Source organism: Populus euphratica, unplaced genomic scaffold (genome assembly GCF_000495115.2).
Source record: "Populus euphratica unplaced genomic scaffold, PopEup_1.0 scaffold129.1, whole genome shotgun sequence".
NCBI lineage: Eukaryota > Viridiplantae > Streptophyta > Magnoliopsida > Malpighiales > Salicaceae > Populus > Populus euphratica.
In genome coordinates this window covers 698,872-770,236 of record NW_011499907.1, presented here as the reverse complement: position 1 = coordinate 770,236, position 71,365 = coordinate 698,872, and the positions used below count along the sequence as shown (strand labels likewise).

The window sequence follows — 71,365 nt, the reverse complement described above, 5'->3', positions numbered from 1 at the left end:
TCTAACATTGTACTTGTTGCTTCAAATGCTATGATTAAATTCACATAGAGAAGAAACTCGAGTCATCCTCTTGGGAAAAAGAATGAGTAAATTAAAATAAAACTGAATTTTTTTATTAATATGATTTAGTTTAAATGTTTTTTAAAAATAAATTCATGGTTGAATTTACTATTTATTTCGGGTGAATCAATCCAACCCATCCCAAAGCCTTTGAGCCGAATCGCCCGGGCTTTACACGTATCAGCTACATAAACTTCTCTTACCATCGGTGATGCAAAGCAGAAAGCCAAGCGATTGTTCGATCCAAAATCTTACAATATTTATAATTTTAGGATGTTTGCTTCTGGATGGTCAACAGCTTGAAAGAAAAACACTGGTTAGCAGAGTCTTGACCAGAATTACATTGTCTTCGAGTTCTTCCGGAAGGGGACAAAAAGTACTCTACGAGTTTTCTGAACGGCATCCAAACAGACCCTTTAAAAGTTTCAGTTCAGGAGTCCTGCCATTCCTGCTATAACTATTTTTTGCTAGATTATGAGAGGTAGGGGGAGAGAGAAGTCATAGATAGATAGAGTTTTAGAAGTACCCGAAGGTCACGGCTTATTTGTCTCCAAATAAAGGGCTTAGAGATGACAGACCAGAAAAGCTTCCGCCAAATTTAGGTACTCAATATCCAAGTTCTACAGGATTTCTCATTTCACTTTAATAGCAACAGCAAAAAAATAACATGGACATTATCATCATCATCATCATCTTCTGCTGGCCTCCCTGAACACCTTTCCTGCGTGCCCTTCGCTGGCTTTTTCTAGGGTTTCTAGACCCTCCCTAGATAGCACTTGATATAGAATTAGTAGCTCCATGTACAACTCAGGTATGTAATGTTTACGCCTGATGAATTGAAGTAGAGCTTTAATTAATCAACTGGGGTTGGTGTAATTATATTAATTAATTTAGAGGAGTGATAGTTACATCGATGAAAAGAAGCTGCACTTTTAGTGCCTTGTCAGCCACTGAATGTCTCACCATGATTCCATTTTCAGCGTTGCACATTCTGGTTCTTCTGAGTAGATCAAAATACGTGCATTTTGGTTGTAGCTCATATGAAATCTTCTGTCATTTTATGCAGGTTCCTTTGCATCTCAAAGGAGCCCATTGTATCAGCTAGATGGGGTTGAAGTTTGCGAAGCAGGGGCCAGGAAAGGCTTTGAACACAGATTTGTCTCATGCTCAACTCTCATTGATTAATTGTATCACCAAGAGTATTTATATTCGTAACTGGGTTTCCAAGCATCGAAGGCGAATGCTTGTTGCTGGTTATGATCTTGACATGTCTTATATCACAGGTCGTATATTGGCAATGTCATTCCCTGCAGAGCGTGTGCGAGCAATGTATCGTAATCCTCTCTGGCAGGTGAAATCTGTACTGGACATGCGGCATGGGGAGCATTACAAGGTGCTTATTTCATGTTTTATTGTTTGAATGGAAAGCAAAAGAAAATGACTTCGACAGAATCTCTTGCTTATTTCTCAAGATATCCCCTCATAGGGTGGACGCACATTGTGTTGTTTATGTGACCATTACTTGAATAAAATCAATACATAATCCTCTACTTCTTCAGGATTGGATGAGTTTCCACTCGTTTTTAATGCCATGTACGAAATGTTGATTCATGAAAGGAATGTGCAGAACTGTTTCTTGCCAATCCATTAAATGCATAGTGTTTTAGCTTCTGATTTTGCCCCACATTGATTCTTTTATTAATCATCTCTTACTTTTTATTGGTATTTCACAGATTTATAATTTGTGTATTGAGGAAGCTTATGATCCATCACATTTTCATGGCCGTGTTGAGACATATCCTTTCGACGATAACCATGTCCCACCTCTTGAAATGATGAAGCTCTTTTGTGAAAGTGTGGGTTCATGGCTATCATCTGACCCAAGAAATATCGCAGTCGTACACTGCATGGTATAACTGTTTAGTCCGTTTCTCAAAGAAGGTTTCTTCATTTCGATCCTTGATTGTCTTGATGATTTTAGGCTCTTCTAATTCTGGTTGCATTACAGCATACTAACTCAAACTCAGAGTTCATTTACGCTGGAGCATATATGCAACTTAATTACTGTGTACTGGTAGCCTAATATTTTTGAAAAATGAAGAATTCAAAATTCCCACATGTCTTGAAGCCTTTGTAAAATTTACAAAAAAAAAATTGTGCTATATGGGCAGTTAGAATTTTCAAGAAAAACATGATTGTTTTGCTCATAAATTGACATATATTACGAAGTGTTGGGAATTAAAAGCTGAAAGAGAAAATCTTAGTGGAATATTTTTCGCTGATCTTTTTTATCTTCCTCTTTTCCTAGTTTCAGTGTTTTTCCTATGAATTTTGCAGGCAGGCAAAGGTCGAACAGGCTTAATGGTATGTGCCTACCTTGTTTACAGTGGCATGACACCTGAGGATGCTCTTCAGCTATATGCAAATAAACGCACCACCAATAATCAAGGAGTAAGTCACAATAAACAGTCACTAAGAAAATGTTGCAATGTAATTGACAGTGGTTGCAACAATTTGCTGAAACTCTTTTACACTAAAAAATGCATATGTGATTCTAGGAAAATAGTGGAGAGTCTGAGCACCTTGAGTATGTGGTGATTTCTGATAAGGTTTAAAAAACTTTCAAAATGCAATTAGACTGACTCTGATGCTCCTGGTTGTATAATAGGTAACTCAGAATCTTTAAGTGGCCATGATTAGAGTAGTAGAGTCACCTAATGTCTAGATTTTGGGTTAGAACAGCTGATAGTGGTGAATCTGTTCTGTTATCAACTTCCATACATGTAAACAACTATCTGTTTTATCTTTCTGATTAGATTCTTACAGAAGAAAAGTCCCCTTGAATATCTTTTTGTCTGCTTTCTTGGGGAGTCTGATAGAGAATTGCTGAAGATGGAAATAGATTACCATGCAGCTAAACACAGTATCGTGCATGTGCTGCAGGTCTCGATACCAAGCCAACGTCGTTATGTGGGATACTGGGCAGAGGCACTTTTTTTTCCCAAGAGAGGTTATGATGGTCATAGAGGTGATGGTCATACACCTCCTGAAGTGATCTTGCCTCAATCTCGTATCAGAGAACTGCGAAGAATTCGACTTTATGACATGGTTAACATTGAATCCGTTTTCTTTGTGGTCTCAGAGTTACAGGAGGTAAGCACTGGGCACTCCCAAACGGATTTCCAGGCACATCAGATTTTTTACATGCTTATGGTTTTTTTTCCCTTATGCAGAGTTAAGTTTGTAGTGCTAACTATATGATCTCCTGAAATTCTTAAAATTCATAGAGCAAGTGTAAAATGCTAGAGATTAATGTCAGGCACATGCATTTGCTTCAGGTCCTTATCTGTGGTCATTTCTAATATTTCTCAGCTCTTACGGCAACTGGCATGTGTAATTTACCAGGAAATTAGCAGCTTGTCAATCTGTGAATTAAAAGGAAATAAATTGCTTGATACTGTGCTATGAAGCCATTGCTTGTTCGATTTCCTAGCAAGACACATTAAGTGATTCTGTGACTTCAATTCTGGTGCCAATTGAGTGAAAATCAGAACTTGCATCTTCTCAGCCACATGAAATTATTTGAAATATTGATTCTTTTTCTTTTTCTTTTTCTTTTTCAGATTCCAGGTCAGCTGTACCGTCCACCTGTGGAAGTTGCCAAGGGTTGCCTACGACCAATTATCAAAGGATATCAGAGAAATATTAGTCCTCAATATTACATCTCCTTTACGGAAGGCGGTGAAGAAGAGGAGGAGGAGGATTTAAAACCCGCAGAATCGCGCCTCATTGTTCAAATGGACACAGAGAGTCCTATAATCTACCAGAAGACCACCCTTGATTATTACTTTGATAAACCTATACAAGTAAGTTGCAAAGACCAAATCTTTCACATTTAGGAGAGCACGAAATTATTTTACATATTTTTTGCTTATGATTTTCTGCCACACAATCAAATTTCAGAGTCTTGTGCAGTCTGCCATACACCAGACAAATATTCTGAAGAACCACAGAGACATTTCTGGGAGTAATTTAGATAGACAATTATAGGAGTGATTTGCTAGCATTTAAGCCTAGAGCATGCAAGTTCACATGGTTGATGCACGTGACTCCTTGAGTTTACTATGGAGATTGTTTCAAAATGACTATTACATGTGCTCAAGCCTATTTTCAGAACATTTTTCATTCTTCTAAGGTTGTGTACTTGATGCCCTTAATCAAAACCGGTAACTTGAAATTAATCATAAATGATTGGCAGGTCAAGGGAGATGTGCGTGTCATATTCTACCAGAAAATGATAGGAGGGCGTCTCTTCTATGTCTGCTTCAACTCAGCTTTCATTAGGAATGGCTTGCTGCAGGTAAATTTTATCAGTTATAATTTTGCAGGTTTAGGATTCCCTCTGCAGCGTTCCAGAGTAGGAAAAAAGATCACAAACCTGTGCTTTAAGGGCATAAGAATCAGGTTGAGGATCGAATGTTGATCAGAGTTTGCTCAGAGTTCGCTTCTCTAACTTGCAGTTCTCAACACGAGATTTAGATAAAGTTGGGACTAAAGGCAGATCGATATGTGGCCCTGCCTTCTGCCTGGAGTTGCTCTTTGCTCCAGCTAACTCAAACCATTCAGGCACGCTAACTGAGGATGTTAATGGTGGTGGTGGTGACGACGACATTAGTAATGACTGTCCTTGAATCTTAATTCTGATATCTTTACACACCTGATGTGATAGCATTGCAGTACAGCAGCATATATAGCTCGTCTATTTGTCTTGCTGTCTTCTTTTTCATGGACAGTAGGCATTAGGAATAAGATAGAGTTAAGAATCCAAACTTTGAGAGCATTTAGCAGAAGATCAGATATGTAAGTAATTGTTTTTTGTGAAAATAGAGAAATCTCTATTGGTAATAAAATTCCAACTTCGCTTGTGCAATGCGCTCCGCTCATCCATTACCCCCGTATTCATGCTGGTATGGTAAAACTCGGCCATTGTAATTTATATTATTATGAAAATTTAGGTTTAATCTAAGAATGATTTGTCACATTAATCCAATTATGATTATGAAAAACTTATTAAAGACAGCTACCCCGGTTATGTGAGTAAACGAAACAGAGGAGAGACCTTTTGGAGATTTTTTAATTGAATAAAAGGGATAAGGGTATGCTATGCAGGCAACACGGTGACTTAAGAGTATTTCTAAAAAAATTAAAATTAAAAATAATATTATTTTAAATTATTTTATATAAAACAAAATTTTAATTAATTTTAGTTAACCAATATAACTTATGTTTTAAATCATGAATCAAGTGTTATAACCATGAATAAGAACAAATTCCTCGAACAAAATTTGTGTATAAATTATTAATGATATTTTAGTGAGTGTTTCATTCTACATTTATTGTTCATCCTCTCAAATTTGTTTGTTTACTACACTGTTCTTAGTAAAAAAAAATTCATTTTAGTTCCCTAAAATTTGCATTGTTGTTCTCTTTGGCCATTCAACTTTTTTTTTAAAAATACAGTTATCGCTATACACAATACAAGCAGACCTCTAAAATGACCATTGATGGATTTTTGAAAAAAAAAATATTGAAGTTGCCACCTAGTTTTTTGAAAAGACTATGAATCCTAAAATATGCACTAATTCCAAAGACTTCAGTAAGGAATTGATTATATTTAAGAAAAGATAAAAATCATCCTTATCGCATCCTTTTGAACGAAAGGTTATCTTAGCATATATCTTCCTAAATTCATTTCATACATGCTATCAACTATTCAATTATTTTCAAAATTTATTTACAAGTTATTTATTATATATAGGTGATTGTTGAGCTAGCATCAACCCTGGATCAAGAGTCTCGCAACTCAACTAATTCATCATTGATGAGTTATTAGATGGATTGTCACTAATAAGATACATTCAAAATCAAATTGACTTGGTGTCAAGAGCTAGCCTTTCAAATCTGCAACACTATTACATATGTCCAAAAAAGGTGAGATATTAAAGAAGAAGATAAAGGAGTTATTGAGAAATAAGAAAACTTAAGAGAAACTTAGTTCTTGTGTAGTTTCATTTTTATTAACCATGAAGAAGTTTGAGGTTTTGATGGAAAATAAACTACATATGAATCTGAAAAGGTGTAGTTTATATCTTAAGGACTATTATTTTTAGGCTTTATTGTTAGTGCCGATGACTTACATGTTCATTATAAGTAGGTTATGACTATTAAAGATTGGGTAACTCTTAAAATAGTTAGTGAGATATGTATTTCTATAAATTGACTACCTTTATTTGATAATTGATATGAAACTCTAGTAGCATAGTTGCACTAAATACTAAATGCTTGAAGAAAAGAAAGTTTAATTGGGGAGAAGAGGTAGAAAAAAGCTATACTTTGATTAGAGAAAAATTTAGCATTATTATGGTTTTAGTACTTTTAAATTTTGACAAATTGTTTGAGGTCTAATTTGATGCTTATAGTGTTGGAATTAATGGTGTACTATCCTAAGAAAAAAAACGTGTGGCATTTATTAGTAAAAAGTTAAATAATGTTAGATTAAAGTGGTCTGTGTATAATGAGAAGTTTTGTGTTGTTTTTTGAACTTTGAAAAAGTTGGAGTATTATCTGATAGGCAATGAATTTGTATCATACTCTAATCATGAGGTGCTAAAATTTCTTCATAGTCAGAAAAGAATTAATAATGATATACATATATTATATGTAACTTACTAGCATTAGTTTCCAATCAGAACTTTGTCTAAAGCTTAAGTTTCTAATAGACTTGTTGATGTTGTGAATAGAATAACGACTTTGTTGGTTTCTTTAAAAATAAAAATCATTGGGTTTGATTATTTAAAAGATTTGTATGGCTATGATAAGGATTTTGATGAGCTATAGGAGAAATGGTATAGTCGAAACTATATAATTATGACTTTCACCTTTATGATGGGTTACTGACGAGAGTTAATTAACTTTACATTTCTTATATTTCATTAAGAGAGAAAATGATTTAAGATTTGTATGGAGGAGACTTGGTTGGTCATTTAGAGGTGAAAAAAGACTATTAATGTTTTCATTAAAAGGTATTTTTGGCCTTACATAAAATGAAATATTGGTAAATTTGTGCAAAAATACTATATTTGTCAAGCCGCCAAAAGATAAGCACAAAATGCAAGTTTATATATGCATTGGCCTATTCTTAAAAAATATATAGGAGGAATTTTTTATGGATTGTACACTTGATTTACCTCATATACAAAGTAAAGTGGATTATATATTTATTATAGTTGTCAGGTTCTTAAAGATAGCACACGTCATCCCTTGCAAGAAGATGAATATTATTTTTGCAATTGCCCACATTTCTTTCGAGAGGTGGTTTGTGTTGTATAGGGTGCTAAAGATTATCATTTTTTATCGATATATTAAGTTTCTTAGTTATTTTTAGTAAATATTATGGTAGATATATGATTCATCATTACAATTTAGTAGTATAACACATCTATAAATCAATAGATAAATAGAATCACTAAATCAAACACTTTGAAACTTGATTTGGAGCATTTATGGTGTCAAGCCAAAGCAATAGGATTGTTCCTTTGCACAAGAAAAATTCATTTACAATAATGTTAAGTACAATACCACTAGTGAATCATCTTTTAAGAATATGTATTTGTAATGTCCTAGTCATATGTTAGATCTTATATCAATTCATAAGGGTGTTGGAATTAGTCTGGCTATTAAAAAGACAATTATAAAAGCTCAAGCTACACTAGAAGATGTAAGGTAAAAGTTTTTTAATACCAATTCTAAATACAATGAGGTTGCAGATAGACACTTACTTGTAAAGTATTCAAAGATGAGATAGGGTAATGGTATTTCTATATATATATATATATATATAAAAACAAATTCCTGATAAAGATGTATAGTACATTATAATGGAAAAAATATGCATTTTACACCATAATAAAGAAGATTAATGATAGTGTTTGTATTATCAATTTTCCAAATAATATTGATATTTTTATAATCTTCAATGTTATTATTTTTTTTTCTTACCTTTATTATGATGACAACCCCTTACATATAGAATGTAGGGTTAACTCGAGGTCGAGTTTTCACTGGTATACGAGACTGATATGAAATACGTTGCGAATATATTTATAGACCAAATATATATAAGGTATTTATAAACCAAATAAACAAGATAATGCCTGTAAAGAAGCTCAAACATGTTAAATGTGTTGGCTGATAAAAATAATTAAACATTTTGATTTGTTAGATTAGATTATATTGGAATTTTGACTAAAGCTTTTAAAGTTCATGTTTTATATAGTGTTAAACTTTTATTATTATCAGATGTCGAAAAGATCCTTTAATAAGGCCCATATGTTACTTTTAGAGATCTGTTATATTTTCCTAATTGATTTAGAATTCTTTTTCCTAGTTGGATTAAAACTCTTTAATTATTTTAATTTCTTTTTTTAATATGGCACATATGGTCCATATTCATTGGATATTATTGGTTCACCAAACAATTAAGGATAATTCACTTGAGGAAAAAAATGCTCATTTTTTAGATAAGGAATACTCCTCGTAAACATGAAAGGTTCCTTCTGATATTTTAATATTCATTTGTATTGTAGTCGGGTTTAAAGAACCTAATAGTTTTTAATGGTAAGTTGTAGATTTACCACTAGTAAATCATATATAAAGCCTTTTAGACTTGTTTATGGACAGTGGGATAGAGTTAAGCCCAATAAGTGATATGTTCGGGTTAGAAGAATAGTCTAATAAAAAAAGCCCATAACTTTTTATTCAATAGTTGGATTGAACTCAAGTTTTATCAAATAATTCTACATGTCCAGTTCTATAAGAAGGTTGGAAGGCTATAACCAGCTAAGATAAAAAAAAAAAAAACAAAAAAAAAACCCTCAAATTAGACTAAGAATATGATGTTTCAACTAATTTTGTTATTTTTTATTTTTATTTTTAGATTTTAGCTTAATTTTTATATTGTCTTTCATATTCGACATAGGATTTTGGTTTTCCTATCATATAAAGGTTGGTTTCTTATCTATTTAAGGAGTTATAAATCTATTAAAGATGTAGAACAAATTAGAAAAAAAAATATTTAGCAATAAAATATGAATTAAGTTTTGTTTAATAGTGATAACCCTCTTTGGTAGTAATTATGTCTTTGTTTGTTTGTTTTATTATATTTTTTCATTAATATTGATATAAGAGCTTAATGATTCTTAGCATTTAGTTAATTTGTATTGTTAATAGAAATCTTTATAGTAAAATCCAAGATGGAGTGATTCGCATGAAGGTGTTAAGAAACAAATGAAATTACTAAACTAAAAAAGAAAAAAATATAAATAATTAAAAAAGTATTTATTTTCTTAATGGTGTACCCTTTATTGCATATGATAGCAACAAAAGCTTATGATGGCCCTACATAATTAAAAGATATTAATTTAATTGTATAAAATTTGTAATACTTTAGAATAAAACTTTCCTTTCTAACAGTAACTTTTATCCTTATAATTGCTTTTACCATTAACACATTTTAATACATTCTCTTCTTTTTAACACTTTATATCAATTCCAGGTTTACAAAATTGCATAAATGGACATAAAAAAGTCAAAAAAATAATAATAATTGCAAAAAATTCCCCTTTTATCAGCTAAAGAAGCTTAAGTCTTATCATTTTAAATTATTTTATAATTCAAATAAAACTCTAATAAGGAATTGATTTTTTATATTTTCTTATTACAACAAAACTGTTACACAAATAAAGCAAAAATAATGAGTATTTACAACTTTAATAGATAATGAAACTCATTTTGTATAAATTACTCTTACTTACTTTACTTTGTTGTTGATAAACAAATCAATGATGACTTTACATATCTAATTCACAAAAATAAAAATTCACCTTGTCTCTTATGCCACGATTCTAATTTTCAATTTCTATTTTGAATCGATTATATTGCAGTGATTAAGTTATATATATTTATAAAAAACATCACCTAAATATATATTAAATAATATCACTCAGAAAACAATTTTAACATATTATGCGTAGCTGAGAACAAAACAATATAAGCAACATATTTATAGTTGGAGATGTAACAAGAAGATATTTAGACTACTTATATGGATATTATTGAAATCCAAAGGCTTTCTTAGCTATTGGATAATGTCATCCTCGATGCTTAATAAGCTTCATCAAACTATAATATTTCAAGTGTAACACCCTCCACCATATATGTAAAATATTGACCTTATTATAAGTCACATCTAAAATGATATAGAAAGTCTTCCATTATCACCTAATAATGATAACCCATATAAATCATATTAGTCTTAGGTGATATACTCAAAGAAAATCATACATGTGACAAGGCATTATCTTATTAACTTTGGAGTTTTCTTATAAGATTTTATTTTTATTTTTTAAAATGATATTTTTTTTATTTTGATATTTTTTTTAATTTGATATTTTTTTAATTTTATTCTCCAACATTAAATTTGTTAGAGCTTCTTAATTAAGCTCGAGTTTATTATATTACACAGGTTATGAATTTAAAATATTAACCCAAATTTAAAAGATTCACATGATTTTGCTTATTTTTTTCTTTTTTATGCTCATGTTGTTTTTTTTTTAATTCTAACCTTTAGTATTTAATTTAATTGAAAATTGAACTTTGTTAATTAAATGGTGGCCACTCATTCTTTATAGTTAATTATTAATATTTTTTTATTTGATTTATCTACTGTTATTATCATTTTTTATCACATTATTAAATTAACTTGGCTTATTGGATTTAGTAAGTTAATGATTCTAGTTTTAGTTTTTTCTTACTTCTTTAAAAACACTATTATAATATAAGCATCTTTTTTTATGTTAGAAAGAATTTGATCTAGCCATGTAAATCTTGGGTTACAATTTAAAAAAAATATATATATAAAAATAGAATATATTTTAAAAAACTTTAAATGAAGATTTAATTGTATAAAATATTACTTAATATCATAACACGGATAACGTATGTTGTTCACTCGTACGCATGTGGCTTCATCTACACTCTTCAAACAAAACATATACTACATCTTGTGGCTATACACCAATTTTCATATCAATATTTGAATTTACATAACCACCTTTTAATTCTTGGATGACACTTGTGATTAATGAATCTTTGATTTGATATCAATGGCCTTGTCTTTTTTTCTTTTTCTGGCAGCTCTATAATTTTTATACATGACCCACAAATTTTTCGAGTAGCTTTTTAATTTTTTTTATTTTTTTATCTTTCAAATTGAATCTTTAGTCTTTGCATAACTATTTTTTATTTTAACTAGTTTATAAAATTAAAGTTTTCTTTTAATTTTATTATCTATTGATTTTTTTATTTGTCAAATTTAATTTCTATTCTTTTTTATTATAATTTTTTGTATTTAATTATTTTACTCTATTTTTAATTTTAGTTGATGGTTACATGCTAGGCTATATATTCTTATAAATTGCTAGTTACAACAAGCTCTATACTTTGAATATGAATATAATATAAACAAAAAAATTAAATAAATTATACAGAATACATGGTTAATTACAAGCTATGAGCTAATGGTAAAAAATTGTTAAATTAAACTCAGGAAGACAAGTAAAAAAATAATAATAAATAGTATCATAATGTTGATGGGTAAAACTCTGTTATTAAAATATTAAGTGCTATAACTGAAAATTTCCAATAAGGCTTAACAACCACAATAATAAGACAGTTAAAGTTTAATTGTGGTTTTGATTAGTTATTATGATGAGTAATTAAAAAGGTGTTTAAGAATATTTTTTTAAAATATTCTAATAAAATTTATTTTAAATTGATATATTTTAAAATCATTTTAATATATTAATTTTAAAAATAATTTTTAAAAAATAAAAAAAAATTATTAATATATTTTTATAAATAAAAACTCATTTGAAAAAACAATTACATTCACAGTTCCAAACACTAATTAAAAAAATAAAATTGAAAACCCATGCACAGAGGTCTCACTTTCTTCCTCCTTACCAGCAACCCCTTCCCTTTACAAGCCACCAATCTTCTACCTTCAGCTAACCAGCATCCCCTTTTTTTTTTTTTTTTTTTTGAACCACCGTCAAACCATCACCCACCATTCCCAAACCCACAGAAAAATCCAAGTTGTGCTTCCTTCTCCCTGTGACAGCCTCTCTTCTCTCTCCCTATCACTGCCAACGACGAAAACAACTTCCTCGCCGCCTCTAACCACTGCAACTTCACTCTCATTTCCTCTTCCTCATCGTTGGTTACCCCATATTTTCCATCCATCGTCCACCTCTCTCGGCCACGGCTAAAAACCCCACCGTGAGCCAATCACTCCCTCTCTCGGTCAGCACGACCACAGCCCCATCGTCATTATAATTAACCATACCCATGGCGCAACCCAACAGCCTCTAAAGCATCATCGATCAATCATCTTGTTCTAGTCACCAACCTTAACTCCTCTGTCCATAACAGCTATAACAGAACTAATTTTGGCTGAAAAGTCATGGCGGCTGCGCTAGTAGCATTTATGTTTTCTTTTTGTTAATGACAGTGACGACAACCAAACACCAGTCATGACAGCTTCTTCTCCTCCCATCTTCAACAACAACAAACAATGGTGGCAAGAAACCAATGAAGAAGGAGAGAAGACCAGTATTAAGAAAGAGGCAAATCTAGAAAGAAGAAAGAAAAATAAAACGTCTAATCTGTGGATTTTTCTTGGTTTCACATGTGCTGCTGGCATAAGAAAGGAGGAAATGAGGAGATGTTCTCGATCCCCTAATCTTTTTGTTTTCATTGGAGGTGTGGGAGTGTGGACCCATTCGCTGCCCCTTTTCCTGCACTGCCATAATTTCCCAGCAGTGTTTCTGTCAGGATGGAGTCAGAAACTTTTAATGAGTTATTAAATAGATATATAATTTTTTAAAACAAATTATTAATTTTTAAATATAAATTTTTAAAATTAATAATAAAGTTTTAATTCAAATATACTATCTAAAATATTAAAAAATAAATTTTAAAATATATAAAATTAAATTATTATTAAAGTTATATCTTTAGATATTTTGTGAAATATAATTTTTCTATAATTGAATCTGAATTAATATTGTAACAACCCGGGATAAAATAATAATTTTATGTTAACTAAGAAATAAAGTAATTAATTTTTTTTTCTCTTTCAACTTTAGATATTTTGTGAAATATAATTTTTCTATAATTGAATCTGAATTAATATTGTAACAACCCGGGATAAAATAATAATTTTATGTTAACTAAGAAATAAAGTAATTAATTTTTTTTTCTCTTTCAATTCCTCTTTTCTTTACTTAATTCTCCTTTAAGTTAGTATTTTATAAATTGAATTTTATAAGTTATTAGTATTTTATAAATTAAATTTTATAAGTTTACAAGGCTATTCTCTTAATTTTTTAATTTCTTTTCTAAGATTATTCTCTTAATTTTTTAATTTCTTTTCTTAGATTTTTTTTTAATATTTTTCCCTTACTTTTCTCTCTATCTTTCTTGCCTTCTCTTTTCTTCCTTTTTCTATTTTACTTCTGCCCAATAGCAACATATAACAAGAAGGAAGAATTGATTTATTTTATTTTTTTAATGAGAAATACCTATTTTATTTTTAGTAGGTCGTTTTGTTTTTATTTCATAGTTTTTTTTAGCATTACCAAACTCTATTTATCCTAAAATTTTAACCAGATTTTATTCAATATATTTTAAGATATCTCGTAAAATTTCAGCTCAATCTAATGGTCGAATTAAAAATTACATCCAATAATGTAAAACTAGCCAAATTATAATTTTTTATTAAATTTATAAATTTCTCCAAATTTTTTGAAATTTTAAAATAAACTAAAAAATCATATTAAAAGAATTTACGTAAATTTTCAGAATTTTTTGATAACTCAATCAAGAAATCTAATGATATGATTGAAAATTACATTTAATAATGTAAAACTGGTAAAATTGTGATTTTTTTTATTAAATTTATAAATTTCTTCAAAAATTCTAAAATTTTAAACCAAGATATTAGAAAGCTTCACGTCAATTTTTAGAATTTTTTAATAACTTAATCAAGAATTATAAATTTTTTTTATATAAAACTAGTCAAAAAATATTAATAAATCTTAACCTGGACTAGAGCCCACCCAAGACTTTGCATTGCCTCCGCCCCAGCATTTCTCCGTATTAATGTGAATGTTGGGAGGATTTTTTTGTAAATTACAACACCGTAATACGAATGTGTTTGAATTATTTTGAATTTTGGTTATTTGTAAATATGTAATTATGGATGTATGTGGGTTAATTAGTAAAAACAACGGGCATATGTGTTTATATTTTTTTATATGTTTATGAATATTTAAAATTAAAAAAATAAAAATAATTAAATGTTTTTAATTATATATAGCCAAATTTCTTAAAAATATGAAAAAATAATATTGTTTAGTATTTTTATATAAAAATTTAAAAATATATATTTGCTTGCATTTTAGGATTTAATAACCAATTTATTAAATCCATAAGAATTTAATCAATATTTTAATAATTATTATATTTTAATTTATAAGAATCAATAGTTAAACTCCTGTATAGAATGTTGGACTTAAAAGAAAGGTTGATATATGAAATATCAGGAATGAACTAAAAAATTATTAGAGTTATTATAAATATTTACCAATTTTAAGTAATAGTATTTTCATCGTAAAACACAAATTACAAAGAATATTTTTCTAAAAATTTATTTTAGTATACAAGTCTATAATAAATTCTTAAACAATGGATTTATTCATATGAGTAAATCTCCATTCTTAACTACAAATAAATCACCAATTAGAAAAACATCAAAACCTTTAAATTAGATCAAATCACACAAAACAGTTTATCTTAAATAGGACACGCTACGGATGCTAATACATTTCTTAACCACAATCAGTCATTTACTCTTGAATCTCTGATAAGATCAATATACTCGAGTTTTTTAATGACTTTTTGCTAAAAACATAGATAGCGACCCTAAAAACCCCTAGATGTTATGCGTCAACGTGCAACATTCTCAATATTTTATTTTCTTTTATATCAAATTTGATCTTTTTTGTTATTTCTTTGTTTTATTAAAATTTTATTTTTTAATTTTATCATTTAATATTTTATTTAATAAAAAAATTTAATAAAAAATTTGGCTTCCTAATTTTTCAAGTTTGTGTTCTTTGGGATGATTCTAGCTTTAAAACCTAGGTCATAGGTTGGAAACATCAATCCAAGTTGATTTAAGTATTATTTTTTTTAAAATTGAATCTTCACAACGACCCTCTTCATGTGTAGGTGACATATGTGATCAACATACTTATGATTTGGCATTGATGACCCTTTTTTTTTCCTTTTTATTTTCTTATTTTTCCCTTGATTTATGTTTATGACTTAACAAGTTTTCAAAATAACTCTTCAATTTCTTTTTCTTTTTCTTTTGATCTTTATCTTATTATTATTATTTTTTAATTTCAAATAAATCATAGAACTAAAATGTTTTTTTTCAATTTCATCCTATATTGATTTTTTTATCTGTCAAATTTGTTCTTTATTTCTTTAATTTTTATTTTTAATCATTTTTGTTATTGAATTTGTTTTTCATTTGCATCCCTGAACATTTTATTTATTTTATTTTCAAGTTAATTTTGATCCTTATTCTTTTATTGTTATTTGTTTTGTTTTAGATCATTTTTTATTGAAAGTTTGTTTTTTAATTTTATCTTTTGGCAATTTATTAATTAGGATTTTATTAATATGAAATTTGACTTCATGATTTTTTTGTTTGTCTTCCATGGATAATTTTGGCCTTAGTACTCTAGTCATTAATTTGAAAAATTAACCAAGTTGACTTGAATTTTTTTAGGTTCTATTTTATAATTGATTCCATCATTCCATAGCCCGATTCATATGTGGGGTCATATGTTTCGCAGGTTAATTTAGATTGACTCAAACTAATTTTATTTTATTCAATTTATTTATTGTTGTTGTTTATTTTTTATCATATTATTAAATTAATTGAGATTATTCAATCAAATAAAGTTAATGACTCAAATCTCAAATTTCTTAACCTTTTTTAGAAACATTATCACCACCTATACATTTTTTTATGTTGAAAAAAGTTTGAATTGACGTGTGGATAGCGCAGGCCACCAATCTAGTTAACAAAACACTAAATGATTTGGTTAAATTACTATAATAACCCCTATAAAATATTATTTATTGAAATAATATTTTTTTTCAATTTAACCCTTTAACAACCTAATTTTATGTTATTTTTTTCAATTTCATTCTTCAATATTGAGTTATTTAGAAATTATGCTTTCTAAACTTTTTTTTATTTCATTTTTGTTTAGTTATATACCAGTCTTGTGATTTTTTTTTTATATTTCAACCTTCAATATTAAATTTGTTGGAAGAAGAGCTTCTTAGCTTTTTTCAATAATATAAATTTATTATGATCACATGACTTAGGTTGCGAGTTTAACATCTTAACCTAAGTTAACTCAAGTCTTTTCTTTTCTTTTTCTAATTGATTTTTTTTACTTCATCCTTCAATAATGGTTTGGCTAGAAATTGAATTTCATAATACTTTGTAATATATTTTTTATGAGATTATCTTGATTTTATTGTTTAGAGTTATGGGTTTGACAGGTTGATTAGGTTGACTTTATTTATTTTTTAGGTCATTTTTTGATTGAATTTTTTATTAATTAATTTTCATAATTTATACTGATTTTTTTTTTCTGTTGGGATATATTGATTTTATGACTTAGATTACATGTTTGACAAGTTTACTCGAGTTAACTCTATTTTTTTTCTTTTCTTAATTTTTTTTAATTTCACTCTCCAACAACTATATCTTTTTTTCTTTTTTATTTTGATTTTTTAATATTAGGTTATTTGAGAATTGTGTTTTTTCAAATTTTTTCTTTGGAGTTTTCCTGGTTTTATGGATTTAATTTTTTTTTCTTGATTTCAAACTTCAAAAATGGATTTGTCGGAAATGGAGCCTTATAATTTTTATTTTTTATAAAGTTAGCTCAATCTCATGATTTAAATCACAGATTTAACATGTTAGCTTAGGTTGTTATTGTTGACCCTTTATTTATTTATTTTTCTTTATTTTATCCTTCAACATATAGTTGGTTAAAAATTAGGTTTTGTAATTTGTTTATTTATTTTTTATAGGATTATCTTGATCTCATGAATTAGGTTATGGTTTTGGCAGATTAACCCAATTGACTTGAGTAGTTTTTATTTTTATTTTTTATTTGATATTTTTTTAATTATGTTTTTCAATGTTGGATTGATTAGAAAGTGACTTTCATAATTTATTTTAAATTAATTTTTATAGGGTTATCATAAACTCACAACCTAATTTGTAGATTTGACATGTCAACCTAGGTTGATCTAATATGTTATAATCTTAATATTTGAAAACAAATGTCTTCCAATATATTATCGTATCGATATTTCAAAAAGAAGTCATCCAATATATATTATATTTTAAGTTTATGGCTATTTTTTTATTAGAAAATAAATTAATAACACTTGAATATTTTTATATTGAAAAAATTGATCTGACTAGTAGCGCAACACAGTTTGTTTTCAAGTAATGCTGTCGATTTCATTCTATTCTATCTAAAATAAATGATATATATCATATTATTTAAAAATATAAAACAACCTGAAATAAATTTCATCTCGCTTTGAGTCTTAATTCATTTTGGTTTTCTTAACCAAATTTCAGCCAAGATATTTCTATTTTGTTTTATGTTTTTTTGTCTTTTTTAAATCTGTTTTTTTTTTCTAATTGCATCCTTAAAAACTTGGTTTATTAGAGATTAGATTTCATAATTTATTGTGGTTTGCTTTTTTTTTTTGTTATCACAGTCTTATAACTCATGTCACTAGTTTGATAGATTAACTCAATTAACTTGATTTTTTTTATCTATTTTTTTAATTGGTATTTTTTTTCAGTTTCATCATTCAATATCTTTAATATTTAGTTGATTATGAATTATTCTTTTTTATTTGTTTTTCATTTGTTTTTTTATAAAATTATCTTAGTTTCATGACTTGTATCACAAGTTTTACAAGTTAACCCAGGTAGAATTAGGTCATTTTATTGTATTCTTTTTTAGATTGATTTTTTTTTTAAATTCCATTATTCACTTATGAGTTTATTAGAACTTAAGCTTTATAATTTGTTTTATTTGGTATTATTATGGTCTCATGACCCGAGTCGTGAATTTGAAAGGTTAACTCTATAACCCGAGTCGTATATTTGAAATGTTAACCCTAATTTACCTAGATCAATTCAATATATATATCATCTTAAATATTTTTAGTCAAGCTATATATTTTTATCAATTGTTCAAATTATTTTTAAATTTATTGAGTCATTAACTCACATCAAGTTAACTCCTACATGATTTTTTTCTACTAGAAAAACATCAACTAAATCTATGGCTAAAATGTGGCATTTGTCAATAATCTAATAGTTATGCAATAGAAATTTTTAAATTATATATAATTCTAAAATTTATATATATTAAAACACCCAAAAACTAAAATGTATTTTCTAATTAAAAAAATTATCAACCAAAACAAAATTTACAGACTCTCTTATAGAGATATTTACAATTCCATATATCATAGTGTGACTTTTATGTATAGTATTTTTAGGGTATATTTGATATTATAATATAAGGTTTTTTAAATTATTATTCACTTAAAAATATATTAAAAATATATTTTTTAATTTTAATATTAATACATCAAAACTATAAAATAAAATTAAAAAAATATTAAAAAAATATTTTTTAATACTAAATACACTTTTAAAATCCACTCAACTCCAGTCAATTTGACCCAAACACAATCTTATCTAGGTCCAACCCAACCTAGAAACCGACACCGTTCTTTCATAGGATGGAGTCAATACCACCTCAGGTGATGTTGCTTTTCTTCAACACGCACAGAAGCAAGTAATTCCTCTGTCTGTCTTTCTCCCTCTCTCTCTCTCGGATTCTCAAGTTATCTTCTTTCGACTCCCAACGAATCCTCAAAATGCTTTCCGGTGAAAATTAAAAGATCATTAATATTTTTATTTTTGTTAATTATTACCGTATAATCGATCCACCATGGCAACAACATCAATTAAACCTCAAAGATCTCTCGAAGAAATAGAGGACATAATCGTCCGCAAAATCCTCTTAATCTCTCTCACCGATTCCTCTGATCCTCGAATTATCTACTTAGAAATGACTGCTGCTGAGATTCTCAGTGAAGGCAAAGACTTGAAACTCAACCGCGACTTGATCGAACGTGTCTTAATCGATCGATTGTCTGTCCAAAACCCTAACGCGGAACCTCCTTTCAATTACCTCTTAGGTTGTTACCGCCGCGCGGTTGATGAGTTGAAGAAAATCGCGAATATGAAGGACAAAATTGTCAAATCAGAGCTGGAATTGTCGATCAGGCAACTGAAGAAGTTGTCGGTTTCTTATTGTAGGATTCATTTGGGAAATCCTGAGTTGTTTGGGGATGATTCGAGTGTTGTTAAAGGGAGTGGGAACTCGAATGTTTCGCCGGTTCTGCCGTTGATTTTTGCGATGGTTGATGGGTTTAATAGTGGTGGAATTCAGCCTCCGCCTGGGTTTTTGGAGGAGCTGTTTAGAGAAGGGGATCTTGATAGTTTGGATCCGATTTTCAAGGGTTTATATGAGGACTTGAGAGGAAATGTTTTAAAGGTTTCTGTTTTAGGGAATTTTCAACAACCATTGAGGGCTTTATTGTTCTTGGTTAGTTTTAACGTTGGTGCTAAATCACTTGTTGGTCATAAGTGGTGGATTCCGACAGGGGCTTATTTAAATGGGAGAGTTATAGAAATGACAAGTATTTTGGGTCCTTTTTTTCATGTGAGTGCATTGCCAGATAATACCATTTTTAAGAGCGAGCCAGATGTTGGGTAAGTGTCTCTGTGTGTGAATTTTTTTGGGTTTTGTTTTCTTCATGTGTTTGTGACATTGATGTGTTGTTTGTTGTTGGTTTAAAATGGCAGGCAGCAGTGTTTCTCTGATGCAACAAACCGTCGACAGGCTGATTTGTTATCTTCATTTACTACAATTAAGACTCTAATGAATCATTTATATGATGGCTTATCAGAAGTGCTTCTTGCTCTACTTAAAAATAGTGATACTCGTGAGAGTGTTCTTCAGTATCTTGCTGAGGTGATAAATAGAAATGCAACAAGAGCTCATATACAAGTAGGTATTTCCTGTACATGGAACTTTTTGAGCTGTAGTTATAGTGTATATGATTTATTGAAAGCTTTATCTTGATTAGTAACGTTGCTTATGAATCAACATGTAGGTATTTATTTTGTTCGATTTCTTCAGAAAAGGAAAAAGCTGGCATCTTTTTGCTAAACTGGAACTTGCATAATAGTTTTTTCTGACAGACAATGATTTTCAGGTTTCATGAATTGTTTTTGTGCATTAACAGTGTCTTGTAACCGTCACAGGTTGATCCTTTATCTTGTGCAAGTTCTGGCATGTTTGTCAATCTAAGTGCTGTCATGCTTCGGCTCTCTGAACCATTCCTAGATGCAAATTTGTCGAAAAAAGACAAAATTGATCCAAATTATGTGTTTCACAATAACCGATTGGATATAAGGTGATGAACTGCTTAATATATCATTTTTTATCACATTATTGATTGTCCTGGTGTTCCTAATTATTGGTTTTCTTCACGCATTAGAGGGTTGACAGCTCTGCATGCGTCATCAGAAGAAATTACTGAATGGCTAAATACTCCTCGGAAAACTGATGTCTCTGCACTATCTAGTGACGAAGAAAATCGCTTGTTACAATCTCAAGAAGCCTCCAGTTCTGGTAACAGTGGTGAAAAGGCTAAATACTCATTTATTTGTGAGTGCTTCTTTATGACTGCAAGGGTGCTCAACTTGGGTCTGTTGAAAGCATTTTCTGACTTTAAGCATCTAGTTCAGGTAATGCATACATGCTTTGTATCTGGACTTGGATTTATAAATCTGTTACCACTTCTTTGTTTGAAAAAGGAAAATATTTGTCTGCCTTTTAAGTTAATTTTGTGAATAAACATCATGTCAGGACATTTCTAGATGTGAAGATACACTCTCCACATTTAAAGCCTTGCAAAAGCAGACGCCATCTCCACAGCTGCAGATGGATATCGATCGTCTTGAGAAAGAAATAGAGTTGTATTCACAGGAAAAGCTTTGTTATGAAGCTCAGATATTAAGGGTACCTTACGTCTTCTCTCTTGTACCCACCTGCTGTTGACATATTGGAAGCTAGTCTTGAACATTGGAAGTTTGTGTCTCGTTTGACTCTCTTGTGAGGTGATAGGGTTTGAGAGCTTAAGTTTTGTTCATGTCATGTTTGAAAGATGATTCTGTTAGTGTCATCAGTTGGGTGGCTCTCTTGTTTTATTTTCTTTGGTCGGGGGCAATCGCTTTGCCCATACTAGCACCTCCCTTCCAATTCTCTCTTACCCTCCATCCCTCTCCCTGTTCTCTCTCATTTTCTATTTGAATAGTATGTTCATTGCCCAAACTTCACCAGCTTAATGTGAAAGCTACCCTTTCCTCTATCACTAGCATGTGCTCCTTTCTCTTCTATTTTGAATGGCTTGTTTGTCCTTGGAATGCAGAGCTTACCAATCTAAATAGCTTGCTATTATTTTTATTCTGCTGATCTTTACTTTTTGTTCTTTTTAAAGGATGGAGCACTTATTCAGCATGCACTTTCTTTCTACCGGTTGATGTTGGTTTGGTTGGTTAACTTGGTTGGTGGATTTAAAATGCCTCTGCCATTAACTTGCCCAAAGGAATTTGCCTCGATGCCGGAGCATTTTGTTGAAGATGCCATGGAATTACTTATCTTTGCTTCTCGGATTCCAAAAGCTTTGGACGGAGTGTTACTAGTAGGCTTAATGATTAAATGTTTTACCATGCAATTCTGTCTTTTACACGATGTGGGAAATATTGTTTTCTTTGCAAGGGCACTATCTATGAAATTCTGATGCCTTGTTGATGTGTTCTGTTTTGCTCTTTTTTTTGCTGGGCAGGATGATTTTATGAATTTCATTATCATGTTTATGGCAAGTCCAACATATATTAGAAATCCTTATTTAAGAGCAAAGATGGTTGAAGTATTGAACTGCTGGATGCCACGGAGAAGGTGATGTATTTAATTTCACTTAGCAAGTATAAAATATTGTGGAGATTTTGATTAAATTTATAACTTCAAGTTAGGTAATTACAGAATCTGGTTTTTCCATTTGCAGTGGTTCATCTGCTACAGCTTCTCTATTTGAAGGGCACCATTTGTCTCTTGAGTATCTTGTGAGGAACCTCTTGAAGCTTTATGTTGACATTGAATTCACAGGTTCTCACACACAGGTGACTTGCCCTAACATTGAGTTTCCAAGTGTTGATTGTTTTCAGTGCTAGAGTTTATATATACTGTAAGGAATAAAGAAGAGTCACTTTAGGCCATTGCCTTTCAAAGCTTGCTGGTTTACTCAGCATCTTTTTCTTATTGAAACTGTAATCCTAGGTGGGTACAAGAAAGACCTTGCGAGCAAGAACTACTTTTATGTAAACATAATTTTGACAAATAAGCTTGAAAGTTCACAGAAGGAAGGGTGACTTTTTGGCTGTTATTGGCAAGGACTGGATGTTGTCTTGCATTATCATCAATCTTCAATATAAACAGCAAGATGTTCTTTTCCTTCTTTCACTAATTTTTTGATTAGCAATTCTGGAACCATATACTCACTTCTTTCTTTTAGATGACATGATACTCCTCTTGTGCTATTTAAGTAACAGTTCTAGTTATCCTCTGATTTCTGGTACTTTGTTAACTACTATCAGAGTCCTTGCTCTTCTTATTTCAGTGCTTGAACATCTGAATCTATCTACGCAGCCTTCAATCAAAAGGATTTTCTTTTGGTACAATTATTTCAAGTCCGATTGACTAGACCACTCTATGTAAAGAGATTTGGTGAATTGAGTATCTTGATTACTCTCTATTAGATTACTTTCTTTGTAGATGAAAAATACGAAGTCAGAAGGATATGAACATGGGAAGGTGATGCTGTTGTAGAACTTTGATTGCTCTTTAAATTGATTAACTGAGATGTTTTGGCTTTATTCCCAGACTCTTGAATAAGAGGCAAGGATTGTCTGGATTGGTGGGTGGTTTGTCGAAAATAAATGGTGAAAGAAACCCTTGCCTCTCTTTTCCCTCTCTTCTGTTAACATTTAGCAACGCAGGTGACCAGGTTCTGCCTGGTCACTGTCATGACAGTCAACTTGTGATTTTCTTTGGTTGCATAGGTTGGGTGTGCACATGCAGACTAGAATCTTTTCTTTTCTTCCTTTTCCATACCAGCTGGTTTGGTAAATTGAGCTTTTAAAGTATTTTCCTCAATGAACCACTTCCAGCCAGCTGTTACTTTGAGATTATTTTTTTCAAATTTGTCATTTCTTTATTCTAATTCCAATTACTGTTCAGTTATTTCATTTCTAATATTTTGCGCTGTCTTAAATGTTGAAAATAAGCATCTTTACATTTATTACATGTTAATACTGATTTTGTGTCGCATCTGGTACAGTTCTTTGACAAGTTCAACATACGGCATAATATTGCTGAACTTCTTGAATACCTGTGGCAGGTCCCTAGTCATCGTAACATTTGGATGAAGGTAGTGCAATTGTGTTCTTCACCTCTTTTTGGTTGATTAAAAACCTCTCTCTCTCCCAGACACACACGCAAGGACAAATTTGACTGTTTTATGTTGTTCCAGATTGCAAAGGAAGAGGAAAAGGGTGTCTATCTGAAATTTTTGAACTTCCTGATCAACGACAGCATCTATCTTCTTGATGAAAGTCTGAACAAAATTCTTGAAATCAAAGGGTTAGAAGCTGAGATGTCCAACACCACAGAATGGGAGCGAAGACCGGCTCAAGAGAGACAGGAGAGAACCCGCCTTTTCCATTCCCAAGAGAATGTCAGTTTGTATGCTCATGCATATGTGTCTGTCATTGTCCACACATTTATCATGACGTCAAAATACTTAATTGGATAGATATTTCTGGGCTGTTTCAGATCATCCGCATTGATATGAAGTTGGCAAATGAAGATGTGAGCATGCTGACATTTACATCAGAACAAATTACAGCACCTTTCCTGCTTCCTGAGATGGTAGGGTATATTTATACTTTTAAGCCTCCATATCCATGCTGTAATCACTTACAAGCGGGATAGCCACATTCATCATTAGCTTTTAATGTGCTTTTCCTTGTTAAAATTCTTCCTAAATGCTTTTGAATAAATATTTATTTCTGCCAGGTTGACAGAGTGGCCACCATGCTCAATTACTTCTTGTTACAACTTGTGGGTCCCCAGAGGAGATCTCTCACCCTGAAAGACCCTGAAAAGTATGAATTCCGCCCAAAACAGTTGCTTAAGCAGGTTAGTTTGATTGTCCAATTTCTCACTCGAGAGCTCTCTCTTGCTACTGCCGTCAATTTTCTACCCTTTTCCATTTTGTTTTGTCCAAAGCAGTTGCTTTGACAGGTTAACATGATGTTCAAATTTGCACTTTTGAATTCTCCTTTTTCTTTTTTTCTTTTTTTGGTCTGAAACAATAACTTAAGTTAGTTTATCACGCAAAATTGTGACTCCAGAACCCCTTTTGTTTTCTTCTTGAATTTTCTCCTATTGCTTCTTTGCCTTTGGGTTTAGATTTTGGTGTAGAGGTTATTGCTTTTACAATGGTGAATGCCATTAGATTGCAACCACAGGGTGTAGGTTCAAGTCTTGATAGTAGCAACTTCACGCAAAAGAAAGTTGAGGGGTAGGAGCTCATCCTAACTCCCCTGGGTACCCTACTTCATCAGGGCCACTATCAAGTGGTGCCAAAGTTTATGTTTGAGGCAGTCGTGCAGGTAACTGTGCAGTTGTACCTTGTCTGTTGACTAAGAACATGACTATATATGCAGTTCAAGCACCAATTGTGCTATGCTATAAATGCTTGTTCACTTGTGAATTTTGAAGCTCGACAAGGTGTCTGATGCAGTTGACTAAGGTTGTGACTTTGAACTCTAGGATTCTGAACCTTGGATTGAATAGCTCTTTGGATGCAATGGAGTTGGGTCATTGTATATTATATATATGGCTTAACAATGAGTTTTATCTGGCTTATTGATGAGTAAAATAATTGTGAGTACCAATTTTTTAATGTCATGTTACTGTGGACTTTCATGAGTAAATCCCTACTTCTATTGATTCTGAATCTATACAAAATGAAATCTGAAATCATCTTACCAACGCTAACTGGGGGAATCAGTACATGCATTCTTGATTTTGATAGCCATGTTACTGTCAAACTAATCCTCTGTAGGATATTGTATATAATGTCATTGGAACCTCTAAGATGAACCTAACTGTCTTTTATTGATTCATTGAAGATTGTCCATATATATGTTCATCTGGCGAGGGGTGATACTGAAAACATATTCCCAGCTGCCATCTTGAAGGATGGGCGATCATACAACGAGCAGGTAACTTCAATGTTGCAAAGCTTCCATAAGCTTTTCATTTATGATTTTAGAATCAAATGTTCATGAGAGAATTCCCTTGGTTTTGTTCTGAATTTTAGCAGTTGATTGAATACATTGTGACACTGTTTCTCTGCTCTAGTTATTTACTGCTGCTGCTGATGTCCTTCGGAGAATTGGTGAAGATGGTAGGGTCGTCCAGGAATTTATTGAGCTTGGTACAAAAACCAAGGTTGCAGCTTCTGAGGCAATGGATGCTGAAACTACCCTTGGAGAGGTACCAGAAGAATTCCTTGATCCAATTCAGGTACATTGTTATACCTTTTTGGGAAGGGCAGTAACTGGGGGGGTCCATATATCGAATGTGGAAAATTTTCATAATGCATTTTTTTGCAGTGCACTTTGATGAAGGATCCGGTGATTTTGCCTTCTTCAAGAACCACAGTTGACAGGCCTGTCATTCTAAGGCATCTTCTGAGTGACAATGTACATCTTTCACTTGTTCATACCATTTATCAAATTGTGAAAATGATACTAAACTTTATCAAGTCCACTAATTTATTTCATGTGAGTGCAGACGGATCCCTTCAATCGATCACATCTTACTGTGGACATGCTGATTTCAAACACTGAGTTGAAGGCAAGAATAGATGAGTACATTAGGTCCCAAGAATTAAAGAGGCATGGGGAAAACTTTAGCTTGCAGAGGGCCAAAGAAACAATCCAAACCACAACTGAAGAAATGTTGATTGATTAGAATATTTCTGTCGATTCTTGAATTTGGAATGATGAACAGGGGTTCGCATTTTCCAAATCAAAGAAAAAATTCCCACAAATTAGTGATATTGGCAGGGGGGCAAAAAAAAGTTGTAGGCAGCATATGCAATACTTACCTTCAGACCGGTGTTAAATGTTCTTGGATGTGTATAACTTAATTATGCGTACAAAAGGCATTTAATTAATTCGACAATGGCGCAGATGATGTTCAAATATTATTTTTGAGTGTCCGTAAGCATTGCATTTTATCAGGTTGCTTGCTAGAAATCCCCTGAAGAACTGGTGAGTATGGCACGCCTGCTACGAGTAACAGGATACGAGTCCTGTGAGACACCAAACCAGCATGTATTTGCGGTTGCTGGCTGTAGAATATGTTCAGATTAGCTAATCTAATGATGTTGATTTTGAGTTTCAAATTGCACAGAATCCCTCAGGTAACTTCGAAGATGGTTTGGTTGATCCTTTGCGGTGTAGGCAAGCACTTAGATTCCTCCAAGCAATGGGAATCATACCTTTTGCAGGACTCTTCAAGTAATAATGAAAATCATATATAAGAGTAGAGGTAAGGTAGGAAAATGTTCGGTTTTTACTACAAATATTTTTTTAAACTGTTCTCTTCTCTTAACCAAACTCTCTTTTTATTTTATTAGATTTAGAACTGAACCAAACTGGAAATTAGTTTAAATTAGTTTAGCTTGGTTTGTTTTATTTTGTTAAATAACAGGCAAAAACTATTTTTTTATTAGGTTTTTTAAAGACTTTTTATTGGTTTTATAGGGTTTTAAAAGTATTTTAATTCATGTTAAAAGCTTGGAAGCTTATTCCAATCAAGTTATCAATTTCATTTGGATTAACATTTTGCTTTTAATTATTGGAATTGGAATGATAAATTTTGGTTTCAGAGAATTTTAGCCTTTTATTTTAAAATTTAATTCAAATCTAAAAATAAATTAATATTTTGCAATATAAACAAGAAAACAACAAACGGATTAAAAATTTTATCAAAAAATATTTTGGGGTACTTAAATTAAAAAAAAAAAACTAAAGATTGCAGGGTAATTACATTCCATTTGATTCAAGGTTTAAGATAATCTTGGATATCATTTAATCAGCCATTGCATTACACACACAAAAGCTATTAATAGACTACAATGAATATTTATTTTTGTACTTACAACATAGTGTCAGATGGATATAAATAAATAGAAAAAAGAAATAAAAGACAAATATTAAAAAAAATTATCAATTTAAAATGAAATAGACAGACTTTTAACCGGAATTTGGATGAAAAATCTAGAATGATCCCGGATTCTAAGTGAAATAAAATTTGTTTCACTTTGTTATATATAATACAAGGTAAATTGATAATTCTGGACGGAATAAACAAAATTGACAATTTTAATTTAATTTAATTTAATTTATTTTTTTTATCTTTTATTTGAGCCTTTTTTAAGATGAGTTATTCACAATAATGTAATAATACAATATCAATTCATCAAGTTTTTCATGGTTTTTTCCCATGAACAAACACACACTAATTATCAAGTTTTTCATGGTTTTTTTTCCCATGAACAAACACACACTAATACAAACAATAACAATAAAAGAAACTGTTATCTTTTATGAACAAACTTACTGATGCACGAAGCTAACTCGGTTTCATTGTTTATCAAAAGCCAAGGCAAGAAGATGAAGGCATAGTTTGCCACTCCCAAAAACAAATAAGAAACAAAAGTTTAAGGGAAAAAAAAAGAAGAAGCTAAATCAGCCATAATTCTTGAAAAGTTCAGAGAAATAAGGGCCTAAAAGAAGAAGATAAAGAAAGCTGAGGCCAAGAAGAATGCTGATCTTGCTACTCTTCTTCGAACTCGCTAACCCACTTACAAACTAGACAGGCTTGTTAGAGAAAGGTTTGTCAAATTCTCATGGTTTCCTGAAGGTATCTGCAGGTATTTAGATATGAAAACGCTAAATGTTTTTTTAATTATTCTTTTGGTGGGCTGTTGTAGGTATCCACAGTTTGTTGATGTGCTGAGAGACTTGGATGATTGCTTGACCATGGTGCATCTTTTTGCAGCATTACCTGCTGTAGAGAGGGCAAAAATTGACGTGGAACATCATCCATAGATGCAGGAGGAAATGTCCATGTTTTTTCTCTCTCTTACTTTTTATAAACTTTGAGGTGGGAGTTCAGAGGTCAAAGTTATTATTTGCTCGGATATGGGAACAAATTTTGTCCCATCATTGTATCACCGTGTGTGTGTTTCAATCTGATTCATAATTTTCTTTTGTGCTAGATTGAGTCGTGAATGGCAAGCTTACATTTCTCGCACTTATAAATTGAGGAAAGTTTTCATATCTATAAAGGGCATTTATTATCAGGTATACAATTCATTCATATTGTCATTTCGACGAATCTGTGATTGTGTATCATGTCCAAGTGACTACTGCTTGTTCTTGTAGTCTTTGTAGGCTCAGATTGAGGGTCAATTGATACCTTGGCAGGCAAAGCAACGAGTTTTGTTAGATGATGTCAACTTCAGTACTGTTATGTTAACCTTCTTGGAGTTTTATGAGGTGAGACTTCTGTGACTGCAGGATCTAGCTCCTTGATTATGTTGACTTTGATATCCTTTCCTTTCCTTTGTTAACTTGACTATATATAAAGTGGGGAATTTATATGACATCAACAAAACTTACTGAAACAAAAGAAACCTAGAAACCTCTGTGGATAAGGATGCATTCCCTTTTTCACACGGTGATTACTAACAGCAAGCAAGGTTAAAAGAGTTGGCTAACTAAAGTCTCATTTTCATGGCTGAACTTGTGAGATTAAACCTCTTCGGATGTTTCTTATAAACCAAAAGATAGTGTCCTTAAGGCTGGGGATAAGAGAAGTTAAATCCCATTATTTATCGACCTTTGAGGCCTCAACCAGTGAAATTAGCTGATGAATTAACTCTCCTAAGTGGAAGTGTTTGTGGATATAGCGTTTCTTTTATTTTTAGCTTGCGTACTTTTCTTGCGATTACTTACTGTTTATTTGGGTGCAGAGTCTCCTTGGGTTTGTCAATTTTAGGCTCTATCATTCAATGAATGTGAAGTGTCCACCCATTATTGATCCCCAATTGGAAGCTTTACCATCAGGTATGCCTTGTCTTTTCATGCAGGTAGAGATTTACGTATCTTTCTGTTTATTCAACACCAATTTTGTTCTTTTTTTTTCTCTGTCCATGATGTTTTTCTTAATGCCATACCGTGTGGTTCCTTTTTCTTTTGTGCACTTATCATGAACCACTATTGGTTCTGCAGATCTCTATGCACTGTCAGGATAAATTGTTTCTAACTTCCACCTTGGAACCCAAAGCTACTAGCATTGTTTCTAACTCCAGAACTTCCACCTTGGAACCCAAAGCTACTAGTTCATCTACATCAGAGCAAGTAGAGGCTCGAGAGAAGGAGATGCAGACTGATCATGACTCTGAACTAAGACTTGCCCAACTTCATCATCAACTTCCTTCCAATGAACCTAGTGCATTGATGTTCAAGTTCATTTTAAATAATCTGAGTTAAGTCTATCCCTGCAAACAAGGGTGTGCATTTGCATGTTTTTTTAAAGTTTTGGAGCCTGGTTTTCGTGAAAAGGGATTGTAAGAATAGATTTTACCTAATCAGTATACTTTAGTTACGTATCAAGTTGTTTATACAGATATCCCTGCAAACAAGGGTGTACTCTAGTTACGTATCAAGTTGTTTATACAGATATGAATGATGATTTCATAGCCATTGTTTGGTACTGATTCCATAGCCAACCCCAGGTCACAAATATCTTTCGAGAGAATATGTTCAACCGCAGTGGATTTACGATTGCATTAATGCACGGATCATATTGCCAACAGAAGCTTATATGGTGGGAGGGTAATTTTTAGGAAAAACAATCTGAAGTTCTTTTCCCTTGTTTAAGTTTCCTCACTTCCCTATTATTTTATAGTTTGATCTATTAAAGAGTGACAAGTAGCATTCAGTTGCTATGTTCTGTAATATTGATTGCATAGCTATCATATTTCAAGAGAAAAACTCATTGCAGGAATCATAATAGTATTCAATAACATGTGTTGCTATTGAATACGTTCCTTCTCTATTATCGATTGCATTTAAGAGATTGATGCTTGGTCTATACTTTCAACATGCAGCATGTTTCTTGTTTTGACATGATTGCCCCGCTAACAGGATTCCTCCACCGCACCTGTCACCTTTTGTTGATAACGAGGCTGAAGGCTTTGTTCCTGAGTATGCATGAGACTATCAAACGCTTGCAGGCTGCCGCTTTGTTCCTGAGTATGCAGAGACTATCAAACGCTTGCAGGCGCTTGGTCTATACTTTCAACATGCAGCATGTTTCTTGTTTTGACATGATTGCCCCGCTAACAGGATTCCTCCACCGCACCTGTCACCTTTTGTTGATAACGAGGCTGAAGGCTTTGTTCCTGAGTATGCATGAGACTATCAAACGCTTGCAGGCTGCCGCCAGAAATGAAGTCCTTCCCATACCTGGTGTTAGAAAGGAAGATTTAGATGATCCTCAAGATTTACTGGTTGAAAGTTACATTAGTCGAGCAGAGGCAAATGAGAATTCCTAAAAAACCAAAAAATCAGGTTTTGAAGTCTGAGACAGAGATTACCTTAAATCCAAATATCAGAAACCCTCAAACGCAAAAATATTTGCCAGTGGCAAAATCTCTGTTGCCATGGTGGTCGGCAAATTTCCTATTAGCGTTCCGGTGACAGAACTCTCATATATTTTCCATTTATAATATATTCCTACTTTGTATTTTCTTGAGACGAACTAAGCATTGTTTGGCGCTGCTTGCTTTTCTAATGATAGTTCGGACATGTATTTTAACCAACTTGTGCCTGCTCGGTGTTACTGTATTTATTTCTGGTGAGATTTTATCTCTGAATCGCTTCTTGGTGCTGCTCGTTTCCTTCACATAAAAGGTCTGCTGTTTCAAACAAACTTAGTAGCAGATGAGTACTGTCATCCCTCTCGGGATAATGATGTAATACTTGACAGAAATTGGAAATGTCAGCTGTTTTAATGGCTTCCGTTTTGTCTTGCAAAATGACTGAGATATGAAACCCTGTTCATTCGTGTGTTTCTTCAGAGAAGCAAGGAACGGAAAGCCGCTCGCATGAACAAACTTAAGGATCTCGGAAGAAGAAGAAGCTAAAAAGGCTCAGAAAACTGAAGATGCGGCCATATATTATAATTATAAGAGATTATACGATTTTTTTTTGAAAAAAAATAGTAACTCATTTTTTTTTTTAAATTGCATAATTTTTATATAACTATTATTCTAAATTATAGTTATTAAATAAATAACTATGATTTAAAATAATAGTTTTTTAACAATTACGATTTAGAACAACGCTTTTTCTTGATAGCTTCTTTAATAACCGTAATTCGAAATAGTAATTATTAATTGTAATATTAATTTTAAAATTATTTCATATATTATGTATTTTTATATTTGGTTTATATAAACATGATGAAAAAAAATAGATAAACATGTTAACATATTATTTAAAATTTTAAATCATTCATTGACAACTTAAAAAATACAAAAATAAAAACAATATTTAAAAAACACACATATTAATTTAAAATTGTAATTAACAAATAAAAATAATGACATCACACTTTCAATTATATATCTAAATTTTGATAATTTATAATTTTATTTGACTTTTAATTATGGTGATTTAAATGTAGTTTTATATCAAAATTAAGTTTAAGACACAACTACTATTTTCAATAACAATTACTTAGTAGTTCTAATTTTTATTATTATTATTAGTTGTTGTTATTAAATCTATGGTTTTTTAATAATAATTGATTTAGAACCATATTATTTTTTAAATATTGTTTTCTTTAATGTTATTTTTCTAAAATCTTTTATCAATTACTGTAATATTTTACCTCTACCTTTTAAAAAATTATAGTTTCCCAATGACAAAAACTCAAAAATATGATCTTAATTAATTTGATATCTAATAAATAAAATATTATAGATTTATACATTTTAGACATCAAACAATACATGTAATAATAACCTCATAAATCTTAGTAAAGGAAAATAAAACGTGGAAATTACTATAAAGAAACCAACCAGTAGCCATTTCCAATTCTTGAAATTCCCTCCACAAATGGGAAAGACGAAGAAACCCTCCTCCGCTGCTCCCCGCCACAAACAAGCACAAACCACCGCCAAACCTCTTGAATCCACCGTCGATGATTCTTCTTCGGAAATCATAAGATCAGCGTGCGAACAAGCATTAAGGGATGTGAATAGCAACCCTCAAAAATCCCTAAAGAGAATCAAAGACTTGATTTCCAAACACCCAAACTCCGCCGCCGTCCACCACAGCCAATCCTTTGTCCATTTCAAAATCTACTCTCAAACTTCGAGTTCCTTCTCCACTCTTAAACAGAAATACCTCAACAACGCCGCTGATTCAGCCAAGAAATCCCTATCTCTGTTTCCCAACTCAATCACTCTCAATTATCTAAATGCTCGGATTTTCATTAAACTGGCTAAATATTCTAGTGACTATCAAAGAATAATCGATCACTGCTGGAAAGCGTTAAAGGCGCTCCCCTCAGGCTTGGGTCCAGGCGAAGACATTATAGCTTCCCAACCAGAAATGGGAGGAAAGAGCCAAGAATCAAGAATTCAGAGACTGAAACAAGTATTACTCGACGTGATGGATAAAGCCAAGATTGAGTCGTTATTGATCGGTAAAGGTGTGAGCGAGAAGATGAAGGAGAGTGCCTGTCTTACGATTAAGGCCAGGGTTCCGAAAGATGAGAAGTTGCCTTGTGAATATGAAAGAAATGAGAAAAGGAAATTCATTAAAAACGAAATTAAGATCTTGAGGGATTGCGAAAAAAGGCTTTGTTCTGGTTTTGTTGTTAAAGATCCCCAAAGCATTCTGAACAAAGTAAAGGCGGATTCCGGCAACATAACCATTGTTTCGAACTACTGGAAGGAAATGAGTAGTGAAAAGAGAAAAGGATTACTACAAGTGAGTATTGATGAGATTGCTGGCTATTACAAGAAGCATGATCGATTAGTGGCGGACTATTTGTTGGAGGCTGTAGACTTTGCAAGGAAGACGAACAAGTGGAAGTGTTTGAAATGTTTTTCATGTGCATTGTTCTTTTTTGAATGGGAGGAGTTGCGCAGTCATGTTTTCTTGAAGCATCTTGGGGGTTTATCAGAGCAGCAAATGGAACTTGTTCCCTTTGGATTGGAAGATAGCTATGTTGAGGAGATTGAAAATGGCGTGTGGAAACCTGTGGATGTAGATAACATGGCACAAGAATTGTCGACATTCAAACATTGCAAAAACGATGTGTACCAAGAAAAGTGTAAGATTTATAGCGATCAGAAGAAGTGGATGTTCTGTGATGATGCTGAGCGTCAAGAGTTGTTGAAGAAAATTCATCGATTGCTCAAATTGTTCTTGAAGAATCAGTGCCTGGCACCGCGAATCTTGTCATGGATGTGGGACTATACTATTCAGGAGTTAGAAGAGAGCATGGAGCTAGGATTTCAGGATTTGGTTCCTATCCTAGAACAAACGCAAACACCCCTGTCTATTTGCTTTTTATGGCTTGAGCAACTTGAGGTGGTGTTTGACTTTTTGGAACAGCTGTCTAATGACTGTGATTTAGAGGAGAATATCTCGGATGATGGAGGAGATAGCAAAGATGAATTTTGTGATTATGAGCCCATTCATTTTAACAGCGACTCTTCATGCCTCATATTGGATAAGAAATTCATCAGATCAATGCTCGATGCAGGAGAGCATAGTGACGTTGTTGCAGATGAGGGAACTACAGTGATTCCTTTTGTTGATGACCCTGAAAAGGATATCCAGTTTGATCGTTACAAATTTGTGAATTGGTTGTTTGTGAGTGATAAGATTCAGGAGCTGCTATATTCATGGATAAATCTCAGAAAACTTGATAAAGAACTAGCGGGGATGGTTTTCCAATTTGTTGAGACAGATTTTAGTTTATTAAAATACTTCTGCGAAAGAAAATGCGGGTTGTTAGAGTACCAAGAAACGTTTACTGATGTTGAGAATATATGCCTAGAAGAATATAAGAGGAGGGAGGAAATATCGGAGTACAAAGAACAAAATTTCGCATCCCTGTTGGTTGAACGGCAAGATGAGCTTGTTGATGCTCAGTCTGATATCATAGGGAATGAGCATGCGTGTATATTGAATGTTCTGAGATTTGCGCAATATGTTGGTCATAAAAAGTTCGGACTTGATGAAACACTGATCAGCACTTACACTCAGTTCCCCGATTTGGAATGCCATGAGGATAAGGCGAATCGAGATATACTGGTAGATGTTTGTGTCAAAGAAGCAATAAAGATGGAGAAACAAAATGTGGTTAGAGAGGTGGACTGCAAGTTTGCAATTATAGCTCAACTTTATTAACCCTTACCTCAGCCTTTTGTATTTGATCTTAAATGTCATTATTCATTCATGATACTTTTTTGCATATGAGTGTATTATATATTACAGATAGATATCAGTGTGATTTGATGCTTATATCTTAATGTTATTTTAGATTCTTACCCAATTTTGATGCTTATATCTTAATGTTATTTTAGATTCTTACCCAATCATTCTTAATGTTGTAAGTCCTAAATTAAAACTACTACAGCAAAAAAATCCGGGAACAGAAACAAATAATTTTTCTTCAAGTGGACTCACTATGTTAGATCTTGCAGTTCTGCGAAAATGATGTTTTAATCATGAAGAACGTTGCTAGCATAAAGAGGATGGAGCCGAAATTTGTGTTGGTATCTGCCCTTGACTATCAATTCATTTTGTTCTATATGGTGAAGTCATTTATACGGGTTAGTATTGGACCTTCTTGCTCATGGCTGTTTTATTTGATTCTGTTATGCTTCTTTTATCCCATGTATGCCCTCTTTTTTAAAATCTCCTAGGCACATCTTGAGGATCTTGCTAACAAAGATGCTGTGAAGAAGGATCTTGCTAACAAAGATGCTATGAAGAAGGCCAATGATGCAGAAATGCTTTTAGCATTGGCTGATCTAGCTCCTGAACCCAGCAAGAATATAACCAAAGGAAGTGATAATTCGAGAAAAACACGAAAGAAATCTAAACTTAAAAAGCACAAAAATCAAGGGAAGGCCATGGATGATGAGGTTTAATCTCTGGACTTTGTTCTCGTTTTCTTTCACATGGATCATTTGTCTGGATGATTAAAATAGTTGATAACATTATGAAAAATTGACAAAGGTCTGATCTCACCTTTTAGGGAGCTGGTGTAAGCCAGGAGCACCTTCCTCTGGAGAAGGAAAATGCAGAAAAAGTGTAAGTCAACATATACTTTGTTTGGCATTTTTACATGGAAATCTATCTCTCAATGCCTTTCTTTTTGTTTCTCTGTGCTGCTAAAGTACATTTTATTGAAAAAAATTATTACCAAATGGTTTTAATTTTCAAGTTTATATCTGACTGAAGATGTTTTCCTCATGTTGGTCAGCAGCTGCCATTCTATTGCATCTGATGGTGGTTATTCAGATTTTGGCATTGTTGTTTCCACAAGCACCGAAGATTTGAAACAAATGGAAGATGAACATAGAAGCAAGATTGGTTCTAAGGTGCCTCAGAAATCATTCTTGAAAGAGGAAGAATCTGGGAAATCACCGAGTGGCTCTGGCATATTTGGTGTTGTACTGAAAAATGATATTGGCGAAAATAATTGCTTTCTAAACGTGATCATACAGGTTCTATCCATATCAAATTTTGAGTTTGTACCTTTTCCTATAGGAATTGTTCTATTTCCTTGTGTAGTTCTAGAAGCTTTTAATGCTCTAGTATTTTATTGTTCTTAAACAAAATGCAGTGCTTATGGAATATACAACTGGTTCGGAATGAGTTGTGCAGCATAACAGATTCAGGACATGAGCATATTGGAGATCCCTGCATTGTTTGTGAACTAGCTGAGATATTTGGTGAACTAAGTGAGGCATCTACTTGTACTAGGAGAGAAATTGTATCTACAACCTCCTTAAGACTTGCCATAAGCAAATGCTTCGCTCATAGGGATAGCTTTCAGGAGGTTTGTAAAGAGAATGCTGTGCGCCTCCTCTACCTTTGCTCTCAATTTGCAGTATAGTTACAGAATTTTGAAAATGGTAATCACCGAGCACTTTCATGTGTGATTGCAGTACTGACAATATCTACCAAATTCACAGGGACAAATGAACGATGCGGATGAGGTTCTGCAAAATATTCTTGTTATTCTTCATCAGTCCTTTACCAGTTGCCCAGCCCCAGATGCCTCATCTGAATCAGAGAAAAGCAAGCGGGTAGACTGTCAGCAGTGGACAAGCAATAAATGTTTAGCTCATAGACTTTTTGGTTTGGACATTTATGGGTACTGTGACAGCTGTGGTCTGGAGTGGAGGCATCAAACGTTTTCTGATTTTTCTCACTATATACGTTCAAGTCAGCTTAGAGAAAAAAAGGCAGTATTTGCTATTTTTTTCCCTTTCTTTTGATAGCAAAGTTGTTTTTTAATTTTTTTTTATTCCATATTATAACATATACCAGAATAATTTTTATCCCATTAGCATTTGTGTGAGCTTTTTTTCATTCATGTATTTATTCCATATTATAATAGATACCAGACTAATTTTTATCCCATTAGCATTTGTGTGATTAACCAACCATTGTGCAACAGAACAAAAATCAAGCTAGCTCCTTTGATGAACTTATGAAGCTGATGCTAATGGATGATTGCTTAACTTGCAATCGAGATGCTGGAGGCTGTGGAAAATCTAACCGAATCCAATTCATTCTTCGAACACCTCCCCAAGTCTTTGTTTGCGGTATGCTAGCGAGTAGGTTTTTAGAAATATGTAGTGTGGCATATTATCAACATTAATGCTAGAATATTTAATAAATTTTGATGTGGTTCCTATTGCAGTTCTCAGTACGCAGACTGCACGTGAGAGAAGAGAAGATATAAGAGATACTTTAACAGCTTTGGATACTGAAGTAGATATCGGTGATGTATTTATAGGTCAAGGACCAGGGAACGGATATTGCCTTACTTCAATGGTATACTTCATGAGCTATGCATGCATGTGTAATAGTCTCGACTTCATTTGAATGCTTCAGACATCCTTTTATTCTGAATTAGTAGTGGTTTGATTATTATTGCAAATAAACAAATAACTTATTTTACTTTTTCAAGTTGAGATGGTGTTTTTTTCACAGCAGAAATCTGTGTTTTGTACAGAAAAACCTCTTATGAGATAGAACATTTGCATCATTTTGATTTGTAGGTTTGCTATGATGAGCTACACTATGTCTGCTTTTGTTATAGTCATGAGGGTAAAAGATGGACCATGTATGATGGTGTGCATGTGGAGGTATATAAATTCCATTCCATTGCTTACATTGTTAAAGAAAGCTAATAATGGGATAGATTTTCTTTACATTTTTTTTGTAAATGTCATTTGTTTTGATTTGTACAGGTCATTGGGTTTTGGCATAATCTCCTCGACAAGTGTGTAGATGAGCTCTTGCAGCCACAGATTCTTTTCTTTGAAGCTGGCATTATAAAGGTGGCAGATTTCTACTCGTCCTGTTATTCTGATAAGTGTTCAGACCTACATAAAGTAGTAATCTTCTCATATAGTTAACATGAATTTTGTTGTTATTATGTTGACATATTTTTATTTGTTCCATTGTCCAGTGTCCACAATTTGATGATCTCAGAAAACTTAGTGGGAGTTCTGGCATGCTATGCAATCTAGGAGTTGGGGAAGTGAAGCAAGGTTAAGATCCCTTATATTAGTATCTTTGACTATAGCACCAATTAAGGTCTTTTAGATAGGGGTCTTAATTTTTCAACTGTATTATGTGTTGAGCTGGTCCATCAGCTGAAGATGTTCCTCAAGAGAGTACGCTGCATAATGATTGGCAAACTGCAAAGGATGAAGGTGGGAATTTGCAAAGTCATGTTCAAAATGAAATGAAATTTTTACGTCAGGATAAATTTCAAGGTAATAGCAGTACTGTTTAGATACTTCTGTTTGCTTCATTTTGGTATGCATTGAATTGACACTCATGCTAGATTTGCTAATTACATGATAAAATGGCAAGTCTTCTGCCATGTGCCTGCTGCATCAAGAAACCATGAATGATCACTTTAGAATTTAGATTCAGTTTTTTATATGGGAATGTCTTTTTCCAAATCCATGGGCTTTCACATGAATAGCTTCCCTCTTTCAAGAATAAACCAGTCCACAATTGCTTTCACTGTTTGGATCCCTAGCAAACACTGAAAGGATTTGTATTTCATGTTTATGATTTTGAATTTAGATTAAAGAAATCATTACATGCTATGTTAGACAACATATGTACTGAAAAGTATTCAGGTATATGGCTTACATGAAGGGTATAGATGGAAAAGTTGATAGGCAGGCACTTGTACATCAAGATTCAGAGTTCAGATGAAGAAACAATATGCTCTGTTTCAAACTATGTTTTTTTGTTTGGGAGAATATTTCTCAAACTAGTTGAACAATTATAAAGGCTCCATCACTCTGAAAATGGTTCCTTTTAACTTCCAGATGCATGTCGAGTGCAAAAGCATGTTCCCTTGGAGATGGATCAAAAGTTACTTCAAAATTTATTCTTGAAAGGGGAAGAAACTGGAAAATGTCCAACTGATTCCAAGTTTGATTACATGGATGGATCTGAAATATTGGGTTCTGGGCTGAAAAATGATATCGGCAAAAACTATAGCTCCTTAAATGTGATTATACAGGTTCAGTTGCCATATCTTTCTGGATTTTGATTATGTTCCTTTTTGAATATTGATTGTTTTCTTTTCCTATACAAATTTTTGCCAGCTCTCAAATCAGCAAGTCCTTTGTTATTTTTTGTAAAGTGCAGTCCTTATGGCATATACCACAGTTTCGGAATGAGTTAGCTTGTAAAACAGCTCCAGAACATAAGCATGTTGGAGATCCTTGCATTCTCTGTGGATTAGCTGAGATATTTGATAAACTAAGTGCAGCAATTATAAATCCTAGCAGAGAAATTATTTATCCAACCTCCTTAAGCATTGCCATTGACAAATTGTCCCCTTGTGGAGATCTCTTCCAGAAGGTTTGTATAGAGACTGCTGTATATGTCCTTCACTTTTCTGCTTTCTGTTTTTGCTGAAGTTACAAATTTTAATCAACAAGCACTGTCTTGTACCATTGCGTTTCTGACAATGATATACCAAATTCACAGGAAAAAATGAACAACGCTTTTGAAGTGCTATGGATTATTCTTGATTCTCTTCATCATTCCCTCACCAGTGTTGAAGATTTCTCTCTACCTGAATCAGAGAAAAATTGTGTAGGATCTTTGGAGTGCACAACTGACACTTGCCTGGTTCATACACTCTTTGGTATGACAGTTTATAAAAGCATGAATTATGACAGCTGTGGTCTGGAGTCGAGACAACAAAAGCATACCTTTTTCTTTCACACCATATCCGCATTTGAACTCAGAAAAAAGGCAGAATCTTCTTTCCTTGACAAAGTTGCTTGTCTTCTATCCCATATACAACAGATATCATGTTAATACCATTGATATTTGTGTAATCAGGTTTCAACTCTGATTAGGCAGGGAACTAGCTCATTTGATGAGCTTTTGAAGCCCAAGCTGGTGGATTATCATTTAAATTTGGAAACAGATGCCGATGGATGTAGAGAAAACCATTTCAAATACTTTCTTCAAACACCTTCCCATGTGTTCACCAGTGGTAATTCATTGTTTACAATTATGTAGTCTGTCATTTTCTCAACAATGCTGGGAAAGTTTAATGGTTTAAATTGCATGGTTATTTGCAGTTCTAGAGTGGACAACTATATGGGTTGCTAGAGAAGATATCAGAGAAACTTTAGCAGCTCTTGCAACTGAAATAGACATTGGCATTCTTTATCAAGGTTTAGGAAAAGGAAAAAAATACCGCCTGGTTTCAGTGGTATACTTCACATTCCTAAAACTACACTAGTGTATAATTTCTGTTTCTTCTAACCCTAAGGATTGAATGAGTTGAGCATCAGTTGTGAGTCGTGACTTTGGGTGGTTAGGTGCTCAACAAGGGTTTGAATCCCACCAGCTCATTGAAACTTTGCCACAAGAAGGTGATTACTCGAGGGTTTGCCTTTGAATGGGCTGGAGAGGACTTATCTCTATGTGCACAAGTTGGCTTGAGGAGGCCCTTAACCGTAACATAAAAATAACTGTACCTTCTATCAATTCAATCAACAATGCATCTCATCTTACTGTCCTGAATTAGCATGGTGATTATTGTGAATAAAGAAATAATTTAATAATTTAATGTGCCGTCTGTAGTTGACTTCATGATTCTTTAGCTTCTGAAAACTATTTACTGTTAATTACTGAAAGAGACCAGTGAACAGATTATTTCACTGCTAAAAGCCATCAATCTATTTTGTAGGTTTGCTATCGTGGGCTACTCTACTCGTGCTTCATTTACAGCGATGAGTGCAAGAGGTGGATGATGTATGATGACACACATGTGGAGGTACATTCTGGGTCAAGAAAGTTATGATAGATTTTATGCTATCATGTTCATAAGTAAAATTTGATTTGTACAGGTCATTGGGAGTTGGGATTGTCTCTGTAAAAAGTGTGAAGAAAAGCATTTCCAGCCACGAATTCTTTTCTTTGTAGAGAGTGAACCAACTGAGATAGATAAAAATATGCCTCCGAAATCATTCTTTGAAGAGGAAGAATCTGGGAAATCACAGAGTGCTTCAAAGGTCAACTATGAGGATAGATCTGGCATATCTGGTGCTGGACTAAAAAATGATATTGGTGAAAATAGTTGCTTTTTAAACGCGATCATACAGGTTCTATCCATACCAAATTTTGAGTTTGTACCATTTCCTATAGGAATTGTTGTATTTCCATATGTAGTTTTATCAGCTTTTAATCCTCTAGTCTTTTGTTCTTAAACAAAATGCAGTGCTTATGGAATGTACAGCTGGTTCGGAATGAGTTGTGCAGCATAACAGATTCAGGACATGAGCATGTTGGAGATCCCTGCATTGTTTGTGGATTAGCTGAGGTATTTGGTGAATTAAGTGAGGCATCTACTTGTACTAAAAGACAGATTGTTTCTACAGCCTCCTTAAGACTTGCCATCAGCAAAAACTCCCCTCGTGGGAATAGCTTTCAGGAGGTTTGTAAAGTGAATGCTGTATACCTCCTCTACTTTTGCACTTAATTTGCAGTATAGTTACAGAATTTTGAAAATGGTAATCACCGAGCACTTTCATGTGTGATTGCAGTACTGACAATATCTACCAAATTCACAGGGACAAATGAACGATGCGGATGAGGTTCTGCAAAATATTCTTGTTATTCTTCATCAGTCCTTTACCAGTTGCCCAGCCCCAGATGCCTCATCTGAATCAGAGAAAAGCAAGCGGGTAGACTGTCAGCAGTGGACAAGCAATAAATGTTTAGCTCATAGACTTTTTGGTTTGGACATTTATGGGTACTGTGACAGCTGTGGTCTGGAGTGGAGGCATCAAACGTTTTCTGATTTTTCTCACTATATACGTTCAAGTCAGCTTAGAGAAAAAAAGGCAGTATTTGCTATTTTTTTCCCTTTCTTTTGATAGCAAAGTTGCTTTTTTTCATTCATGTATTTATTCCATATTATAATAGATACCAGACTAATTTTTATCCCATTAGCATTTGTGTGATTAACCAACCATTGTGCAACAGATCAAAAATCAAGCTAGCTCCTTCGATGAACTTATGAAGCTGATGTTAATGGATGATTGCTCAACTTGCAATCGAGATGCTGGAGGCTGTGGAAAACATAACCGTATCCAATTCATTCTTCGAACACCTCCCCTTGTCTTCATTTGTGGTAAGCTAGCGGGTAGTTGAGCTAGAGATATGTGGTGTCCTTTTCTCAACATTAATGCTCTAATATTTACTAGTTTAAGATGTGTTTATTGCAGTTATTGTGCAGACTGCACATGAGAGTAGAGAGGATACAAGGAAAACTTTAACAGCTCTGGGTACTGAGTTAGATATCGGTGTTGTATATCAAGGTTTAGGACCGGCGAAAAAGTACTGCCTGGTTTCAGTGGTATACTTCACACATGTATCAAACTTCGCTAGTGTTTAATAATCTAGACTATGATGTGTGCTTTCTAATTATTCGATAAAAATGATTTCTTCTCTTGTCTTGAATTAGTAGTGTTTTGATTATTTCCATGATGTGTGCTTTCTAATGATTCGATAAAAATAATTTCTTCTCTGGTTGTTTAACAATCATTTCTTCTCGTCTTGAATTAGTAGTGTTTTGATTATTTTCCTTTTCTAGTTGATCTGGTGCTGCTGCAGCGTTAGAAAGTTGTCTATTACTTTACAGAAAATCACTTACTAGAATCTGTCTTTTCACATTTAATTGTAGGTCTGCTATCATCACCAACACTATGTTTGCTTTAGTTACAGTCATGAGCATAAGAGATGGACCATGTTTAACGATGCTAATGTTGAGGTAAGTTCCATTTCTCAATTGTAAGGAAAGTTTATGTAATAGATTTTTTTTTCTTGCACTGTTAACTTGTTTGTAGAAGTTATTCAAATTTGATTTGTGCAGGTCGTTGGGTGTTGGGATGATCTCCTAAGCAAGTGTTCACATGAGCAGTTTCAACCGCAGATTCTTTGCTTTGAAGCTGTACAATAGAGTAACTTTGAGGAAACTTGGTCGCCCCATTGTAGCACTGCTTATCCTGGAATAGTTCATTTTCGTGCTGTTACAACAGATGTTGGGAAATCAGGCATATATTGACATGGAAGAACCCTAGATTGAGTTTCCTGACTGACCCTTCATCATTTCATGTCCTTGTTGAGGATTTTCCTAAGAATGCCAGAGTAGCTGTGAAGCATGATTTGTAATGGAAGTTCTACCTTTGGCAATGAAATGATAACGATGAACACAGTTTTAGTAATGTGAAGGCATCTCATGGATGATCCATATTTGGCACGCAAATGTAGCAAATATTAAGGTTTCCACGCCTTTTATATCTTTGTACCAGTCCTTCTGGAACATGATTGCATGCCCATGAATGCAAGTCATATAAACTGTGCTGATTTAAGATTTTATCCTGCGAGTTTACTTCTCAATCTTTATGATAATAAAAGTAGAAGAATAGAACATGAAGATAAATTGAAAGTTCCTTAAGTTGTTTTTATAATTATAGTTATAACGCAACAAATTCTCTTAACTTCTTACTTCTATTTTCGTTTGTTTCAAACGGAGTTCCTGATCAAGTCAACATAATTCTAAATAATGAATTAATTACACAAATCATTTTAGGATATTATAATCTTATGAATACGAATCATTTCACTGTTCGATATGCATTCAGGTATTTTTTTTTTATACGGAAAACATTTTATTTTCATTGTTTGCATAGATCAAGAAAAATATTTTCTTGTAAAATAAATTATTTTTTATTTATATTTTTTTATATAATAATTGTTATAAAAAAATTATAATAGCAGTAATGATAATGATATTAAAAATAGTGGTATTAATCATATAATAATTATTATTTTGATAATAATTATAGTGGAAAAATAATAAAATTTATTTAATAAGATTACAATGATGTAATGATTTGGAATGGTATTGGAAACTTGTATAATGAGATCGTGGTTTATGGTGGTTGTCATGATTGAGTGGTTGTGATAATAAACAGTATTAAAGCCTTTTAGATATAATAATTGTAATGTGAGAAAAGTTATCATGTGATATTAAAGATGGTGGTATTAATTATTCGTATTTTTTAAAAGTGTTTTTGAAAAAATTTAAATTTTTTTATTTTGAATTAATATATTTTTGATATTTTAAAATTATTTTGATATGCTGATCTCAAAAATAATTTTTAAAAATATAAAAATATTACTAACATATTTTTTTGAATGAAAAACACTTTAAAAAATAATTACAATCACAATTACAATATATTGTTAATATTTAAAAATTATTATGATGTTCTAATCTTAAAAATAATTTTTAAAAAAAAAAGTGTTTTTGAAAAAATTTAAATTTTTTTATTTTGAATTAATATATTTTTGATATTTTAAAATTATTTTGATATGCTGATCTCAAAAATAATTTTTAAAAATATAAAAATATTACTAACATATTTTTTTGAATGAAAAACACTTTAAAAAATAATTACAATCACAATTACACTCTTAAATATAATTTTAATAATGTAATAGTATTGTTATTATTTTAAAATGGTGTTAGGGACTTATATAATAAAATGGTGGTTTACAGCGGTGGTCATAATTGAGTGGTTGTAATGGTGAAGTGTATTAAAAAAACTTTTATGAGATTAAAATATTTTTAAAAAAATTAGTATAATCTAAGGATTAATTAGAAATATTTTTCACTGTTTTTAGTGTTTGTTTTGCATTGATAGTTAGAAAAAAAAAAACTAGTATACTTTTATGAATGAAAAACACTTTAAAAAACAATTAGAATCACACTTTTAAATACAATTTTAATAATGTAATGGTATTGTTATTATTTTGAAATGGTGTTGGGACTTATATAATAAAATGGTGGTTTATAGTGGTGGTCATAATTGAGTGGTTGTGATGGTGAGATGTATTAAAAAAACTTTTATGAGATTAAAATATTTTAAAAAAAAATTAGTATTATCTAAAGATAATAGTTGTCATAATTAAATGGTTGTGATGGTGAGATGTATTAAAAAAACTTTTATGAGATTAAAATATTTTTTAAAGAATTAGTATCATCTAAGGATTAACTAGAAATATTTTTCATTGTTTTTAGTGTTTGTTTTGCATTGATAGTTAGAAAAAAAAAAGACATTTTTGAACAAAATATTTTTCAAAACAAATCACTCTAAGACAAATTACTACTTTGTTGTAGTATCTATCCTTAAAACGATGCTAAGCAAAAACAACTTAACACAGTATCTAAAAGAAATAATGGCATATTAAAAACTTATATTCTATATTTCTTTTATTTGAGTATCTGCCCTAATTTTTCTTCTACTTAAGTACTTGTATTCACGAATACTGTAATTATATTCCTGAATTGTTTGATCAATTAAGTACCTCTGTTAATTTTGTCATTGAAATATTGACATGGTAGTTAACTGTTAGTTAGGTGAGCCTAGGCTGATACTATTTTAATATATTTTTATTTTTTAAAGGATAATAATATATAAAGTATTTATATTTTATAATTTTTTTAATTTATACAAATTGATTTTTATATTTTTTATTTAATTAATTGTACTCCTAATATACATACATACATACATACATACATACCAAGTTTGATTTAAGTTGGGTTTCAAATCGATAATCTTTATACTTTATTAATAAAAATCCATTGACATCTATCAAGTTTCAAATTAAAATATCAACCCCAGTAAATTAAGTGTATCTTTTAGTTTCTTTTACAAATATTCTTATATGATAAATATTATATCTCTATTAAAAGCATCTGCACCTTTACTTCATAAAATTTCATTCAATTTATCCTTACATAATTGGATAACTCTCTAAGTTTAATTTATTAAATTTTTTAATTCAAATTGAAATTATTTTATTTTTTTATTATAAAAATTCCCCTTAGCTATACAAGAATATAATTTTAATTTTTTAAAATAAAATTTTAATTGTCGTGTAATTTTTTATTTTTTTTATTAATTTGAATAAATTTTGGATCATATCCTCAAAGGACTTTTTAGAATTGAAAATATAATTTAGTCAAGGTGAATGAAAATTAGGGTTCCTTTAAATGGGGTTCCTGTAATGATTTTATTTCCATATCCTTTATCCTTTATGTTATGAATAAAAATGGTTCAGATAAAATAACTTTCACTAATCTAGAGCAAGTAACATAAATTTATAAAGTAAGGGAGTATTACTTTGAAATTTCTCATGCGAGGGACTTGTTGTGACCTTGGGCCACCATTCAGGGTTCTTCACTTTACACCCAAAAAAAAAACATAGAACTTATCTATAATTATTCCTTATAAAAATAGCAAGAAGCTTCTTTGATGGAAGCTACCACATAAAAGAAAAAAAAAAATCTTTGAAATCAATCTCTTAGAGATTGAATAAAAAACATGCACATGAAACTTTGTAAGAACATTTATTTTTAATTGTTTGATTATAATTTTTTATTTATCATATTTTCTTATAACACTCTTTTTATATAGCTTTAGAGTTTATTATTGATCTTTATTTCTAATTGATAGTCAATCTTGTCAAGTCCCAACCTCTTTTAACATTTAAAAACAAAAATTATGAGATTCATAATATCAAGTGAAGGACCAGTCTCAAGATAAATTCTTTAATTTTGAATTTGATATATTTACTTTAAATGTTGTCTTATTATACTTTTTTATTTATTATAGAAGTCAATTGTTATGCTGCTCTTCCTTCAATATTGATTATTGTAGAAATGACAATGAAGATTTGTTTGTTTGTTATTCATGATGAAGAATTCTTTTTTAATTAAAAAAGTCTCACATTTTATTATTATTATAATTCTTAAGATTCTAATTATTGAAGCTGCTAATACATTATTCTTTTTTTACTATTAATCATCCTAAAAACACTCAAACCATATCCTACAATGACATTATAATATTCTAGTGCTACTAAAACAACCTTTCATCATCAACTATTATTGATCCTAGCATACTCCATCTCCTATAACTATTATTTCCAAGCAAGGTAATTCTATTATAATACTTGAAGAAACCTCATTTATTTTCAAAGCCATAAGCTTTATGCTTCTAATAATGAAGCCTTTTAGAATACTAGTTTTTCATGATAAAGGTGAATGCATCCTATTATAGATATTTTTTTTAAAATTAAATGCCATGTTAAGAAAATGTCATTCTAGTTCAAAAGATGAAGAAAAAGGTGAGAGGAATAAAGATGTTAACATAACTAATTTTATGACCATACAAATCTCATCACTTAATGATATGATAAGAGATCATGTTTTTTTACTTTCATTATATAAAGTGGATATAGAGAGAAAGCAGGAAAGTAACCTAAAAGAAGAAGGGGTCATACTAAAAGCTAGTTCTCTTTCCACTAATCGGGTAGTGAATATTTTTTAGGAGTCTTTAGGAAGTGAAATCCTTCATTCCTCTATGGTTTTAAAAGACCAAGGAACTAATAACCTTATGCCTTATAATGGTGTATAAGAGACTGAAGTAATAAGAAAACCAACCATGGTGACTCCTTAGTCAAACTAACATGTAAGTTTTTATTATTGATTTAAGACATGATTTTAATTATAATCTCCTTTCTCAAGTGTTTTCCCCTTCACCTATAGATATTTTTATATCTTAAATTGGAGTTTGATGAAGACACTAAATTAAAGAAGAGTTTGTTGGCCAATAGCAACCATGGTGACTTAAAAGATAGTGTTTTGACATCGAAGCCACCATTGATTGCCAAGAATAACTTCTAAAAAGCATCATTTCTCAAGATCTTTAGGGCTTACTTGATGATAATGCATAAGAGGTCTTGATATAGTTGCTATAAAGTACAAATCCATTTAACGATATTAAAGAGTCTGTAATAAAGGTACTAGAAAATTCTCATTCAAATCTTTTCTTGCGCTTCAAGATATGAAAACATAAGAAATAATTTTAAAAAAGTGTAAAATTTCTATGCTTAAATAAATTACCGCTTAATTTTTTTTCTCATGCTCCAAGATATTAATAATATAATAAGCTAAATTCAGTATGCATCTTTTTCGTCATGAAAGAAATTGAAAGTAATCTACTATGTTTGACTTTTTTTATTTTCACATGATGGCACCAATACCACACAGATACACATATATAATGATGTTGTTCCTATCCTATCATTTTATTTATGCTTTGAAAAATAATAATTTAAATAATATTTATGTCATCAAGATTGAAGGTTTAGAGGTGACGCTCGAATCATGGATTTCCTCACTGCTTTTTGAAATATGCAGTAGCTCTTTAAACAACTATTTCATTAAAAATGGTAATAAGAAGGTGGAATCAAGTGGGATTTTAGTTAATAAATTTGAAAGTTTTGATAAATAATCACATAAAAAACTAATTAATAGAAGTAAAAGCAGTGTTATCCCTCGTTATTCCCACTAGAGCACTTAAACCATGTGATTTTAAAAGGAGAAAATTGTTGACATGGCTTAATGGTTAATCAGTTAGATTAATGTTGTATGTTAGCTTTGGTAGCAGGACAACTTTGTTAAGAGATCAAGTCAGAGAGCTGGGTAAAGGGATAATAAAAACTAGGGATAGGTTTTTATAGGTGGTGAATGATAAAAAATAATGATAATTATAATAATAAAGAAAATGATAAAAAAGCTAGAAGAGTTAATTTGACATAAATTTATTAAAAAGGTGTATAACAAAATGATTATGAATAATTAGTTAAACCAAAAAAGTATATTACATCACCAAGCAATTGGTGAATGATTTAGTCATTTTGGGTGAAATTTAATTTTAGAGATGGTATAATATAAAGTGAGAATCTTAGCTCGGCTCTAAAATAAAAACTAGAAAATCAATGCAAATGTTGTTGAAATGATTAGAATAGGGATTTGGAAGAAGAGTTAGGGGTGGAGAGATAATGTTGAGCAAGGTAGAATTGTGTGTGTGTGTGTGTGTGTGTGTGTGTGTGTGTGTGTGTATATATATATAATAAATGGTAGAGAATGAATCATTGAGAGGTAGGGCAACGTTCATTAGAGAAAAAACTAAGAAAATAATACTAGTTGGTATAAGTTCTAATAAAGGATTGACTGAACTCATCGGTATATGACTTTGAAGTCAAGAGTTTTATGTTCTTTGTATGACTGTTTGCATCTGTATTGTCATTATCATTTATCTATACTAGACTAGGCTTTCAATTTTTACCTTAAATAGTAAATATATATAGATAGATACTTCATTGAGTTGAAAAATGATAAGGAAATATGATTTTGATTTTGTAGATTATCTAGATGATATCCATTTCAAGCCTCTTCATGTGTTGTGTTTGCAAGTTGTTAGAGTATACATTTCTAAAGAAGTGATTGATCTTTGTAAGTGCATCTCATATTTCTTTTGGCAATAAATCCCTGTAAGTTAGTGGAATAAATTAGCATACACTATTTGATGACAATTGAAAATCTTGTTTTCTTAATACATCATAAGTCAAAGTCTCAAATGAATATGAATGGTGCACCATCTGAATTATGGTCATCTAGGACTAATGACAAGTTGTAAACCATGAGTATTACTAGTCAATAAGAATAAGAAGCAGCAAATGACCTTAATGGATTAAATTTATTTATAAACAACCTAAAACATACACTCTTTGATTCCATTGAAAACTGAGGATGAACCCCATTAAAACGTTTCAAGACTTCACCATGAGAAGGGTACCATCACTCCATCTACCATATAATATGAATGATATCATATCATGTAATCAACAATCTTTAGAGATATGAATAACCATTGAAGTTTAGGAGTGATTGGAAAATATCTAAATTTTTTATGTAGGATAGAAGTTCTTCTCTTTATGGTTATGGATTTATAAAAAGCATGCCCACATATTCTACACTCGGCCAACTCTTTATTTTCAAGGCATTACAATATTCAGAAGTTTGGACATATGTTAATTTTTTAGTATCCTAGGCTAAGAGGTTTTATCATGGATTTAACAGCATAAAACTTCTCTTTTAGCCTATTCCTTTAAGGTAACATGTATCTCGCTCAATCGGTAATTTTATTGTAATCGGCCTCACTCATCCTATAATCTGACTTGATGGTAAATACATGTGCAATGATCAATAATTTATTATGATTTTGCACCCATCCCTAATAGTTTGTTGGAGTCTTTCAAAAGATCAAAAAACATGGTCGAATCTATCTTCAGTTCTTCATCTATGATTAGGAATTCACTAACATAACATTGATTTATTCTCATCACATCCATAATTATATTCTTATAAGGATTATTATTGTTATCTACAACTCTATGCATGTTGCTAAAATTAAAAGTTGACCCAACTATCATTTCTATCATGGTTTCGTATAGAACATATGGTTTTTCATTAGCAAACCTTATTTTTATCGTGGTCTCATGTAGAACATATGGTTTTTCATTAGCAAACCAATGCAAGTATTTTTCCATAAATTTTTTTTTGTAAAAGATGTATTGTCACGACATCTAGATCGAGAAACTCTTTATTTTCATACCTCCAACATAGACATCTAATACTGCCTTCATTAAAATTTCTCAGATTAGATAGTGTGTAATTAATAAAACCCTCAAACCTATTATAATAATCTATCTTACGCAACCCTTCGAATGAATCTTGATACATCCATAAACGATCATCTATTACATATATCAAACCTATATAGAATATTGATAACAAGACATATAAATTAATTATGCAAACTAAAAAAATTAGCTAACATTAGTTTAATTCAAACTTATTCAATTTATTTTAATTGCATTCTTATATCATTATCAATTATCTATATAAATTCAAATTCCTATACATTTACAACAATTTCACCTCAACAATAAAATTAACAACATATATATCATACCCATTAAATCATTGTAATATATCATCATTATTTTATTATCATTATATATTTCCCATTAATACTTATCAAATATCATAACATATTTTTTTATTTGTAAAATGATATACATAAAACAAACATCTGCTATAATTGATTGAAATTCTTAAATCAACTACCATAGAATTGCTAATAAATGATATGATAAAAAGAAATCAATTGTGAACCTGCGATTGTTCAAGTTATGGATTAACAAGGGGAAACAAATAAACAAGTAAGGTATGAACAAATTGGATCTCAAAACTTGTAAGTTGGAATTTAGAAGAGCATAGGAAATTAAGTTTAAAAAACTTTGGATTAAATTTATTTTTTATACCAAATTTAATAACAAATCTTTATAAGGACCTCTTGCCTCTAACTTCTAATCAAACTTACTTTATAGTTTTCAATGAAAAACTTTGTGACAACTTGTTTTTGGGCACAGGTCCATATATCTTTATGGCATCTCTTCTACACGTCGAGTAAAACTAATGATGCAGTCATTGGTCTCTTGACGGCAAACCCAGTATACTATGATCGTTGCAGCTCAAACTCAGCACGTGAATTCAGCTTCAAAAACCCACCAGCTGAGCTCCCGACGAGGTTCGCCGTAGCAGGTACAGACTATCATATCTGCAGATCATTTTCAGACACGCACACTCATTAATCTCTTCTTATATATATATATATTATATATATATATATATATATATTACAAGTTTAATTAATCAGAATTTATATTTATTTAATTTATTTATTAGGAATTATTAGGAATTATTAATTTGTGTTTTACATCTCTTTTACAAGTTGAATTAATCAGAATTTAAATTTATTTAATTTATTTATTAAGAATTATTAATTTGTGTTTTACATCTCTTAATATTAAAAATTTATATAATTATTAATTTTAAAATTTATAAAATTAATTAAAATATATACAAACTGGTCTGATATCCATATAAATTCAAAAATAAAAAAACTAATATCCAGAAATGAAAGATCACAGTTAATGTGTTCTGTAATGCATTTAAAATCACATTAACCGTGATCTTCCATCTCATATATATATATATTGTGTTGAACACCACATGCTTGTAGGATTTTCCGTAGCATAACATGTGATACAAGTGATCTTGGACAAAATGATTGGACCAAATCAACGGTGGAACACATATCAAAATCAGATCAGACAAGGCAATCACGACAAATAAAAAAATCAAACATGTTCATGGCCCATCCTTCATGGCCGCATGCCATTTGAAGAAAGCGAGGAGTGTTGCTGGTATTGGGATCTTATACATATTTTTATCCCAGTTCAGAACAATACCAATGGATACAATCAGATTTATCATAATTGACTAATATATATACTAGTAATCTAATTTTTATTTGATATCAGTCAAGTATATAAACTTTAATTAATCTTGTTTATTTTGATATATCAATATTTTTTATTCAATCAAGTACTTTAACTAATAATTTATTTTTTAATGTGGGTTTATAAGAATAATCTTTAAAATAATATTTTCATATAATTAAAATATTCATTATTTCAAAGCATTATTTTTATTTTTTTATTAATATAAGTGTTTGGATTAGTTTACATGCACCTTGACTAATTTGATAAATTCTAAAATTAACAACTATATAAACTTTTAGTAATTATCATATTAGCAATTATAAGACTCAAACTTAAGACCATCAAGAAAATAAACTCTTTAATCCCAAATTTTAACTAACAGATATTTATTAGATAGTTTTATTTACTTCTTTTTTTAATTGACTAGGTTTCTTTACTCAAATAAAAATATTAAATCTTAGAAAAGTGCATGTCAAACATAAATCAAAAAAATAACTTCTCTTGGATATTTACTTCATGTTTAGAAATGAATAATTGAGAAAACTAAAGTATTTATTTGATTTTTATACTCCAATTAAAAAAATAACATAAATCTGCCATAGTAATAATAAAGCAATGCTTGATTTATCATAATTGAAAACAAATTAAAGTGGTTAATATACTTAAAATATAATTAAATTTTCTTTCTTTCTTTCTTTCCCGAAGTGATAGTTGAAGATCATGAACAAATATTTTATAGGCCATGATAAACGGAGCATTGAGCTCCACAAATGATTTGTATTCTAGTGATACAGTGGTTGATAGTATAATGGGTATTTGTAAATACGAGAATGGTTGTTTTTTATTTGAAAATATATTAAAATAATATTTAATTTAATTTAAAATAAGTAATTTAAAAAAATAAAATTTAATGTTTGTCAAAAACATTTTTAAAATATAAGAATAAACATAATCTAAGTTTTATGGGTTATGATCTAATTAATCTGGATATTTTAGATGAGGAGGAATACCTAACATTTGTTAGGTTGCAAATCACAAAAGTTAAAGAGAGTGAATGCTAAGAGCATCTTCAATGGAGAAGGTAAATGTATAGCAAAAACTAAAAAATTAATATTTTAGTTTTTCTTTATTTATTTTACATACTCTAAAGAAAAAGTCAAATAATATATTAAAATATTTTTTTTCTTCTACAAATGTTATTTTTATATATCTCTTTATGCATATTCCAAAAAAAAAAATCAAATAAAATATTAAAATGTCTTTTCTCTTCTACAAATATTATTTTTATATATCTTTTTAAAAAGCCAAAACCAACAAAATAGAACCACTAAAAAAATGGACCAATTAAATATAGATATGTAGAAAAAAAATAATATTAAATATATTAAAAAATAATAAAACACTTATTTTTTCTACTTCAATATAAATAGCTTTTCAAATAACTTTTTCTTTTGAAATAAATATAATAAAATAAATTATATTTATTATTCAAAATACTATTTTATTAATTTTACTTTTTAAAATAATATTTTACATGGGAGATACTTATGGGAGTGCCAATAGCGGCACCCCAAGCCATTCTTTAATCTGCAAATAAAAATATTCAGACTTGTATGTATAAAAACATCTGAGACCTGACGGGTAGACGGGGACCGTCTACCCCGCCAATGAATGCCTTCACGCGTTTACTAGCTACGGAATCTAATGCTTCAACTGCCCACTATCTTGATTTGTCTTCCCAATAAATCTGTGTTGTAGCCTTTGCCATCGGCAGGTTGAAGATGAGCTGTGTGTGGTCTTCTATTATTATATATAGGCAGCGCAACCAGCTGCTAGTTCATTTCAAGAAGACGCAAAGTTGCTCATCCTGCTTTTCTCTTCTTACACAAGAAGCTAGAATAACCACCAAAACAGCTTACTGAAGAATGTCAAGTTCTAGAGACCAGAAACTTGCTCATGTAGCTCTCCTCTCAAGTGCTGGCATGGGTCATATCACACCCTTCCTTAGACTTGCTGCTTTACTCACAGCCCGAAATGTCCAAGTCACCTTCATCACCCCGCATCCAACAGTCTCGCTGACTGAGTCACAAGCTTTATCTGGGTTCTTCGCTTCCTTTCCTCAAGTCAAGCAGAAGCAGTTTCACCTCCTTCCACTTGAAGAAAATTCCGCTGACCCTTTTTTTAATCATATGCAACTCATCAAGAGTTCCTGTCACCTTCTTTCCCCGCTTCTTTCTGCTCTAACTCCATCTCTTTCTGGTTTTATCACAGACATGACCTTGGCCTCTACAGTTATTCCCATTACTCAAGCTATTAGCCTTCCTAATTATATTCTCTTCACATCATCTGCTAAAATGATGACATTATTTCTATCCTACCCCACTTTAGCCGGCTCAAAAGCTCTGGATGATTTAGATGAGACGGATGTCATCAAGATTCGAAACGTGGAATTGATGCCCAAGTCATTGGTCCCCCCACCACTTCTGCAGAAGAGCAATAATTTTTTAAAGAACAGTTTCATAGAAGATGGTAGGAAAGTGATAGAATCATGTGGAATTCTACTTAACACATTCGTAAGTTTTGAGCTTGAATCGCTCAGAAAGATAAATGATGGCCAGGTTCTGGAAAGGCTACCTTCAGTTGTTGCCATTGGACCACTTCCACCATGTGATTCTGAGAAGAGCCAGTTACAGTTAACTTGGCTTGATGATCAACCAGCTGGATCAGTTCTGTATGTTAGCTTTGGCAGTAGGACTGCTTTGGCGAGGGATCAAATCAGGGAGTTGGGTGAAGGGCTGATCAAGAGTGGTAGCAGGTTTGTCTGGGTGGTGAAGGATAAAAAAGTTGATAGGGAAGATAGTGAAGAATTGGAAGAGGTAATTGGGCATGAATTGATAGAGAGGGTCAAAGAAAAGGGATTGATAGTTAAGGATTGGTTAAACCAGGAGGCCACATTAAGCCACCCAGCAATTGGTGGATTTTTAAGTCACTGTGGTTGGAATTCAGTGATGGAGGCTGCATGGCATGGAGTGAGGATCTTAGCTTGGCCCCAAAACGGGGACCAGAAAGTAAATGCAGATATTGTGGAGAGGATTGGACTAGGGACCTGGGTGAAGAGTTGGGGTTGGAGCGGGGAGATGTTGGTGAAAGGAGCAGAAATTGCAGAAAGGATTAGAGAATCCATGGGGAATGAATCATTGAGAATTCAGGCATTGGGGATCAAAGAAGATGCTAGGAAAGCAGTGGGCTTTGGTGGGAGTTCTGACAAGGGATTGACTGAACTCATCAGCATGTGGAAGCAGTTCTGAAGTCTTGAGAATATCCCATACCCTTCTGTATGTCTTGCACCTTGATTGTCTGTGACCAGATAAATACGGATTAGATTTGTAAAGTCAAAAGGTGGGGGGGAATTCAACTCGCATTGTCCTGAAATTTTGATTTTTCATCTTTCTTTTGGAGGATGTCTTATCTTGTCTGTCGTATCTTTTAATCTTTTTCTCATCAATAAACTTCACTCCTTTCATGGAATGAAACAATCCCACTGCTTAAGAACAACTCTTCAAACACGACGTAATCACTGAACTTTGCATGGCAAAGTCAGAATTTTGGAACACAAAGAACAAAAAAGTTTGGTGGGTAAGTTCAAAGCTGAAATCTTTGCTTTTATGATCGTTGATGTTCATAGGTCCAACAACTAACTTTCAAATTTACCGCCAAATGGATCCAGTAATTTTTTCGTCTGTTCAAGTTAGAGATGAAAAAATCGACAGCGCTTTAATTTGGGTTGAGGAGTATGTTTCTACTCGCAAGGATTAATGAAGACCATAACCACAAGACAAGAGGGCACAAGACCATGACTATGTATTTAGAGAGAGAGAGCGCATTCAATGTAGTTTTTTGTTGGATGGTTAGTGTAAAGCTGAAAAAAACACACACACATATATAAAAGTTAAGAGACAAAAACCAAATAATTTTGAAATAATTTTATATTTTTAAAACATGAAAAACAAAGACATGTTTCTCAGTCTTCATCTGTTCTATCACAAGACGACAATAACCAAGCACCACCTTTCAATAAAACCATTGTATATTTCCTAGACTCTTTGCTATGTAGGGAGATTTCAGGCCATTTTGGAGTTCGTTGTACAAATATGAATAATGCTGTTGTTTGAACTCTGTTGCTTAAATGACTGTTCTGATAGCAATTTAAAACTCTGCTCATTGAAGTAAGTTATTTCTCAACATCAAGATTTCTTGATCTGCCAAAACGAGGCAGAAGCTGAAGCCACTAGTGTCCTATTTCATACAAGTTCAACGTACAGATTCAGAAAATACAAGGCAAGTACACAAAATGAATCTCCTTGGTATGAATAATATTGGCAGGCAAGGCCATGACAATTCATTTATGAATTTAAATGACCTGATCTCTAGCTAATGGTGTGGCAAAGGGTTATTAGAAGGATATCTCTGCCGTGGAGGACGCCTTGTCCTCTTTCCCCATCCTGTTACTTCAAGTCCCAATTCTCCACAATTTGGCTGCTGAGCTTGCGGTGGACTCACTGCAGTTACTGTTGGAAAGGCAGCAGAACTCGCTGCACGCTTTCTCCCCCTTCCTGCCTTGCTCTTAGGGGAGTTTCTCTGAGACCAACTTGACTGACAAGTGCCACCGGTTGCTATAATCAGACCTTCAATCATCTGAAGATCCTCAGTCACATCATTCCTGGACAAAGAGACAAGACCAGGAAGTACATCTCTTTGAAAGTCCTTCCGCTGCCTTCCTCTCCTGGCCTGACCTCTCCTAGGACGTCTTGGCAATGATGTTTCATCTTTTGTGTTTTCCAAAACCATAGGTTCACAATCATGATCTTCTACCATGGTTTCAGTTAAATTTAAGGTCATATACTCAAAAAAATCAACCTCATCTGGTATTGAATCTTCACAATCATTATTACCCTTGTGCACTGAAAGTGATCCAACATCATTCTCAATGTATCCCTTGTAAGAAGAAATTATCTCTGCAAACAACTGAAGCGAATTATTCACTTCAGCTTCCAATATATGGCACGGAGCATCATCTTGAAATTGGTGCACACCAGACAGTGACATGTCCACTAAAGCCTCAGCTGCAGCTATCAAAAAGCCTTCATGAAAGTCCTTGGATTCATCTGTTATGGACTGAAATGGTTCTTTAAATTTGCTTTCCGGAAATCCACCTCCAGCCACGATGTCCATGTTGTTTTCAAGGACAACTGGCGCCTCCAAGTCTATCTGAATTGCAATACTGGCCTTGTTTCTTGGAGCTTGAGCCTCTTCTTCAGTCACACTCACATTCAAATCAATTGAATGTCTTAAATCAGCTCTACGATCAACTGAACACTTCGCCACATTTAAACTGTTTGTGTTGAGGATCTCCACGGATTCAGATTCCATAGGATCCTCATTCAGATCAGTATGAAGTAACCCGCCTTTAATAGAGTTAGCATCATTAGTCTCTGAAACACAAAAACCAGGCTTCAGGCCAGAGCTGGCAGAAGGTAGTTCTTTGGAAATGGGCTTTTCAAAAATGGGAACACCAAGAATCTTCCTATTGCTTGAACAGTTACCTCCAATTCTCTTTTCTTCAGCATCATGCACATTTGTTGCTGATGATGAATCCTGAACACTGTTTTGACAAAGGCCCTTCATTGTTCCACCATTGCAAGCAAATTGCTCAGCATATTTTCTTTGCATCGAATCCCAATTCACCTTATGAGAGTCACACATTTCACCAGAAGATTTTCCATTACAATGTGAAATAGTTTTCATCCATGACAATGCTCCTAGTGGAGTTTCTTCCATCCTTGGAATACCAATGGAAATAAGATTTGAATCAGAAATTGCTTCAATTGGGTAACTTTTTGGAGGTACTGCATTGAGGTTTACTTCCTCCGCAGATTTTATATTCTCAGACCAGCCTGAACCCCTAGAGTTATGTGGAGGATTATGTTTAGGAACTTGTTCAAAAGCAGAATTACTATCATTGTGTCCATTCAAGTGACCAGCCGATGCCTTGGACTTCCACTGAGAAATGAGGGAGATGTCATTTTTGTAGGACAATTCAACTCCTGGTTTTGGGATAAAATCCACTTTTTCATTAACAATCGACCCATCTGCAGAAACTTCATGGCAATGCAACAATGTGGTTGAACTCTTATTTGATTCGGGAAAGGTATTAAAGCAAGGGTTTCCCTGAACAAATATTGCATTCTGTTTCAAGCTAGCCAGAGGCCTCTTCCAAGATGAAATGGAGGATGACTCAGAATTGACTACATTAGATTGAGGAGCAGGTGACCGCAGAAGTGCATCTGAAGTCATAACAGATGCATTATGATTTCTGTCGAAGATTTCTACACCAAATATTGTCTTCTTTTTCAATTGTTCTGGTTTATTCTGATCAGGCACATGGGCGTTCATGGAGCCAATATGCGATGATTCACTTTGTGTAGGCAAATATTCTCCATAAAAACTTCTATTCAGAGTTCCGGTGCTTATTTGGCCTGAAAGAAGGATCAAACCATCAGTTGAAACTGAATGATCCTACACAACAATAAACATATTGGGAGCTTTTTCAATTCTCTCTCTCATTATGAATCACCTAAATGAAAAGAAATATTCATATAGGAGGTTTTATGGTCTGATGACAAAGAAGAGCGATCCAACCTTAGAAAGTAAAGGAATTTCAAATACCATAAGCTTAACTCAGTATCCATGAACACATATGCACATTCACCTTCACATGCAAGCGCATTTAATTGTACGTAATTTGAAGTCAAAACTTTCTTTATTTCCATTTTCTTTAAGTCAAATACATTCCTTAAAAGTCATACAGAATCAATAACAATGTGAAGTTCCTTTTACATTTTTCAGAATTTTCAGAACAGTGACCATTGAGGTTTCTGAATATTCATATAAATATGGGACGAGCATTTCCTTACAAGTACTTGGATGCTTATTTAGAATTCTCATAACAAAATGGTTATGCCAGAAAATGATTCACTTTTTTTCATGAACAAAGCAAATAGTTATCTTGAACTAAATTTTTTTAATAATTCATTTCAAAATTTGGTTAAAAGGGAGTTGATTTGGTAAATTTTAACATTGCAAAAGAATTAAGTTGCAGCAGATTTAGAGTAAGAAAAATCAGTTCACCAGGTTATCAACAGGAGAGATAACAAACATGGTATAAAAAAATACAGCAATGATTTGAAAAAGAAAAAAACCCTACTACTAGGCTACTTGTAAAGTAGTGACTCATGCAAACTTGCACATCCAAGAAAAAAGAACGTCATTGGCTGATTTCCACAGGGAAAAAAAAAGGTGTTGCTGAATAAGTCCTTACCAGCTTTGAAGTTAAAAGGTGGTCTGCCTTTGTTTTCCCATTCATTATCTAAAAGCATATTTCCTTGGCTGAGTCCCTCCTTTTTTTCTTTACAGGGTCTTTGAGAAACTTCCTTTGCCAAAGATTGGAAGCCTGAGCATGAATTTGCAGATAAATCCCGCTCCTGTATCTCTTCTTTCAAGGAGGTAACCTTGCCTAGAGTATCAAAAGGAGTTGTATCATATGTTTCCTCAACCTGGAAAGGTTCATTCAAATCTGTTAAACCTCGGGTCCTCCCTGTATTGGAACTAAAAGTATCACCATTGCAACTGGAGTGAACACTACTCAAGGTGGACATGTTGCCATTTTTCTCACAGGTAGCAATTAAATTCCAAGTTGGAGGGTCGGATTCCAACCCTGACCCACCAAATGCCCCCTTTTCTTCCTCTGCATCATTTATGTATTTTTCAGCTGGTAGTTCAAGGTCAAACAACTTCCTCTGAAGCTTCTTGTGATTGTATTCAAGAGATACATCATACTTAATCCTGGATCCATAATGCGTAGAACCACATCCAGATTGCATGTTCTGCAAGTTAATGGAACTAAAATGTGATTGGACACTATCAGCACCTGAAGCAGATGGTATATGACAATTCATTGCCACCAGAGGCAGACCAGAATCATGCCACCTCCTTCCATCACCTTCAGGTGGGAAGGCAAAAGGATTTGATTGAAATGTTCCCATTCGATCAAGGCATATGACTGATTCTTTGCTTCGGACTTCATTCATTATGTCCATTTGTATTTTGTGAAGCCGATGCAGTTCATGGACCTGCATAATTGAATTTCCATAAACTAATATATGATATTTTGCTCAATCAAATTTCAATTATGCATGCAAAACAAGCACATTTTCACAATATATTTCATGAACTCAGAAAAGTATTGAAAATCCAATTTTTATAGCTCAAAAATATAAAAGTGGAAATAAATCATACCTGATGTCTGAATGTGTTTTCTTGCCTCAACATGGTTTGCCTCAAGTGTTCCTTTTCATATCCAGAGTATCTATCTATTTCTGGCTTTGCAGCAAGCATGCCATGATGCTGCTCAAAGGCTTTGTTTTCATGACGTGAAGGCCAGCTACCATTCCCACTACTTTCATCGAGATCCTTCATAGAATTATATCCCGGTATATACATCTTGTACAGAAATTCAGTTCCCATTCCTGCAAAGACTGCAAACAACTTAATAAGGCTCTAAATTAACTTGCCGACACTGATACAAAGGATATCTCTTTTCTTCTATCACAAATGAAAAGGTTTTACATGCCAACACTATATAATTTTGTAGCAAGAAAAGGCTATGGGATGAGAAGCATGGTTCATGATTCTGGAAAATAATACTCATGGCATATTGTAACACGTGTGTTGTATGCTTGGATTGGAGAAAAAAAAAGTTGATGCAGCACATAACTCTTCATCTTTGCTGTCACAAATTATTCATCAATCCTGGTACATAAAAAGAACCGCTATGTTATTCAGACAGTCATATCATATCATTTCCTCCTACATGAATGACATCTTCTGATTCTGTGGTGAAATCAAATCCCAGCTAACGTTTTTAGTAAATCTTCCATATAAAGAACTCACTTTATCACTTAATGTAGCAACAAAATAGCAGATTATGAACAAGACTTGAAAAATCTAGTCATAAATAAAGTCAATTAAAAACAACATATCCCTGTAATTTAGTAATGGAGAGAGATCTCATTCCACCATCAAAGAAAAATAAAGACGTTCTCGTAATATGTTTGCAAGAAGTAGAGGCAACAGCATAGAAACCCATGCAGATAACTCTCAGCCATGAGCTTCTTCCTAGCTGCAATTGCTCCAAACTAGATATTCGACGGCATTTGTAAGGGTAATAACGAATGTTCCGATGGGTTTTGCATGCTGAGCATCTTCAGGAGAGCTGATCTATTGGAGCCTGCCATAATTTATGTTGCAGTAGGCAAAACTAGGCCAACCAATGCACTAAAAGAGGTTAAAAGTATAAAGTCGCCAAACGAATTCATGAATCCCTATTTTTCAGAAAATGCAGCATCCAGGCTTTAAAGAAACACTTTGTTGATACACTAGAATTTAATCTGTAGGCAATGGAAGTGTATTTGGTAAGGATGGGAGATCAGAATATAGTAGTATCTAAAAGAAACATCAACAAATCAAATTTCATTGGACACAAATTTCAGAGATAACTAATTGTAATGCATCATAGCTACACATGACCACACAATGCCAACAGTTCCAATGATTATGATAAAAGACAATGGCGTGAGCATTGGAATGGTGTGGTGAAACTCAAAGTATGTTGAGCTCAAAATTCACTCCAAGGATCCCAAATCAATGATCTTGTAATTGGCAACCGTTGGATCATTAGGTGTTGTTCTTCATTCTTTTCCTTTGCAATATACACTTTGTTCCAGTGTAAAGAAATGAATTCTACCAACTACAGCTCCGACCAGAAAAGAAAGTTCAAATTGCAAAACTAAAGAGAAAGAAACATCTTCAAGCAGCTTTCTTAAGCACTTGGAAACTACCATGGAACAGAGAACCCTGGTATTCTGACATCACTGCAAAATGGCCCTATAAAAAGGGTATTGCAACTCTTAATACTACTGCAATTACATCCGTTTCTGCTACTAACTTCAACAAGAAACAAATACCGATGGCATTGAAAGTTCTTGTCATTGCTTACTTGAAATCCCAGGAGACCTTTCTTCTAAATCAGGTATTTCAGATAAATTGATAATCTGAAATCCAGTTTTCTTTAAAGCCTTCCAGACACGAGCCTACGATTCCAGCAGCACAAATCAAGGAAAGAGAAGCAAATGGTTTTGTTCCTCCACTGACAAATAACAAGGAACAAGGACGGAGAATGAAAGCAATAACATGGCAACATCATGCACTCGAATTTAAGCAACTAAAGTTGACCGACCATGATTAGCATAATTGAGAGACCAACATACAGACAAATCAATCATCCAAAAAAAGAGGAAAAAATTATTTACCTTTGGTATGTATCAGTATCCCCTACCTCCCCATATCATAACTTGAGCTCAAATTCACAGAAAACCCTTGAACTCAACAGCAGCTCCATTAAAATTCCCATCTGAAGGAAGAAAACAAAACCACAAAGACTTAAACAAGAGCAGGTGACTTTGAAATGTCATAGAAAAACAACAAATCATCAACCATCAGACAAAAGAAAGATAACCCAAATGATTAAAAAAATATAAATATATACAGGAGAGAAGCTCAAATCTGCTGGGCCAGTATCTGATATTATGTGAATTGGATTGAAAGATCCCCACAATCCCAGATAAGAATAACAGAGAGATCTTTCTTTCTTTTTTCTATTTTCTATTTTCTATTTTCTTTCACAAAGAAACAATGACTTGGAATTTGTCAACTCGTGGTCTCACTAATATACTTTGCTTGAGCTTTGGTTTCCATGATATCCATCACTTCGCTTTCCTATTCTGTATTTATTATTACTATATTATTTTTTTTATGGGGATTTTAAGGATGTGAAAGATATGGGGACATTTGTTTTCACATTTTCTAGATTCTCTCTACCTTCCATGCTTTTTGGGTACACGCAAGTAAAGGACCTTTAGAACGCCTGTGTTTCACTCTTTACAGCAGCACTACAGTTTCCATAAGCAGCTGGCCACTCTTCAATGGGGTATCTTTCTACCCTCACACGCACCTACACTCACTCGTGTACCACATTGCTGTTCGCCTTTAACTATTTAACAATATCTTTGTTTTTGCGTTTTCAATGCTGTTTTCTCGAAAATAGATTTTTTATTTTAATTATTTCTTTAATATTTTTAAATTATTTTAATGACTATGATAAAAATAAATTTTAAAAAATAAAAAATATATATTATTTTAATAATTCTTCAAATAAAATTTTTTATCACAATCTCAAATACTTTCTGAATTAAAAATGTCAGTAAAAGTTATTATTTATTTGTTTTTATATTTTAAAAATATTTTAAAAAAATTAAAGTTATTATATTTCTTTTGATAATTTTGATGTATTAATATTAAAAATAATTTTTTAAAATAAAAAAATATTATTTTAATATTTTTTAAATAAAAAACGCACTACAAAACAATTATTATTACTCTTTAGTCACCCACAATATATATACATCAAAAATATATATATATTAAAAAACCACTATCATTATCTTAAACTTATGTATAATCATCCGGGCCTCTGAAATGACAAAATTGACCAAAGATTGGAGGGGTAAAGTTGGCAGTTGAGCAAGGGCAGCACAGGCGCGTGGTGTGAGAACATTTCTTGAGGTTCCCTGTATTATAATGTTTTGGTTCATTGCTTTTGATTGGTTGATAGTTGTAAAACTTATTTGATTAGATCGGGCTTGTCGTGATCCGGCCAATCCTTTAAGAAAAATAAATTATTCATATACAAAAATTTAATATATTCATTCAGTCAAAATTTACTTCTAAAAAATTAAGGAGCTTGTATTTTTTTTATTTATTATTATTATAGTTTATGGTTGTTTTCACTTAGATATCTAAGACTTTTAAATTAAATTTATATTTTGAATATCTTAAACATGTTTATAAATTTTAGTGTCTAAATCTTTAAAAAAAGATTTTGTATTAATTAGAAAATACATTGAAATTAAGATTAGAAGATAAATATATTTAAATTTATTGTTAATTTATCAGGATGATATAGTGAATTAATTTTTATTTTATTTTATTTTTTGTGATGGTAGTTTCCAAATCAAATTGTGTTTTTTATCGATCAAACAAAAAATAGTAGATCATGTTCACGGACTAGCCTACTAATCCTACAATTGGTTCTTTTTATCTATAACTACACACAAAGTTTTTTTTATTTGATGATAATATTTTTAAATATTTTAGATATTATTTAAATTAGTTTTTTAACATTTTTAAATATGCACGGTCACATTATTGGAATTTTAATGTATTTAGAAGAGTTTAATAAATTATTTTAAGAAATATTAATATTTAACTCCTAACTAGTTAGATTTAATCGAGTTAAGGGGTTTTTTAACTGCTTAGATTATCAATTCGATTCTTTTTATTTTTTTCTTAAAAATTATTACTTTAAATTTTTTGTAATACCTTGTAAAAATTATATCATAATAAGTTTGTGTTAAGAATCCTAAATATTTGACCAATAATCTATACTATATAATTAAATCATTAATGGTTAATGTGTACGAGTATATATAACCATTTAAGAAATCTTTTATGTTTATTATGTACATCCTATTTAAATATATATAACCATTTAAGAAATCTTTTATGTTTATCAATTATGTACACCGTGTTTAATTATTAGCTTAGTTTGTTAAATGACTTTATAAATCATTATATCATGTATCTCAAAAGGAATACATCAAATGCCTAACTTACATATCTACCACTTGATTCTTGATATAAAAATATTATATATAATACTAATGAAACCTAACATATTAATTTTATATATTTTTTAATTAATTATCATTTTATCACACATTCATAATTATAAATTAAAATTCAATTATAAAATAAAGTTAGCAAATTTGAATAATGTTTTAAAGGGTTGATTTTGTAATAATAATAATCATTATATATATCAAAGAGTTAAAGAAAATATTTTTTGTTTTTTATTAAGTAAAACTTAGTAAATAAGTGGATATTATATAATTAAGATGTTTTATAAAATTTATATTAATCATATATCAACAAAAATAAATATTAAACTTAGTGGGGTTAAGGTTAGGTAATATATTAGGTAAATCCTTCATCATATTCACACTCTACCCAAGTTAAACTAGGATAGGTTTTTATTAAATTAACTTGATCTTGATCAAACCAGGTAAAACTTTGACTCAATCAAATTAAAAATATTAGATATCTAATGAGTAAATACAGATATTATTTGATTAAGAGTATTATAATTATGAGAATAATGCCATTGTTCAAGGAATATAATAGCAAAAATCAATTATTTTAGGTAAATATGGATGGAAACAACACGGTATAAGACAACAAGCTAAAACAAATGATATTAAATAAGGTTGTTATATATAACTCTAATTCATACTCTTATTATTGGATAAATAATTTTGATATAGTCAGCCCTTCTATGATGTTTACAACTTCTTAAATAAGCTCAAAAACCAAAAACAATCTAGGAAACTTGAAAATAAAGGAAAAGTCATAAAAGTCTTACAAATTAGAAAAAAATAATTCCAAACTTAATATTTGATTTCCAAAACTAAATAAGAAAAAATAAAAATATCATAAAGGAAAATATTTTCCTAAACCAAATAGAAAAATAATCTCTCCTAAAAATTCCTTTGGCATCAATCTCTTAAGGTTGGAGAGAACTCATCCTCGAGTTCTATTGTATCTATCTCAATCTTGTACATATCCAATCAAAAATTTCAACCCTTTATGAGCTTAGTTTTTCAATAAGAAATATCATGTATGTCAACAACATGTTCAATTTCTCCAATAATAAAACTAAACTTAGAATTAAATATAAGATCTGGAAATATGTTTTATAACTTTTATTTGAAATACAAAAATATCTTAACCTTATTAATTCTAAAATCCTCCTCAAGCGTATGTAAAGTACATTCTTTGTAATGCGCTTCATTAAAATCACTTCTCGAACTACATCTAATTTGACTCTCTTTTCACTGACATCACCAACCAAGAATTTTGCATCAAAGTCTTCTCATTCAACATCATCTTCATTATATTTTAGTTGTTAATTCCAATCCATAAAGTAACTAGAATAATTAAAACTTTTGGTTTCAACATTATATTCATCGTAATCAAAAAACTGCTTAATTTTGCAATTGATTTCCACATGCCTTCTATTACCAATTTCTAAACATCTCTTTTTATTTTTGCAATCTGTATCTACATATCTTTTATCACAAGTTCTTAATTGTCTCTTTCTTAAGAGGAATCTCTTTATTCCCCCTTACATAAGCATGTCTTGTTGTGATATATTTTTATAGCTATAATTACTTTAGCACATCACTAAGTAAATAACTATTAGAATTGTTGAGATCTAATACCAACAAATGTAGACAAAAACAACACATTAAAAAACAACAAGTTATAAAGACAGAATTGAAGTTGAATTAAGTCATCACACAAAACTCTAATTCAAGTTAATAGATGAAGAAAACACTTAAATATTTTAAAATATTTATCAAACACCTTGTATGCAACATATAAAAAGAACAACTCAAACCAATTAGAACTTTTCACTCTCATAATCTCTTGGTTCATATCATCTATAATGTTGATATACATTGTTCAAATCATTTAAAACATGTCTACATACAACTATTTGTGTAAAGGACAACCCAATGAATGATTTAAAACCCTAAAGTCTAACATAATTTTTTTTTAATATGCAATTAATGGATGCAAAATTTCAAAAAAGAATTCAAAATACACAACTATATAACTGCATTAATTTTTATTAAAAAAAAACAAAGAAAGAAAGAATACAACAAATAAAAGAACAAAAAAAAAAGCCTCACATTACCTTTCAAACCAAATATCCAAATAGCAACCAAGACCAAACCTAATAAGAAATCAAATAGCAAAGCAAAATATAAACCGAATAGAAAACTAAAAAAAGTGATGGAATAAAGGACTAAATAAAAGAAAAACATATATAAAACATAAGTTGCAACTTTATCACATTCAGCCATTATCTTAGAAAATATTTAGCAGTCCCACTACACATACAAAAAAGGTAGCTTCCTAAAAACCCACAACATGTGACACTAACAATAGAGAATGAGGTCCAAATCATATAAAAATTATAGAATAAACCCAATACTGATAGAAAGGAGCCAACCCAAAAAAACATAGAAAGGACATTCAATTTTAATAGGAAACACCAAAAAGAAATTATAAAATAGTTCAATTAGAACATAAAATCCCAAACTCATTAATCCCAAGAAACCTGAAGTGATATAAAAGACAATTAGCTTGCAATGAAAAAGGTACGTTAAAATCACTACATTAAATGAAAATCAACTAAAGGTGCTGAAAAGGGCAGAAAACCTAAGACAATATAGTTGTCAATGGATATAAAACAAAGATAAAATTGACCAAAATGACATAAAAAAAGGTAAAATTGACTAGAAAAACTAGCAATCATAGATTTAGTCACAATAGCCAAAGTACATGTAACGAAGAAATAAGAAAATTGATTGAAACCTTTACCATTTAAACAAAGAGCGCAACTCAACACACAAAACCTATCCTAAAAATATAGCTAAAACAAGTTCAAAATTGAAGAGGCTACATTAGACGTATAAAGTAAACCAAAGAAACTCCACGTATCAAGTAATGGTAAGACTCAAGAAACTAACAACACATATATCATGTAACAAAAAAAAAAAGCAACCATTAAAGAACATCCAAGGGTAAAGATTGAATCTCCCCCTTTCCTATCATGCACTAAACTACAATGTCAGATGATCTCGAACCCCTATAAAGCATCCCCTAAAAAAATATATAAATACTATGAGCTGGCTTGATGAAATAGCAAGCTTGACCCACCAAAGCCTAGCAAAATCGAATACATCATCCTACATATTATAAGCTTTTTTTAGGTTTACAGGACTTTAAGCCTCTCTTTCTAAGTTCTTCTTTCTTTTTTTTCTTCTCTTAAAAAGCATCCTCATATCTTTTCAAGATCTTCTCCCCCCTCTTCCTCCTCTCTCTCTCTATATCATGCTTTGAGTATTCCAAAAAAAGACTAAGAAGTGTTGATACCTCCCTCTTTCTTTTTTCCTTTCTATTCCTTTTTAAGGTTTATAAGGATCTCAACCTCTCTTCCCAAGTTCATCTCTCCCTCTCCCTCCTCTTTTTTTTCTCTAGAAAAAAAAAAAGCAAGCAAAAAAAGAAACTTGGTGTCATGAGAGGAAAAAAAAGAATCACAATGGTCATAGCCAAACAAAGAAGCCAAAAACAATCCTCCCAACACAAGAGTCAACCTTCAAACATACTAATGATAGAAAATCCATAATTGAATGAATTTGTATTCATAGTACATTCCCCAATAATCTCACATCACTCTTTTTAAAAAAAATATTATGTTTAATAAGTCAATTTGATGTTGGTGTTATTTTTATCATGCCGCAAGTTTTGCTAAATAATTATAAATGTGTGGGTATCTAACTTTCATAAAATTTTGCACTCTTCTTTGAGAAGACGAATGATATTGTAAAATTTGGATCTCGTGGATTTTTAGGACAATAAAGCTTTTTGGGTCATCTTTAATAAAAAAAAAAGTATAAGTAATATTCAAATCAATAATGTCATGAACATGCTATCTCATAAGAAAAAAATAATAAAATTAGTTGTATTTTTATGGGGTTTTTTAATTGAAATCCAAGATGTTAGTTTGTCTATAACATAAATTCCATTTGTGGTTGATTACCCAAAAATAAATACGAAATATACGAAATCAATGGCTTTAAGATGTCAAATGATAGCAACACAACACTTGATCATCACTTGGAATGCAAAATTCGATGATAATGAATGTTAAGAAATATATAAGGCTATTTTTTTTATTTATTAAGAGTGGAATATTATTTTTTATTTTTTTCTATATATAATCTCTTTGTACTTAGGTTAAGTTTATTCATTTAGATTATTATGATCATATAGTATTAATGAAACCCTAACTTCTTTCTCTTTTACTTTTATATTCCTCTTTATTTCTTTGAATTGTTTAACAATGAATTCATGAGAATTGTTGATATCATCCTCCGTATAACCTGAACACACTAGCAAATGCCATCAAGCATTTGGAAACAATGAGCAAAGCTATTTTTAAAAGTCTTCAAATCTAAATAAATAAAACTAAATGATGTTTCTAAAGGGAAATTAAGAACAACCATGATTTCAACATATTCCCAACTTTAAACATCCATTGGCTTGTAGCAAAATTTGTGGGTCTTAAAGCTGAAATGTGGTACTCTAGAATGGGGTCCTAAGCACTTAAATGGACATAAGATAAGATGGTCCTAAAATAATGGATTCTCAAACAGTTGGTTAACATGGATCGAATGAATGATTGATGAATCCTAGAACGTGTATTTATGAATTAAGATTTTTTTTGGTAATCTTATAGACTAAATTATTTAGTATTTATGATACGTTATAATTTTCCACTAAACTTTTGAATTTCACATTTAAATTATTGCTTTATACAGCTACAACTATGATTTAACATTTGAAAAATGAAAGCAATGCTGAAGATCTTAAAACTTTGGTTGGTCATGTATCAAACTCTAATAAATATATGACATCTAGTGAAATGAGAGAGATTGTGCCTGTGATGGTGTAGTGTCTTGGAATCAATGGCAGTTAGTGGAGTTTCTCTGTACTTTGCATCCATCCACAATGTGAAGGCATTTCTTGAACTAAAAACAAAATTTTAGGAATTTAAAGTAAAGAAAACAACCTTTAAATGGTCCATCAAGAGTTATATATACAATATTGGGTTTCTGTACTAATGTTTAAAAGAAAAATACATCATATATTATACTATATTTTAAAATGCATGGAAAAAATATTATACTAGTATTATATGCATAGAATATTTTCACTGTAAAGCATATTATAAACATAGAATATTTGTATTATAGACTATATTATGGATATTTTTTTTATTTTTTATTTTAAAAATTGCTGACATGGGTTGAATTAAGGTATGACCACCTAACTTAAAACTTTTAAATTCTTCAAACAAAATTTAAGGAATTTAAAGCAAAGAAAACAACCCTTGAATATGCATAGAATATTTTCATTGTAAATCATATTATAAACATATAATATTTGTATTATGAATTATACTATAATTTTTTTTATTTTAAAAGTTGTTATCATGTATTAGTCAAGATATATCCCACTGAAAACTTTTAAATTCTTTAAATAAAATTTAAGGAATTTAAAGCAAAGAAAACAACCCATAAATGGCCTATAAAAGGTTAATCCATTCAATTCCAAAAGGTAGACTTCAAGATGAGAAAATGGGGCTTCTGTTCCAATATTTAAAAGAAGAATACTTTCACGTACTATTATGGGCTGAATTTGGCAGTCCCATTTACAAGTTATCTATGTGCATAGTGACAATATAATTATAATTATCAC

At 31.5% G+C, this 71,365-nt stretch overlaps 5 protein-coding genes and 1 pseudogene across 9 annotated transcripts; 5 read left to right on the top strand and 1 right to left on the bottom strand.

Moving 5' to 3' along the window:
- Positions 1-1,165: 1,165 nt before the first annotated feature.
- PTEN1 (Calcium/lipid-binding (CaLB) phosphatase) lies at positions 1,166-4,799 on the top strand. The gene is made up of 7 exons (XM_011037527.1): positions 1,166-1,453; positions 1,794-1,970; positions 2,398-2,511; positions 3,004-3,213; positions 3,684-3,926; positions 4,319-4,420; positions 4,581-4,799. The coding sequence occupies exons 1-7, from the start codon at positions 1,166-1,168 to the stop codon at positions 4,749-4,751; spliced, it is 1,305 nt and encodes a 434-aa protein (XP_011035829.1). The 3' UTR covers positions 4,752-4,799.
- Positions 4,800-19,134: 14,335 nt separating this feature from the next.
- Positions 19,135-26,791, top strand: LOC105133496 (probable ubiquitin conjugation factor E4). Its single transcript, XM_011037526.1, has 16 exons — positions 19,135-20,149; positions 20,243-20,447; positions 20,705-20,856; positions 20,941-21,190; positions 21,312-21,464; positions 21,943-22,146; positions 22,291-22,403; positions 22,510-22,624; positions 23,842-23,931; positions 24,034-24,237; positions 24,336-24,431; positions 24,579-24,701; positions 25,700-25,792; positions 25,932-26,096; positions 26,186-26,275; positions 26,367-26,791. Exons 1-16 carry the CDS (start codon positions 19,323-19,325, stop codon positions 26,544-26,546), a joined length of 3,060 nt encoding a protein of 1,019 aa, XP_011035828.1. The 5' UTR covers positions 19,135-19,322; the 3' UTR covers positions 26,547-26,791.
- A 63-nt stretch (positions 26,792-26,854) lies between these two features.
- Positions 26,855-31,633, top strand: LOC105133526 (pescadillo homolog; annotated as a pseudogene).
- Positions 31,634-32,773: 1,140 nt separating this feature from the next.
- On the top strand, positions 32,774-43,834 carry LOC105133495 (uncharacterized). Its single transcript, XM_011037525.1, has 26 exons — positions 32,774-35,044; positions 35,380-35,508; positions 35,602-35,823; positions 35,937-35,992; positions 36,168-36,408; positions 36,528-36,743; positions 36,880-37,155; positions 37,368-37,515; positions 37,614-37,747; positions 37,975-38,061; positions 38,167-38,256; positions 38,388-38,469; positions 38,575-38,697; positions 39,268-39,464; positions 39,593-39,808; positions 39,938-40,207; positions 40,298-40,454; positions 40,543-40,676; positions 41,157-41,243; positions 41,317-41,571; positions 41,688-41,903; positions 42,040-42,315; positions 42,455-42,602; positions 42,697-42,827; positions 43,155-43,241; positions 43,344-43,834. The coding sequence occupies exons 1-26, from the start codon at positions 32,774-32,776 to the stop codon at positions 43,428-43,430; spliced, it is 6,336 nt and encodes a 2,111-aa protein (XP_011035827.1). The 3' UTR covers positions 43,431-43,834.
- A 10,475-nt stretch (positions 43,835-54,309) lies between these two features.
- Positions 54,310-56,279, top strand: LOC105133493 (anthocyanidin 3-O-glucosyltransferase 2-like). Its single transcript, XM_011037524.1, has one exon. The coding sequence runs from the start codon at positions 54,667-54,669 to the stop codon at positions 56,047-56,049; it is 1,383 nt and encodes a 460-aa protein (XP_011035826.1). The 5' UTR covers positions 54,310-54,666; the 3' UTR covers positions 56,050-56,279.
- A 658-nt stretch (positions 56,280-56,937) lies between these two features.
- LOC105133492 (uncharacterized) lies at positions 56,938-63,782 on the bottom strand. 5 transcript variants are annotated; one of them, XM_011037520.1, is made up of 6 exons: positions 63,405-63,781; positions 63,169-63,269; positions 62,856-63,005; positions 61,097-61,335; positions 60,120-60,930; positions 56,938-59,277 (listed from the first exon to the last, which is right to left on the bottom strand). In XM_011037520.1, exons 4-6 carry the CDS (start codon positions 61,322-61,324, stop codon positions 57,173-57,175), a joined length of 3,144 nt encoding a protein of 1,047 aa, XP_011035822.1. In that variant the 5' UTR covers positions 61,325-61,335; positions 62,856-63,005; positions 63,169-63,269; positions 63,405-63,781; the 3' UTR covers positions 56,938-57,172. The 5 variants fall into 5 exon arrangements, with proteins under 5 accessions (XP_011035822.1, XP_011035821.1, XP_011035823.1 ...); XM_011037519.1 differs by having other exon boundaries at positions 62,856-62,949; XM_011037521.1 differs by having other exon boundaries at positions 61,097-61,326; positions 62,856-62,949.
- Positions 63,783-71,365: the final 7,583 nt, after the last annotated feature.

Excerpts from the sequence above, each read along its gene's own strand:
- LOC105133496 (XM_011037526.1), top strand. The coding sequence starts at position 19,323 with ATGGCAACAACATCAATTAAACCTCAAAGATCTCTCGAAGAAATAGAG. Across the intron at positions 24,432-24,578 it reads CTTTCCTGCTTCCTGAGATG|GTTGACAGAGTGGCCACCAT; the intron begins GTAGGGTATATT and ends TATTTCTGCCAG. Across the intron at positions 24,702-25,699 it reads CAAAACAGTTGCTTAAGCAG|ATTGTCCATATATATGTTCA; the intron begins GTTAGTTTGATT and ends GATTCATTGAAG.
- LOC105133492 (XM_011037523.1), bottom strand. The coding sequence starts at position 61,324 with ATGGGAACTGAATTTCTGTACAAGATGTATATACCGGGATATAATTCT. Across the intron at positions 60,931-61,096 it reads AAAACACATTCAGACATCAG|GTCCATGAACTGCATCGGCT; the intron begins GTATGATTTATT and ends TCAATTATGCAG. Across the intron at positions 59,278-60,119 it reads ACCTTTTAACTTCAAAGCTG|GCCAAATAAGCACCGGAACT; the intron begins GTAAGGACTTAT and ends TCCTTCTTTCAG.
- LOC105133495 (XM_011037525.1), top strand. The coding sequence starts at position 32,774 with ATGGGAAAGACGAAGAAACCCTCCTCCGCTGCTCCCCGCCACAAACAA. Across the intron at positions 37,156-37,367 it reads AGCTTAGAGAAAAAAAGGCA|AACAAAAATCAAGCTAGCTC; the intron begins GTATTTGCTATT and ends ATTGTGCAACAG. Across the intron at positions 43,242-43,343 it reads TTAACGATGCTAATGTTGAG|GTCGTTGGGTGTTGGGATGA; the intron begins GTAAGTTCCATT and ends TGATTTGTGCAG.
- LOC105133493 (XM_011037524.1), top strand. The coding sequence starts at position 54,667 with ATGTCAAGTTCTAGAGACCAGAAACTTGCTCATGTAGCTCTCCTCTCA.
- PTEN1 (XM_011037527.1), top strand. The coding sequence starts at position 1,166 with ATGGGGTTGAAGTTTGCGAAGCAGGGGCCAGGAAAGGCTTTGAACACA. Across the intron at positions 1,454-1,793 it reads GGCATGGGGAGCATTACAAG|ATTTATAATTTGTGTATTGA; the intron begins GTGCTTATTTCA and ends GGTATTTCACAG. Across the intron at positions 3,214-3,683 it reads TGGTCTCAGAGTTACAGGAG|ATTCCAGGTCAGCTGTACCG; the intron begins GTAAGCACTGGG and ends TTTCTTTTTCAG.